Source organism: Dermacentor silvarum, chromosome 2, assembly GCF_013339745.2.
Source record: "Dermacentor silvarum isolate Dsil-2018 chromosome 2, BIME_Dsil_1.4, whole genome shotgun sequence".
NCBI classification, from domain to species: Eukaryota; Metazoa; Arthropoda; class Arachnida; order Ixodida; family Ixodidae; genus Dermacentor; species Dermacentor silvarum.
The window spans coordinates 172,658,877-172,730,965 of record NC_051155.1 but is presented as its reverse complement, the minus strand read 5'-3'; the positions used below and the strand labels follow the sequence as shown (position 1 = coordinate 172,730,965).

The following is a 72,089-nucleotide window of genomic DNA, read 5'->3' as shown; positions in this document are numbered from 1 at the left end:
AGTTTATTCTCTCTCTCTCCTTTAAAGCGATCATCATCATCATCATCATCATCATCATCATCATCATCATCATCATCACCATCATCACCATTAGCCTGTATTATGTCCACTGCAGGACGAAGGCCTCCTCCTGCGATCTCCAATTACCCCTGTCTTGCGCTAGCGTATTCCAACTTGCGCCTGCAAATTTCCTAATGTGAACCCGAGCGCTTTGCAGTGATCGCTTTGAAGGAGCAAGTACAGTATTTAGTATGCTCGCCTGCTTTAGTGGTTAATGGGAAAAGCCCATTCCACTGAATAATAACTAAAAAAGAAAAAAGAAAAACAAGTCCTTTTTGTAGGAATGTCCAGCTTACAGAGACCAAACTATGAGAATTCACGTGCAACACTGAAATTATAATATGGACGTAAACACAAACAAAACAAAAGTTGCTGGGTTCGTGGAGAGCGCGAGTACAACACCACTTTCGACACGACAGGCTTTCAGCGGACATGCGCGTATACCGAGGGCGGGCATAGCCGAACCGCTGCGGGCCATCCTCCGGCGGTAGCCGTTCGCTGACCCAGTTCTTCCGCATCGGATGGAAGGGGGGGGGGTCTCTTCTGTCCGTAGATACACACGCAGGCGGGCAGGTGAGGGTAGGCGGGGGGATCCGCCCGTATATAAGGACACGTCGGTGGCTCCTTGTCTTTGACACGAACCGTTCTCACCGCCAAAAGCCGCACGGAAGCAACCGCAGAGCGCCACGCCCACTCTGCTACGACGCACGAGGAAGGAGAGGACGCTAACGAAATTGCTTCCTCGGGATTGATTGCTCAAAAAGGAACGCGCCGAAACTATATACGGTCTTCTGAACTTCGCTCGGTGCTGGTGGTGGTGACCCATCCGCGGCTTGCTGTGATCCTGGACAGTCAGACGATCTGGACCGCCGACGTTCGTTGACGGCTCTGCGTGTACCGACGCCACTGCACTATAGTCGCCGGACTTTGCTGTTTACTGCTGCCAAAATAAGGAATTGAACTCCTGCGCGAACCTCTAGAGGAACCAAGATGAATAAGGTGAGGCGCAGCTTCAAATGATCGGCGTCGGTTGAATCAGCGTGCGTTGAATGCAGTGCTTGTGACGGTTTTTATTTTCTAAAATTTTTCGCATGCTGTGAACATAGCTCATGTCACGCTTTGCACGGCTTCTCGAATAGTGCATGGCCTGCTAAGACCCTGTAACGCCCTACGCGCCCACAGCAATATGTATGATTAAGTGGAGATGGAAGGGCATTCACAGAAAATTGGGTGCGCTGCTTGCAAGTCTAAATACCGGCATACTGCCGAACAGATGAGATCGTGTTAACTTTACATGTCTTTTTGAGGGGAATTCAGCGCACTTGAGTACGTGTTGAACGCATTTCTTTCCACGTATACTTTTTTACGGTCATTTTTTCAGTCTAATTGGTATTATTATTCAGCCAAGATGTTATCAACCTTTTCAGACCCGTGCCTGCTTCAATCGAAAAGTTGCATAAAGTTAGAAACTGACATAACTTTGCTTTTTACACATTGAGCACGTTGAGTCTTGGAAAGCAGCATTAACATAATGTAATATCAAATAGACCTGTATATATGGCACACCGCAACAAACTTTCGTAATCGAGGCATTTAACTATGTGAATATAACCTTACTTGGCTCATCAAAGTATAGTGCTCTCAGCGATCAGCTGGAAATGGACTCATGCTGCTCCCCCGTTGAACACCTCTAGCCATCATAAATCCACTTTTCAGCTATCATTTTCATTTTTCCTCATACAACTTCTAACATTTGAATTCGTTTGCACATATGCCCAGGCTAACTGCTTGAAATCTATACCACACATTGTCAACTATAACAGTGATAGCTTAAACATAATCAGTGGCCGCGACTACGTAATTTGTGCAAATTCTTGGCCGAAGCGGGTCGAGAGCAGTCGTCAATGATGCGTCAAAAAAATGTTTTTGAATGAGTCACTTTTGCGGAAATTCGCGTCGGGAAGGAAGTTTCTTTTATAGCTTCGTGCTCCTCTTTGGGCGGATGACAATCTTTCTCCTTCACAAACGTGTTTGTGAGAAAGCACTCAGCTCTTGTCTTAGTTCCGGTATTACTTTTTACGCGTGCATTTACACCTATGGCGAGCCTGAAAATAGTGTTATAGTTTCTTTTAAAGGAAAGAAACTGCATAAAGTCATTCAGGAATAAAAGGTTTGGCCATGTGAACAAAGCGTAGCACCTTGTTGATCTTTTTTCTCCCGCTGGAGAAGCTTTGCACAGCTCATGTCGCGCGTCTTTCAGCCAAAGCTCATTCTAAAATTTGTACCATTTATATTTCGTTACATTCGTTATGAAATACGCTTGTGACAGTTTCGATGAGCCTTTTGAAAATGTTTCTGCGAGGCAGAGCAGTGAGTATACGAGCGTAATACAGGCTGCCGCCATTTGAAGGTGTACCTTTAAATAGGGTCAAGACGGCATGGAGCCAGCGAATGGCGTTATTTGAAGGGGTTGCTGTAAACGAAGCTTTCCTCACTTGACTACTACTTTACCACCTTGAGAGAAAGATAAAGGGATCAAGAAAAGGCGCTGAGGTGAACGCCGATAGTTGTCTGGTTGGCTACCTTGCATGGGAAAAAGCGTATAAGGAATTGAAAAAACGAATGAGAAGGCAAAATGAAAGAGAGAGAGAGTTTGCAAGCGCTGTAGCAGGCACAGGGTATCTATAAACACCTTCTGAGACCCATTGATTTTAGGAAAGTCATTAGAGCACGTAGCTTTCTAGGTTAATGAGGGGTGAGGACACACACACCCAGTACCTTTGCCTCTGTAAGTGGCCGACCATCTAGTCGGCTGAGCGCTCTCCAACGAGACTGACGTCGAAGCGGGCGTAGTGGCACAGGAGGTGCGCGGCTTTGATAGCAAGGATGTTTTCTACTTCAAGAAACCTGCATGCCTCACTGCGGTCCTTGCGAAAGCAATGCGGACCGGAAATTTTGTGGTAAGGTATTCCTTCTTGGGGGGTATTTTGCGCGGTTGGGCAATTTGCTTTTCTAGCAATAAGCAACGAAAGAATGTTGTCAGTCAGCGCGACTGAGAAAATAAACAAGGGAAGTGTGGCACCTTCGGCGAAAGAATTTTGATTTCAGACTGCATTTCTGCGCTTGCACAATCGTATTTGCAACAATCTCGAGGATATCAACAAGGACGAATAAGCCAACGAATTTCGTTGCTGCATCTCAGCATGTCATTTTATGTATATGTTTGTGTGTTTTTTTTGTTGTTTATTACTACGACAGTATTGGAATTTGGCTACTGAAGATTGTGCTATGGCAAAATTGTAGATAAAAACAAGCAAGAAACAAGAAAATGTAGCACTAAACAGAAGAAAAATATAGATAGAGAAAAACTGTACAACTTAATCAGACCTTTCACACCAGAGTAAAAAAAAAATCTCACACTACATACAAAGAACTTGACAAAATTTCGGATATATACAAGTCACACATATTGCAGAGTCACGCCACGTCATGCGAGAAGCATGAGCAGTCTCCGCGCATGCTTAAGTAGCTCCGTTGGGCACCTAGAACCCGCCTAAGAAAAAGCACGAAAGATGCGCGCACGCCCATCCTGTTTCGGTTTCTGTGTGTACACGTCTTCTTCGCGCCTGTGCTTCTATAGCTGCATGCGTAGCACCCCTAATGTCAACATCCGGCAAAGTGCTCCGTATTCCTGGCGCCCGCTGAGTACGCATACAGTCGTCAAATGCGACCGCTTGCTTCGCGCAGCAAATGGGGCAATGTCGTTATAAGGTTGCGTGTCTGGTGCGTGTGGACGCAAGCGCAGGTTTGAGAGAATTTTAGCTTTACCGAAGGGGCGGAGACGTAAACGGGAGCGGCCTGCACGGTACAGCCGCCTGGTGGCGCAGAGCTCAACCAGACACCACAGCTAATATTGTACTATTAGCGAAGTGTAGGTTATTTTGCTGCGGGTGTAAACTTTCGGCAGCAACACGATTACGCCACCCGAATACCGGACACGCTAGGAATCTCTCTCGCAACCACGAACAACTAAAAAAAAATCACCGCATATCCACAAAGCGAATGATGATGAGTGGGCGAAGCACTGGGGGATCAATCGGGTAACCGTGAATCCCCCGTATATGTATGTATGTATGTATGTATGTATGTATGTATGTATGTATGTATGTATGTATGTATGTATGTATGTATGTATGTATGTATGTATGTATGTATGTATGTATGTATGTATGTATGTATGTATGTATGTATGTATGTATGTATGCATGTATGTAGCCCCTAGCGGACTCCATGCAAACCAAAGCTACGGACAACGGACGACAAGGGAGGGACAAGCTCGGCCCTAAGGTGCTTCGCCCCTAAAAAGTGCGGGGTAGGGGAGACCTTCGAACACGTACATTCGGGCGCAACGCATTTGTGGCAGCCCAGGGGAAACTCTCGGGCTGCTACCGCGCGCACGGGCTGCCGACCGACAGCGCCGAGGGGCTCTTATGGCCACGGGTGCCATTTCGCGCATGGGAGGCAGCTCACAAAACACTGTGTGATTTCCTCGAGCTGTCAAACCTTGCCACCTGGCTGCTGTATGTCAGCTAACAGTACCGATGTGCGATGCCAGGTGACAATCTCTCTTGAGGAATTCGCTCTAAAGACGTTTTCACGAGGGCGCTTCCAACGGTCTGGCGTGGAGAGTATGTGTCAGTGTTGCCTGTTCGGTCTGGACTGTGAGCTTGCCTTGCGCTTGCATTGCGGAGTGGTAGCTTTCCTTCGATGTTTCCGTTTATTTTTGTCACGAATGACTTACGCTCGAAAATAATGGCATATATACTCATCAAAAGGCTACACGCCAGCACTGTGCAGTTTATGGGTGCACAAACAACAAGCGGAAATTAACAATTTTGGGGAATAAGTGTGTCCACAACACAGCACTCCGCGAGACCACTGCCGCTATCTGGTATGTTCACGCTTCGCCGGTTTCCTGCATCACCTGAGGACTTGGCATTTCAGTCCAATGTGAACCGATGCACACATAAGTAAAATAACGCATATTGGTAAACTCTTTTCGGCACATTTCCCAATAGGTTGCGAGAATTGTCAGCTGTTCGATGCAATATTTTCTCGTATGAAGTGGCAGAGGCTACATTTGTTATTCTTTCAAACACGACTTCATACCAGTGCCTAATACGGGCACTCTTTTGGCACTCTTTTGATCGTGATCGAGCCCGATATGGGTCGAATTTCTTGGTCGCGATTGGCTTCTTTGGTCAATCTGCGGAATGGAAACAATCGCGGTCGAACATTCCGATCCAGATCGGTCTCGATCGCTATCAAAAGTGGCTGTGTGACACCGATATAAGACAAATTGGAGCACTCTGCGAGAGAACTAGTCGGTAAATACACTTCTCAACGATCTGGAAAAATCGTGTCCTATGGAAGATGTATGCAGACCCTGTGTCCACCAAAACATTGTCTCTGCGTCCACACGCACCCTGCGCGGCCCTGCCCATAAAGGTAATAATTTCAACAGTGTGATGCTGCATCGAGCTCACCATCTTTGAGCGTTGTCTATGTGCTTGGGCAGCAAGAGAATGCAAAAACGAACGTGTCAACCTCATCAGCGCGGCCTAGCGCCAGTGCTAGAGTTCGGGAACCGTAATGCGCTAACTGTGTGTGGCGTAGAAACGCGCTAAATGACCCCGCGCAAGTAAGAACGTAAAAAACGGTATTCACATGGGTACGCGGACAATAGCATCATGCTTGCAAGAATAACAGTAACGAAAAAAATAAATTATTCGCACAGTCGATCAAGTGAAATACTTACGTGCATGCAGTGACCGCTTCGCTGACCACTAAGCGCTTTTCACTCACGGTCAGTAGTGGTTTACAGTCATATGCACATGTATTTATTCGACAATTGTTAAGACTCGACATTAATTTATTATGAACAGCACAGTGAGACGGTGTAAGGGAAACAAGAGAAGGAGCAAAGATGACCCTAACGCTGCAACATATTATTGGCTTATTTCGCTTCAGAGATAGCGCGCACGATTAATTCTTGCCGTACGCGATATCTTCAATACAAACTTCGCGCACGATCTACGTGAAGGTTCACCGTGAGCGAAGCTTGTTCCAAATTCAGACATTCGAAAGAAAAGCCATTGAAGGTAAACAAACGTAAAAAAGGTGGTTGATCCCTCTTATATAGGAATCGGTATAGAACACGAAAGTGAAACGTGTCTTCACAGAAGTAGTGTAATGTTTATTGCACATTGATATATAATGTCTATTGGTGTTTTGTGGCTAAAGCGCCCTTAGGCGTTGATGCACCCACGCTGACGCCTGGTGGCACGTCTCCTCCATCACGACTACCAACGTCGATGACCATGAGCAACCGTCGTGCATATGGAAGCTGCACTACGCTGCACACGCTAGCACAACGCGAAAGACGAAGCACGTAACTGACACACTAATACAACGCGCAAGACAAAGCACGTAACTGAATCGTCACCGAGTCAAATCAGCGCGTACAGCGCGTCGTAATTGCAGCCTCCGCGATCAACTTCAGAAACATTTTCAGAGCTAATTGCGGAGGCCACGCTCCGCTGTGCTGAGTACGGTGAACGCCACCTAGGTGGCGTTGGTAGTGCTTCTTGATGCCAGCGTCCCTTCGAATGCTGGCATCGAGGCGTCGTAGTGCTGAGACCACCGAAGCGTTCACTGTCGGTGCGCGTTAGTGTCATAATGCAGTACTTCTCTTTTCTGCTCGTAGGCGGCGGCACCGCCCCGAGCAAGAGCGCGGGTACACGGAGGAGTGTTAAGCCCAGACTACACGTACGCTTGCGGACGCGCGTAAGCTCGCGTCTACGCGCCTTGCGGTTGCCGCGCCTAGCGTGGAATGGCGGTTTGCATCCACAAATACGCGCGACAGCGCGCGCTCACTGGCCTCACTTGTTTACACCTTGACAGACGCCACTTCGTATTTCGTTGTTGGCAGTGATTCAAAATGCTTCGATATCTATAAACGCAATTGTTATCTTTTTGGAGCTGTTAGATCAGCACAAAAAGTGAAGAAGAAGCACTTTCTTGCATGGTATAATTCTGCTTAACTGAGAGTTGAATCTACCGCGCCGTCGCTGCGTAGCCAGGCACGCCGACGCGAGGCAGCCCAGGCGCGCGATAACTGAGAGGAGCTGATCACCGAGATCGCGCCGCGTTTCGACGCGTACGAGCCGTGCCGCACCGTCTGCGCATGCGTGGGCGCGCGGACGCGAGCTTGCGCGCGTTTGCAAGCGTACGTGTGGTCTGGGCTTTAGATATATAAGGCGCGTCTGTGTAGCTCTCTGCAAATGCGTTTGTGGCGCAATGGGTTAAACGCTCGGCGATCTATCGTCGCGGACCGAGAGGTCGTGGGTTCGATTTCCAAATTTTGCATGGTTGTGGAACTTTTTCTTCTGGTTTCTTTCTTTGTATTATGTTCTATGACGTATTTCCGTGACGGAAATACGTCAGTGAAGTCTTGGTGGACCCTGGCATAAAACACTTTCGTGTTAAAATAGGTAAACAAATATATCTTTATAACAAGTCCTGTTATAATCCGTATTGGGATTGACAGGAAGTATCAATAAATAAATACTAAAAATAAAAATCTAGCATCTGGGCTGTATCAGTTGCGCTGGCATCTGTGATCACTGTCGCGCGTCGTTTCGCTGCAGGTACCACGCTGCTCGATCGCCACGCTTATACTTTGACATTTGGTTATAAGCACTCTGCACCGCACCAGATCCAATAAATTTTGCATGATTGAGCTGTTCAGTTGCGTCGCAAGCGTATGGAGTAACCACCACATATCTACCAACCACTGACACGCGTCGTCGGGCCGCCGGCGCCTGGTTCTAAGCATTGCCCGACAGCTACGTACGCGCCTGCTTTCGCTAAACGAGGCAAGCCTCAACCGCGAAACGTAATGGTGATCAGATTCAATCGACGATACGGTCACATGTGCCCAACAATAACAATGAAATATACCGCTGATTAGCACGCCAGGTCTCGACGAAGCAGACGCGGCTGCCGCCGCTACCGACGATGAAACCACATCCACTGGCTGGGCTTGCTGTTGCCATGGCACACTACGCTGAGCGATCACGCGAGCACGTGAAACATGTAACAAGTCAAGCGGCACAAGACAAGCGAAGCGGAAGAAAACAATCGAAATAATGCGCGGCGAAGATCACACAACCGAAGTGCGGCCGGTCTGTTCACATGGCCTGCTCTCGCAAGGCGCACAGTCCAAAATGGCGGCATTACCTGTTCTGACGCTAGACGTCGCCCGTGTCGGCAAATGGCGCTGCTCAAACGTCGGTTTGTGAAAAGGTCTATACAAGGGAACTACGGATACGGTGGCTAGATTGGTAGGTGTGCCGACTGGCGTAGTTCACTGCTTCTCCGCATCATGACAGCAGGAGTGGCGCTGCGGTCAGAGGTTTGCCGCGAAACGCGCGTCGTCTGCTACTGAGAGTGTTGTTATTGCGCGCCTGTTATATTTAAAATATTAGGTTTTCACAGTAAGACCTGAAAGAAAATGGTTAAATTATGTTGAGAGAGTGCTTATAGTGCGATGCTTCTTGTTGCAATTAGTAATATTTAAAAGCGGTCATTTATGTCGCCTGTTAACACGCTCACGGAACGGAGCGCTGCGCTCGCACTCACTAGAGTTCTCCGAGTTCTTGTAATTTCCTTAGACGTTTAAGGAGCGAAGTGGAAACTGTGGGTGATAATCATGAATACCAAGCTCGTGAGACTCCGGGACAGAGTGAAAGTGTTCCTGCACAGAAGAAAACAAGCCGGAAGGGCACCACTTGCTTTGCGCCGAAATGTTCGGCTACAAACATGCAAGCCATGCGCGAAAGAATCATTGGTTTAGATGCGCTAAAACCCAGAACTTTCCGAGAGACGTGAGCTTGCCCTTCGCCGTGCTGACAAAATGTTTCAACCGCATTAGTCATGTGCCAGCGCCACTTCAAGGAGCATGTTATCGAGCGTATGACCGGCAAGAAGATTGTGCAGATTCCGATGGTATATGTGCGGCTAATGAGTGACACTGTTCCTTTGGTGCTACCCGACGCTGCGCCTTGCATATTAAAGAAAATTCCTAGAAAAAGGTGGTTGATCCCTCTTATATAGGAATCGGTATAGAACACGAAAGTGAAACGTGTCTTCACAGAAGTAGTGTAATGTTTATTGCACATTGATATATAATGTCTATTGGTGTTTTGTGGCTAAAGCGCCCTTAGGCGTTGATGCACCCACGCTGACGCCTGATGGCACGTCTCCTCCATCACGACTACCAACGTCGATGACCATGAGCAACCGTCGTGCATATGGAAGCTGCACTACGCTGCACACGCTAGCACAACGCGAAAGACGAAGCACGTAACTGACACACTAATACAACGCGCAAGACAAAGCACGTAACTGAATCGTCACCGAGTCAAATCAGCGCGTACAGCGCGTCGTAATTGCAGCCTCCGCGATCAACTTCAGAAACATTTTCAGAGCTAATTGCGGAGGCCACGCTCCGCTGTGCTGAGTACGGTGAACGCCACCTAGGTGGCGTTGGTAGTGCTTCTTGATGCCAGCGTCCCTTCGAATGCTGGCATCGAGGCGTCGTAGTGCTGAGACCACCGAAGCGTTCACTGTCGGTGCGCGTTAGTGTCATAATGCAGTACTTCTCTTTTCTGCTCGTAGGCGGCGGCACCGCCCCGAGCAAGAGCGCGGGTACACGGAGGAGTGTTAAGCCCAGACTACACGTACGCTTGCGGACGCGCGTAAGCTCGCGTCTACGCGCCTTGCGGTTGCCGCGCCTAGCGTGGAATGGCGGTTTGCATCCACAAATACGCGCGACAGCGCGCGCTCACTGGCCTCACTTGTTTACACCTTGACAGACGCCACTTCGTATTTCGTTGTTGGCAGTGATTCAAAATGCTTCGATATCTATAAACGCAATTGTTATCTTTTTGGAGCTGTTAGATCAGCACAAAAAGTGAAGAAGAAGCACTTTCTTGCATGGTATAATTCTGCTTAACTGAGAGTTGAATCTACCGCGCCGTCGCTGCGTAGCCAGGCACGCCGACGCGAGGCAGCCCAGGCGCGCGATAACTGAGAGGAGCTGATCACCGAGATCGCGCCGCGTTTCGACGCGTACGAGCCGTGCCGCACCGTCTGCGCATGCGTGGGCGCGCGGACGCGAGCTTGCGCGCGTTTGCAAGCGTACGTGTGGTCTGGGCTTTAGATATATAAGGCGCGTCTGTGTAGCTCTCTGCAAATGCGTTTGTGGCGCAATGGGTTAAACGCTCGGCGATCTATCGTCGCGGACCGAGAGGTCGTGGGTTCAATTTCCAAATTTTGCATGGTTGTGGAACTTTTTCTTCTGGTTTCTTTCTTTGTATTATGTTCTATGACGTATTTCCGTGACGGAAATACGTCAGTGAAGTCTTGGTGGACCCTGGCATAAAACACTTTCGTGTTAAAAGAACAAGCAAGGCACCGACGGGATGTCGGCCATTGAAATAATCCTGGAGAGACAGCGAGCCAAACTTACACGTGCTTCAACGACAAGGGTGGGAATGAAAATGTCGCGTGCTCTACAGGTGAAGAATTAGTATTTGTGGACAGGTGAAGAAATGAACCTGCTCAAAGACGGCTGACGAAATGTTTGTGTGTGCAAAAAATTCAGCTTCAAGTGCAGCGGCCACGGTTTAAGAACGCAACGACTGGCAGATATGCCCTGCCGCTGGCATTCATTTTTCCCTTTCGCCAGCTGAAGCGTTCAGGAGTCATCGGTTGTGAGCAGCATAAAAGCAAAATTACGAACAGCATCATCAAGCTAATGCATCGATTGCTCGCCTGCACTTCCTTGTGACGACCAAAACTTGGCTCTTGAGAGTACTCCAGAAAAGAAAAAGCACCTTACGCTACACTACATGCATTTTGAGCGCTGGCTGTGATGCAGTGCAGTGTCGCATTTAAAGCTATAGTTGCAATAAAAGCTTGGTGTTGCTGCATGGTTTGCGTCTGTGACCGAAGAATTACCTAAATTATTATTGCATTGAAATATACATATATACGAAATTCACGAGTTCAAACTATGATTTTTCATGCTACAAGCTACTGGCTCTCATCATACATAATCGAGCAACGTAAGAACTCTTTTTTTCACCACGAACAAGTTTATAATATATTTTATAAATTTATAATAACCCCAATACAGTCAGGGAAATTGAACCAAAGGGTTTTAGTTGTACGGACATCAATATTTATGCCATTGTGTTTTACATCCCTTCAAGCCAAACCATTTCTCTTGCGCTCTGCACGTTCGCGTACAGCCCCTATATACTACTGGCACGGCCGCTGGATAAAAAAAAAAAAAAAAAGGTGCCCTTTTATTATTTTTTTAATCCAGCAGCCGTGCTACTGTATACATCTGTTCCGCAAAGCAAACTTCGTCTTTCTCGCTTTAGAAGAACTGATAAATGACTATTTAGTCCATGCAGAATTTGTACTTCTCCTCGTAGACTTAAGTTTAACGTGTTTACCGAACTAAACAGCGTTAAGAGTTGTTATATTCTTGGACCTCAAACGGGGAAACAAAGAGGTGACGGAAAAGGCAAGTACGTTACCTTCGCAAGTGACAGATCTCTGCTGCGTTCAGAAATTTGTAACTGTCTATGATGCCACTGTGAATGTGGTTTTATTGCGATAGCAATTATATGAACACTCAAAAGCAGATTTCTGCCGTCGGCGTCGCCGTCGCCGTGAGGTTCCGTATGACGTCATTTGGAGATGAAATCGTCGCCGCGCGCCGAACGCTGTATGTGCGAGTGAAAGGGCGCGAGGGGCGCGTCTTTCATGGGGAGTGAACGCACGGCGGAGAACAAACGCGCGTTCTGCGCCGTGCTCGCTTAAGGGCTGCAGAAGTAGGCGTCTCTTTTCTCCTTTACAATCACCATATATGTAGAGCAAACGCGCCTTCTTCCGACGCGCGAGAGGCCGTGGGGGAGGGGGAGGGAAGGGAGGCGACGTTTAGCTGCGGCACCAAGTGCCTATTTATATCAGAGGCTGCGGCAACAGTCACCAACGCCGCACGCATTTTGAGCGAACGCGGGCAAAACGCCGATGGCGTCGACAACAGTTCTGCGTGTTGCTGATGCTGCTGCCTGTCCAAGTTTATACAGCTGATAAAGCTAATATCATTACTCCGTATAGCTCTCCACAAGTTTGCTATCGCAATTGATGCTTCGCCTTTCAGGTGAAACTGCAACAACTTTTTTTCAGTTTAAATGTGATGGTAAATATGCCGCAGTTCCAATGTAATGTGGCCGCAGCAGCAGACGACGCGCGCCGCCTCCGACAAACCTCCGACCACAGCTCCAATTTTGTCGTCATGACGCGCAGAAGCGCTGAACTACTACTCTTCGTGCCCGGCGAACGGCACACCTACCCATCTAGCCACCGTACTATGTATAAACTTGTACCTTGTGGCTCCATTGTATACAGTCAAACGTCTTTATAACGAAGTGTTTGGGGCCTCCGAAATTATTCGTTATACATGTACTACTCGCAACAGAACCGGGACAGTCAAATGTCTTTATAACGATTTGTTTGGGGCCTCCGAAATTATTCGTTATACATGTCGCTTCACTCGCACAGCACCACTCGCAACAGAACCGGGACATAATTATTCCTTCGTTATACAGGTCATCTCGTTGTGGAGACGTTCATTGTAGAAGTGCTCGACTGTATCTGCCTATAGTTGCCTTATTTTGCTCAATCCTCTAGTGCTACCATCTCTTCTTGTCCTTATACTTTCCTGCATCCGTCCCCGCACTGCTGACTGCTTTTCAGGTAGTCGGCAGCTAAAGCTAGACACCTAAAATGCGTCAGCAGTACTTTTCATCCCTCCCTCCCTCCACCCTCCCCTCCTCTCCTTCATTCATTTATTTTATCTCTTTTAATAAACCACCAACGATAGAGCACGCGAGTGATGACTTTCTGTTTCCGCCTTTGTTTCGCAGCTCACAGCGTTGTTGGCGTCTTCCCTTTGCGTCGTCGCTGTCCAAGCGGGGCACCTCGGCCATGGCGTCGTTCCGGCCTATGTTGCGACACAGCAGCTTTACGTAAGCGAGACCGCGGCATCTCTTGTTACTCGCCTGTGCAGCACAAGCTGCGGGAGGGTTGCTGTCGGAACGCCAGAGGATGGGTTGCGACACGCAACATTTCTGTGAGCCTTCCGTATTGTGATAAGGAACGTGGTGCATGAAAGGGCATGTGGAATTGAACGCATAAGCTCAGGTTGTGTCCGAATGTACACTATAGCCGCTCACAAATGACTTTTTTTTTTGCATTGCATCAACCTTCGTAACCTTGAATACCATTGATGAATAATTCATTGAGAACAATGCGAAAATTTAATTTGTTGTTCAAGATCATTCCGCAGAATAGCGTTTTGTTTGTTGTTGCAGCTCCTTATTCTTTTTTCTTATGCAGAAAAATGGCAAGCTAACCCTCCTTAGGCCCGGCTATCCCGAAATTCCTAAATACACTACTTAGCAAGAATAATGAAGAAAAAAAGAAACAATGAAGAAAAACGTCCCAGTTTCGCCGGAAAGCCGAAGCATTGATTGCGATAGCAAATTATTAGACGGATATACAGCATACTAGTATCAGCTGCACGAACTAGCTGTTAACATTCGCTTAGCTAAATAAATTAACATGCACGTTTTTCACAAACACAGGCAAACACGAGCACATCTCACTCGATGACCATGGACACTCACGGTAAGAACACTGACGTGGTGAAGAGTGGTATCAGCGGGGAACGAATTCCCCTTCGTACTGCATTTCGTTTCAACCCGAAGTAGGCGCGCGAGAACACAGCGCAAACGAAGCCATCTCAGGTCCGCTAGCCTTCGAACCCATCCCAGGTTGCCGCCAAGATGCGCGCGGCCACGCTCAGCCGCCGCAGCTGGCGTTGAAGAGGTTATGCGCACTAACCTGCAAACTTCATATGCAATCTCAACATGAAGTAGATGCACGAATGCAATTCACAAGTGCATAAAAGTGTTATTACACGGGCATTAACAACCGTAGCATAGTCCATTGCGTGGAACCATCATCCATCACACAGGACGGTGCGAGTGCAGGAGTGCACACAAGTCCTTTCATGTATACTTATATACATATATGCAGCATTCATATTTACTGATGAACCCGACCGCGAAGGACAGCTTGGTTTGGTTTGGTGCCTATAGATATAGCACAGCCCACTACGGGGGATTGGCCATAAATGGGGCGGGGAGGCCGTGGGTAAAAAAAGGATGAATGCTTAAATAGGATTTTCTTACTTAAGAATGAGATATAAAGGTAATTCTAATCGTGACCATGATCTCAATGCGTTGAAAGAAAAAAAAAGATAACGTGACATCAATAGGTTGACAAATAAGACGTACAGTGCAGAGCAGACATGTATAGCCTACCTCTCTCTAGCAACATCTCTTTCTCTCTAGCCTACCTACCCATTTTTCTAAATCTAAAATAAAAATGAAAGAAATCACGTAATATCGTTCATAGGTAGTTTATGAAATTAGTGTCCACTAAAACATCGCAAATCCATGACCACGGTGTTTCAATGTTGTTTGCTGCAGCTATTGATTCAATGTTGTTTTTGCTGTTGTTGCTGTTGTTATTGTTGCTGTTGTAAGTTTATTCGGCCAGTCAGCCGTTCACACAAAATGGGGAGAAGAGCCAAAGATAGCTTCGCATTGAAAATGAAGTTGACATAAAGGGATTGAAGAACGGAAGTTGTTCCACTTCGTAAGCAAAAGGCAATTCAAGACTGCTCACGCCTCACTGCTGGAAAAGGATGCGTTTATAAAGCTCTCCTAACGGTTCCCCTTACGAACTACCTGAGTGCACATCTGCTGACTTAGATCATGTTGTACCATCTGTGGCTAGGTGTCGCATTTACAAACTCTCATGCCTTCCTTATTGGAATGACCAACAGCCACCCGTGCGACACGTAGCAGCTGTGATGAGACGATCGCACACATGATTTGCGTCTGCCCGCGCCATAATGCTGATAGGGAAGTGATGTGTAGAGTGCTAGACCAATTGGACAATCTTCCGCTATCAGAACTGAAATATCTAGGCCAGTGCTCACAAAGAACCTCCGCGCAGAAGGTTTTATTCGCGTTTCTAAGATTCCTGCGGTCTACGGGCCTTCACGATAGACTTTAGGAATGCCGACCCCCACCGCTCTATAGTGTACAAGGTTTTTTAGTGCTTGTCTCTATTTATCTCTCTCTCTCTCTCTCTCTCCCCTTCCGCTTTCTTTTATTTTTATCGCCATACACCTTCCCCTCGTGCAGGGTATCCAACTGGAATTACCTCTGGTTAACCTCCGTGTCTTTCTATGCATCATTTGTCTCTGTTCTCAAAAAATTCAGCAGCCCCTCCCTTGCTGCTGAGGAAATAGGGGTAAGCGAAGCTTGTGTGTTTCTTCGTGTTCCTTGGAACGAATTGCACTGAAGAGTACCACGTTGTGCTAGAACTACAACCGGTCCCACGCACTGCAGCTGGCTCCGAAGTTCCGGTTGAGAAACTCGCGTTGAAATCTGGCCGTCTCACCAAGGGAAGTTGGGGCTAGCGTTGCCGAGGCGTGCACCACCGTTGTCGTGTTCCTGGAGGGCAAGACGACGCTGACGATTGGCCTCAACATCGCTCTCCCGCAACTCGGGGTCCGCGGCTCTTCGCCGACGTTTCACCTGGGCTTCAGAAGTCCTCACGCGAGAGTCGGCCCATCGACAACGAGCCCTATCCCAAGCGAGTTCCAGGCGCCGTTGCTCAACCGCAGCCTGCTCCTCGGCGGAACGCACCACGCGCGGCTTTCCCATCCGGCCAACGAAACTGATCTGAAGCGAGGGAAGCCCGGCGAAGAGCGCGCCAACCACCTTTCCACCCCCTTTTCTCCCCGCGACACACCAAACGACCCTGATTGGTCACGCGCGTCACGTGATCCGGCGCCGGTGCAACTTTCCCTGCACCTGCTCTTTATTTCTTCTTCCTACTTTCTTTCTTGTCCCTGGATTATATCCGCATATCCCTGGCTCATACCCGCATATCCAAAGTGGGTATGCGCTACACGTGACTTTTTGCGGGACTACAATCCACCGAAACTTGTGAGCCAATACAAGCTTTGCTTGAAAATTACAAAATAAGAGGCCGAATTCACAAATCTCTTGGTTCGTAAGAGCGCTTTGACATTGGCCGGTCGCGTTCACTAATGCTATGTCCAATATCAGCATTGGCTGAAATTTTTTCTCAAGAACAATTCTAGCGTAGGAGCTTTTTGTGAATACGGGGCAAGATTCGTAAACCGGGCCCTGTGGTATAACTGCTGCAGTATACCTGGTGCTCCAAAGTTCGGTCGATTAAGGAAAGCTGTCCTCTGAATATTTGCCGTTTGTGTTGTGAAGGGTCTGCAGGGTCCTCAGGTAGCGGTCCGACGGCAGGTCTCGTGGTGGACACCATGACTTTAACACTTTTGAGTAAGGCGGTATACTTGCTCTTCAAGTTGGCTTTTGCTAGCCATACTTCCTCAGCGTTGCTTGGAACTGTTGAGGAAGACTATAAGGCGCAGAACTTCTTTTTAGTCGAGAATCTTTGACGGAAAGTCACTCGCTCCCTTCAGACCTTCTCGCTACCATGGCCATTTTGTGCAGCTCCGGTAGCGCATTGACTGGTCCCGAAGCCCTTGGCATATAAACTGGTTCCTGGGAGACTCGAATCTTTCGGGTGCCAGCGGGTAGTAGATCAACAAGTTGTTCCAATAAATGGGCATAGGTCTGTGCGCAATGATCTGCTGGTTGGCATGCGCAATGCCTTACTGTCTGACAGTGAATGCGAGGGCGATTTGTCAATAATGTTTTATACCTCCCACTGAGGCAGGATCTGTAGGGCAAATTGACACCGGCGATTGACAAAGGTTGCGCAACTGGCTACAATGACCGACGTTCACACCAGATAGCACGACATTGAAATGTCTCGTGACTGGTGGCGTTCACGTCGGCTCACGTTTTCTCGCAACGTCATCAGCACTGTAACATAAACGTGAGCATATACTGACCTTCTCTTCGTGCGCCGCTGATTGGTCCAGCAGCTTTGCGGCTCCATTCATGGAGCTGAAAAATCGGCCAATTTATGAGTTTACGAAAAGTTGATCACTTCTCGATCAAACTGATCATATGCGACCATCACTTTGCGACCAACAAGGTCGCGTAGCTATTGAGACTCGTCGGTGTGAACACCGCCTTAACGACTTTATATTACGAAAAGCAAAAAAAAAAATATGGGTATTAGGCGAGTAACCATATTAAAACAGCAGTAACAAAATCGATAATACAGCCCACCCTATAGCAGACAAGATGGAAAGGCGTGTTCGTTGGCCACGCGTGCAAGCCCTTGTAGCGCTTAGTTCAGCGGGTGCTTCGCAACGTACGATGCAACGCATGATTATATTAAGCCCGAGAGAAAATTCGCAGAATGGATTACTGCGCTATCTTTTGCCAGCAGATATGTTTGTTTTCGTTTGAATGCTTTGTTCATATGTCTTGCACGAGGACGAGCTGCGTGATCTTACAAACTTATGGATAACCTCATCTCCAACAAACACAGAGGCGTGCTCTTGAGATAAATCGCTTGTGTTTATAAAAATCGTGACATTTCCAGGAAGCCGCCAATTGCACAAAAAATTCATGGACTCGCCATTTTATCACGTGACAGAGGTGTAATGCGAGAGTGTTTGGGGGATTCTATTATTAGGCAATCTCCCACCGTATATTCGCATTGAATTAACCTTTTGTTGCTGCTCCGAGTTCTCGCGTTGACACTTCTCGCTGTAAGTCTCTGCATTAGCGCGAGTGTAGTGTTATTCTGCCGTCTCCTCACCCTTTGATCTGCTTTCTTCGTATTCGTGTGTATGGGCCTCCACTTCTGTCCTAGTCGGGGTTGGTTGTGCATCGTTTATAAGCAGTTCCAACTTGTTCGCGCCTGCGCAGTGGTGCCACCTCAGCTCCACACGTCGCAACCTGCATTGAACTTCGGACATCTATCTATCTATCTATCTATCTATCTATCTATCTATCTATCTATCTATCTATCTATCTATCTATCTATCTATCTATCTATCTATCTATCTATCTATCTATCTATCTATCTATCTATCTATCTATCTATCTATCTATCTATCTATCTATCTATCTATCTATCTATCTATCTATCTATCTATCTATCTATCTATCTATCTATCCATTCGCCATTCCGTCCGTCCGTCCGTCCGTCCATCCACCCCTTACGCTGCCGTAGTTGCTTCTTTAACTGGATAAAATTTAAACGGATTTAATCAAGAAATGCCTAACATGCATGCATGACATTCATGACATCAATGACATGAATGTCACAATCTAGTCTCTTACGTAACCATGATACTGTCTTGGTCATTTCTTTAACTGGATTATATAAGGATATGTATGGCAAGCAGGCATGACATATGACACGAAGGACATGGCATGTATTTATGTCAGGCATAATTGATATGACAGGTATGTCATAACATGGCATTAATGTCATCACATTCATGACATGAATGACCTGTCATGACTTGAACGACATGCATGCATATGACATGCCAATAATGACATGACACGATGTCGTCGTATTGCTTCTGTCGTCACGCGGACAGTCTCATAACACACAATTGCTTACTTTGCGCAAACACGTTCGCCAATCTGGTATATCTTTAAAGAGCACCGAACGATGCGGGATAACCAGCTGCCTATAAAATGTTTTACTTAACGTCGATTCCAGTGGACATTCATCTGCGACTAACTTTGTGAATGACTCTTTATTTTTCCTCTCGCTCCTTATCTATCCTTCCCGTTTGCCTCTGCCCAAGCGTAGGGTAGTCAACCGGGCACATCCTTGGTTAACCTCCCAACCTTTCCCTTATCGTTTCTCTCTCTCTCTCTCTCTCTCTCTCCAGCAACACCTGTGATCTGCTTAATATTTATTTTTTGTCCTTCAATGGCTAACCCCGGCCCCCCTAAGCTGTTCTATACTGTGGAATTTTTGTTTGCTCCACGCAGTACAAACCACAGCCGTACGTGTTCGGGTACGAGATCAAGGACGCCTGGGGCAATACACAGCACCGGCACGAGGTCGGCGACGAGTACAACACCAAGCGCGGCTCATACGGATTCACGGACGCGCACGGAATCTACCGGCGCGTCGAGTACGTGGCCGACGGTCACGGGTTCCGCGCCGTCATCAAGACCAATGAACCCGGCACCAAGTCGCACCACGCGGCGCATGCGCACTACCACTCGAACGCCCCTCAACACGTGGTTCACCACGGCCACCATCATAAGGAGCAGCTAGAGGTGCCCGTCTACGTCGACGCGGCGCCGCACCAAACCGTGATCGTCGCTTCTGCGGAACAAGGGCACCACGGGTACCACTAGAGTATTTTGGCGTAGCATTAGTGTAGAACCGTTAGCGTTACCTCTGCCGCATCCTCCATACTACACATGAACGGTAAGCCCCTCTCATTTGCAGTCGGTGGCACAGGCGGTATCGGCAACGGTAATGATAGAACGGTAACGCTATGCTGAAACCGAGCACGGACCGTGTAGTGATTTGAGAGTCCGGCTTCGCCTGCTGTCTCATGCTTCGCTTCAGCTCAATCCGCTACTGTTTACATGATCTCCGGCTGGCAAATTTCAGCTCGACTTCATCCCGCTATTGTCGCGAGTTCATGTAAAAGTACTATGTGCCACTCCGCGCATGGCGGTAAGTGCTGAGGGCCGCAAACAAGGTCTTCTGGATCGCTCGCGGTTCGAACAAGATGGCGAAAATAACTACCCTGTTCAAATCGCGAGCAGCTTAAGCGCCAGCAGTGCTAAACACTCATTATGTGCGCCGGCATCTGTTGCTGTTGTGCATGGTGTGACTTTAATGCCTTGTGGCGCTGACAGTACACATGCGTAATGACATACACTTTAATTTGACTCCGCGAGCGCTCAGGCGGTGCGACCTGACATGCAGTTCAGCGATGATCACTGGCACTATCAGGCACCTGAGCGGCGGCGCCAATATGCATGCAAGGCACACTAGCAAAACTCGATGCGCAACGCAGTGGGCTTCTCTTGATTTTAAAGGAAGCTTTACCTCGTGAGCTGCATTCTAAATGTATGGGAACGGAGAATTTGTTTTGTTTAGTGTCCGCCAAATGACTTTTCATGAGGTTTGTTGTTTTTAAATGCGAAGGATTAGATGTACCGACAGCTGGATCCATATTTTTGGTTTCGGTCATCACATGTTTGTAAATATTGCCAAAAATTGATAAATAAGTAAGGGTAGTAGAAGCATCAAGTTGATAACTCTGTAACTCGGCAGTACGAAAACAAAAACCCTATCACAATTCTGTAAAGTGCATCTATTGGGAAATTTAAAGCCGACACAGGTAATATATCATACAAATCTCTGACATATGTCACTATAATTTGGGAGAAGGAATTTTGCGCAAATCGCGCGAACATTATAATGATTCCTCACGAAAGTAGTAAAGTATATGCATCATATTTGACCACTTTAGACAATGTAATTGATACAGTTTAATGAAGCGTTATATATTCGTTTTAGGTAGAGAACTACGAATTTTTACACTCAGAGTTTGTATTTCTTAAAATTTATTATTCTCGAGCAATCTTAAGTATATGTAACCTAAGTCCCTAAATCAAAAATCTGCTTCGAAGAGCCGGCAGAATTAGATTTCTGTCTTAAATACACCAAAATTTATTAAAATCAGATCGGTTAAAAGGTTGTGTAAATGGGAAAATACTAAAAAAATTGTAAAGTTTGGCCTCGACATCAACCTTAATGTTAAGTTGATTTCTTCACATGGCATACGTTTGCCGAAACAACGGCAAGGTCAACATTCAAGGTACGACGTAGTGCCCATGGTGTATGCGATTAAGCATTTATTATTTGCAAATTATGGCATCACATGCTACTCGGTGAACGTATAATCTGAATTAGAAATTAGCTGTGTGGCTATTATGGCCACTGCAACTGGTTTAATAGTTTGGAAAACCGGTCTGTTGTCGCTGTCTTTTAAAGACGTCGTCATAGCTGGCTTCGTCGTGTGAGCAGGGACAACAACGTCAGTCGTAAAGAATCTGATAAGCACTGGAAAGAGCTCCATGTTCCTCTTAGTATGAGCATGAGCGTTCCCACAAAGGCTCGCAAGAACGCGTTGCCATCATGATGAAATGCACGTGAGCCTAAGCACAATGTTTACAGTGTTGATGATGTTGCCGTGTGAAAGCGCGCGTGACCAAAAACATGCCATAATTGCTATTGCAATGGGCGATTCTTATTTGCTGAGAGCAGACGTGATTGCTACAGCGCCTCTGCAAATTACAGGACACGGTTGATTGAAGAAAGCAGCTAAGTTGAATTTAGGTCAGCTGAAACGTAGCGCATTACTAAAATTGTTGCAGGATTCTTGTAACGTATTGTGGACCGCGGAAGGTACGATAAGCATTAATCTCCGAACAACCATTTAGGATGTCCATTCCTATACATCACCTATCTCTTGTTCAACGCTGTTCTCTATAGTACTGTTTAAATACTGACGTACTGTGATGTTCTTGCTGCCTCCCATGTCCTTTGTGTTTCCTGGAGCCATTTGCAAGCGCTGAATATAATTTTGTGACGCACAATACTTATACTCAAGCATGGTATTCGCCTATCTATATATAGTCCGAACCCCGTTACGCTGGAAAAAGCTTTTTGCAGAAAAGTGTTTTCCGGGGATAATCGGGTCCTCGACGCATATTGAGCCGATAAGAATCTTGCCTCAAAGTTTGCCCCCGTGCACAACTAAGGCCATTGCAAAATTCATTTTTTGTTTCTTTGTGAAATTTGCGCAAAATGTCGTAGGCAAATTCGTGTCTTGTTTCTTTTTTATGTGTGTGTGTGTTTCGTATGTTTCTTGTATCTTTAGTTTGTCCAGAAGAAGTTTGCTGCTGAATTGTTCCGCTAGACATGTTCGACTGTAAGAAGCAAGTTAGAAAAAAATTCCGCACCCTGTTTTGGAGCGTAAAACCCCAAATTTCAAAGTTTAAACACGTTAACTTGGTGGAACATAAACTCGAAAGTATGGTACTCGCGCAATTTACTGACGGAGACATCTACATGTTTAAATAACAGGCGTTGTGTTTTTTTCTGTACTTCTTTGCTGCGTTTTACGAAATAGATTCCCATTACGAAAATCAGTTACGTTTCGTAGATATACGAAACTTCATATCTACGAACCTTGTATATATAAGAAACTTCTTCAACATATAGAAACGAGAGTTTAGGTGTGCACCTGTTTAGGTTTAGCTAATTGTCTTGGGTTTATGCATTCGTTCTGCGTCGTGCGAAGCTCACAATGAGGTTGCTGTCATGAATCATTTTGTTTTTACTCTCTCGTACCCACAACAATATCTTTTTCACTTTACATTCGAAATAGCCGGCCACATGTTTCATATTCACCATAAAAACATGAACAAGCTCTCTCTTGATTGCGTCAGCTTCGAATAACTGAAGTTGGTAACGTTCATATGTTGTGCGAGAAAGTAAATAACCTTACTTTAACAATACGAGAATGTACATAGTGTTTCGTTGCGTGATTATAACGGTCGAGGTTTACGAGTTTCATATGCTGAACATTCATTATGATAGTGATGAAGTATGTCTATTTTATTCTGTAAGCCATCTTTCTCTCTTTCACTCTTTTGTTGAATAGCTTTTTCGTGCAAGCTGTAGCAGTCCTTTTTCTTTTTTCTTTGTGTGTGTATAGAACTTTGTCTTGTACTGCTTACACAATGCGCCGGTTAGCGCGGGATGTGTTACGATGTGGGTTTATGCTGTCGTTAGTACTCTACGAACCTTGAATAAATATTTGCCAGAAAAAGCATCGTTTCGTGCACTGGTGCCAGCGCAATCATTTTCCCCCAAAGCTATATATATATATATATATATATATATATATATATATATAGCTTATGCATTCGTTATGCCTCCCACATATATATATATATATATATATATATATATATATATATATTAGTTAACAACATCAACATAGAAAACATCCATACACAACACTGAAGTGAACGCTGAAAAGGTAAAGGCAATGGGCTTCGCATGAAGGTTAGATACGCAATTTCATATGACAACTGCCTCCGAAACCAAGCCAAACTCGTGAATCATTCCACAAAGCTCCGCATTCTGTATCTTCATTAGGAATTGTTGTTGGCAAGAATTTCAGTGCCCTTTGACGGATTTGACAGTGCAGAACTCGAAGAACACGAACTGGGTTTAGGCTTGTTGAACAATTTCCGGAATGGCGTCAGGTAAGTACAGTATAAACTTCTTGCACTGAACACAGTGGAGGAACATCTGGCTGACATCGGGCTCAGATGCTTACGTGGAAGCTATACACAAGTGGTGCAGATGCGAGAGGAATAAGATCAGTATAAGCATCCGTATAAGCTCCCAAGAAACAAAGGACCTAATAAAGAAACGACAGAAGATGAAAATATCCAACTCAAGAGATCAGATAGAATTCGCTGAAGTGTCAAAACTAATCAACAAGAAGAAAGTAAGGGATATTCGAAATTATAACGTGGGAAAGATTGAGGAAGCCGTAAAATATGGACGCAGCATTAAATCAGTAAGAAGAAAGCTTGGCATAGGACAAGGCAAGATGTATGCACTGAAAGATAAGCATGGTAATATCATCAGCAATTTCGATGACATAGTAAAAGCAGCGGAAGAATTCTATACTGACCTGTACACTGCCCAAAACAGCCAAGCTACTTTCATTCAAAATAGTGATGAACCGGATACAGAGGCTCCTTCTATAACTAGCGCTGAAGTTAGAAGGGCCTTGAAAGACATGACCAGGGGAAAAGCTGCGGGAGAAGATGGAATAACAGTAGATTTAATCAAAGATGGAGGAGATATCATGCTTGAAAAGCTTGCGGCCCTTTATGCGCAATGCCTCACAACTTCATGTGTACCAGAGAGCTGGAAGAACGCCAACATTATACTAATCCATAAGAAGGGAGACGTTAAAGAACTGAAGAATTATAGACCCATTAGCTTGCTTTCAGTATTGTATAAAATATTCACCAAGATAATTTCCAATAGAATCAGGGCAACACTTGACTTCAGCCAACCAAGAGAACAGGCTGGCTTTAGGAAGGGATATTCTACGATGGATCATATCCATGTCATAAATCAGGTAATCGAGAAATCTGCGGAGTACAATCAACCTCTCTACATGGCTTTCATAGATTATGAAAAGGCATTTGATTCAGTAGAGATACCAGCAGTCATAGAGGCATTGCGTAATCAAGGAGTACAGGAGGCATACGTGAATATCTTAGCAAACATCTACAAGGATTCCACAGCTACCTTGGTTCTCCACAAGAAAAGTAGAAAGATACCTATCAAGAAAGGGGTCAGGCAAGGAGACACAATATCTCCAATGCTATTCACTGCATGCTTAGAAGTATTCAAGCTGTTAGACTGGGAAGGCTTAGGAGTGAGGATCAACGGCAAATATCTCAGCAACCTTCGGTTTGCAGATGACATTGTCCTATTCAGCAACAATGGAGACGAATTACAACAAATGATTGAGGACCTCAATCGAGAAAGTGTAAGAATTGGGTTGAAGATGAATATGCAGAAGACAAAGATAATGTTCAATAGCCTGGCAAGGGAACAAGAATTCAGGATCGCCAGTCAGCCTCTAGAGTCTGTAAAGGAGTACGTTTATCTAGGTCAATTACTCACAGGGGACCCTGATCACGAGAACGAAATTTACAGAAGAATAAAATTGGGTTGGAGTGCATACGGCAGGCATTACCAAATCCTGACCGGGAGCTTACCACTGTCGTTGAAAAGAAAAGTGTACAATCATTGCATTCTACCGGTGCTAACATATGGGGCAGAAACTTGGAGGTTAACAAAGAAGCTCGAGCACAAGTTAAGGACCGCACAAAGAGCGATGAAACGAAAAATCTTAGGACTAACGTTAAGAGACAGGAAGAGAGCGGTGTGGATCGGAGAACAAACGGGGATAGCCGATATTCTAGTTGACATTAAGCGGAAGAAATGGAGCTGGGCAGGCCATGTAATGCGTAGGATGGATAACCGGTGGACCATTAGGGTTACAGAATGGATACCAAGAGAAGGGAAGCGCAGTCGAGGTCGGCAGAAAACCAGATGGGATGATGAAGTTAGGAAATCTGCAGGCGCAAGTTGGAATACGCTAGCGCAAGACAGGGGTAACTGGAGATCGCAGGGAGAGGCCTTCGTCCTGCAGTGGACATAAAATATAGGCTGATGATGATGATGAAGCATCCGTAGGGTATACAAGATTGCACTCGGACTGCCCGAAGCCAGGAGCACCGAGAAACTACCATCTTAGGCTACATAATACCCTAGATGAGGTGGCAGAAGCACAGAGGATCTCACACATCGAAAGACTCACCACCACTAGCCCAGGAAGACACATTTTGCAAACGCTAAACATCACGTACCACCGTCAACACGGCGACAAAGTTGATATGCCAAGAGAGATACGAGACAAGATCCAAGTAGCCTCGATACCAAGGAACTTACATCCATCTTACAACCAGGGACGCATAAAGGCCAGGGCTGTAACACTGCTACGTAAATATCACAACGACAAAGAGGCATGATTCACAGGCGCAGCTGGCAACCAGGATGGCCGATGATTCGCAGCGGCAGTCGTCAACACCGATGGCAAAGCTACGCACACAGCCAGTATCAAGACCAGACAACCCGAAATGGCTGAGGAAGGAGCCATTGCCCTTGCTATGGCTGACACATAAACTCAAGTTATCCTGATGCTCTTGGAATGTGAGTCAAAGACTAAAGGCATTAATCCAGATATTCTCTCTGCGAGGTGGGCCGATTCCCTGCACAGGTCCAAGCTCGGAGACCAAATCTGAGCCTTCCAGCAGGCCCGCGAAGAGGTGACTGGGCAAGGCCCGGACGTCCCTACGTGGGAGACCTGAGCCCGGGTCATCAACCTGCAGGACACTCAATAAAAGTTTTTACCAAACAACGAACTGGTATACTTCACTTTTTTAGACTGAACATTCTATGCTTGTCAAAATAGGAAAACAAGAAGAGAGTTATGAAGTCGCGTATATATTTCTTGCTTGCTATATGATATTTCGCATTGCGCTTAATTTGTGAACCCACGTTACTGTAAAAAATATGCAGATTCAAAGCGCATGTTGGGATCTACGTGAAGCGATTAAATAAATGCAATGCAACTAATGATGATGCGTACAATTGCGTTTACTTTCATCTTATGCAACGTGTAAAATCTTATCCAATTGTTATGTTTATGCACTGCAAAGGTCACACCCTCTATATCCCTTGTGTCACCATTAGCACATGCATGTAAATACACTTAACCTCCTGAGTCCCGAGAGAAACCCTGCGTTAGTAATAATCATTTAAAGCTCTTAAATTCATTGAAGGGAGTTAACGAGACAACTTATGAAGCAATATTTTTTATTCCTTGTGCAGGGGCCATGCTAACCTTCTCTGTATCGTTCCAATTTTAGTATATGTAATTTGGAAGTACCCAACACAACTATCCAACTAAATAAAGGTTTCTTCTCTCTCTTGCTTGTGGTTCAAACAAAAATGAATAGTCCACCCATGTGGGCACTGGGACCCTACAATAGTGGCGAGAAAAAAAGGTATTTTTACTGCACACACTTTGCGTCCCTCACCGAAGTTTTATGCAATATGTTTAGTCTGTTGTTACTTTAGATAAAATAAATTCCAAGCTGAAACATGACCGGGCTTGATTAGAGTCGAATCGCAGGGAACAACTGTGATCAACCTCAATACAGAACATCGCAGAAGCGTTATTTAAAGCAGTTTTCGCTTGAGCGTCTGCCTCTTCATTCCCTATCACGCCACAGTGTGAAAGTATCCACTGAATGGTGATATTATGGCCATTTCTATTTGCATGGTCCAGATGCTCTGTAATTTCTATAGCCATTGAATAATACGGGCCCCGTCTGAGGACACAGACAATGGTTTGAAGAGCTGGCTTGGAATCGCAGAATATCGTCCATGCGTGAGGAGGCTCCTCGGAGAGAAATCGCAGTGCCTCCCAGAGAGCAACAAGTTCTGCGGCAGTTAATGTTGTCCTATGGTCTTGTTTAAACCGTCGTGCGACGATTATATGTGGGATGACGAGGGCTGCAGTGGAGGCATATAGTGTGACAGAGCCATCGGTATATACACGTGCACAGTATCACCGAATTCTGCATCGCGGGGCTGCTGGACAGCCCAGAGTTGGTCAGCCAGAAACGGGCTGCGGAGGGTCGCATCCCATCTGGCTTCGTCGTTCCTGTTGATAGAGCATGATCGGGCACATTGCCAGAGCATGTGTTCTAACGTGGCTACTATCGCGCCACACTCGCGGCAAGAAGCATCAGTATAAGTATCGGGGTAGATCTTATGTAAAAGGACGGGATCAGGATAAGTGCACGTCTGCACGAGGAGTAGTGTTAAAGCTTGTGCCCTGTTAAGTTTCGGGTGTGGGGTGGCATAAGTCCTACGTCCAAGGTGAAAGGGCTTAGTAAGCTCGTTGTAGGTGGAGGGGGTGTCCTTATTTTCAACGGAGTCGTTTATGGAGCGTGTCGGAGCCGCGCGTTAGGCAGGTTCTCGCGCAGCCCCGTGAGCCAACTCGTTGAGATTGGGGGGAGCAGCCTCAATCTGACCCAAATGTGCAGGAAATCAGTAGATAAAGTGATGCGTAATTGTTTTGCCCTCAAGCAGTTTGAGTACCTGCTTAGAGATGGCGCCCTTTTCAAATGCCCTGACCACAAAACGGGAGTCGCTATAAATAGCGTCCCTCGAGTCATCTAATAAAGCTAAGGCAATTGCCATTTGCTCAGCCAGTCCAGAATTTTTCGCCCGAACCGAGGCAGCATTACAAAAAAGTCATGCAACGGATGACTTTTTGGTAATTCCAGGGATCTGCAGAGCGACACCGAGGCAGCATTACAAAAAAGGCATGCAACGAATGACTTTTTTTGTAATTCCAGGGATCTGCAGAGCGACGAAAGGTTTAGGCAGTATCACGGAGGTATTCTCGGAGTACAGGCGGGAGAAAATCTTGCAGGTAGATTATTCTGATAACGCGATAGAGTCCTCGAAAAGCTGCAATCTTGATTGGTGGCCGGATCGATGACAAAGGATGGTATGTGTTGGTATGTGTGTCGGGTGAACACGCGGAGGTACAGTCGAAGAGGCTCGCAGAGCAAGTATACAGCAATAGTAGAAGCACGAACTTCCGCTATTGTTCCATTGGTTGACGTGCACCCTGGGAGGCCCAAATATGTGCGCAATGCTCGAGCTTGAATGCTCTCCAGTGGGCGCACATGGGTAAGTCCCATGCTGGAGAGCGCCGGCATGCTATGTATGTATGCAACCGTTTTCCCCGCCAACCTGGGTCACTGTGGCCTCCATGGTTGAACCGTTCGAAACCAACCGTCGGACCAACTTGGCTCACTGAGCAGCGCTCTCTTCAACGAACCTTTTTCCCGCCGACATGGGGCGCTCTACTGAGATGCGGGACTGGGCATGTGCTGCTCTTGAGTGAAACTCTCTGACGCCGACTTGAAGTACTGGATTTGTGCCAATGCCGGTCTTCAATGAACCTCTGATGCCAACTTCGGCTACTGGTTATACTAGTTATGTGCCAGTATAGGTGTGTCCCGCTCTTCAAAGAACGTCTTTCACGCCAACTTGGCGGGGAATGTGCCGCTGCACAATGACCAAAAATATCCCTTAAATTTACCCGATGCTGAGTGAAAACAAACCCACGTCGCAAGGGTTCCTCAAGTACAGCATCCCGACGCTTTAGCCGGCTGCGCGACAAATGCAATGGATATGTGCCGCTTTTCAATCGACGTATTTCACGCCAACGCTTTAGCGCGCTGCGCCATGAATGCACTGGGTATGTGCCTCTCTTCAATGAACATCTCGCCAACTTGGGTCACTTAGCATGTTCCACTGGGTGTGCGGCAAGTGAGGGAACAATCATCAGCGTTCGCAGGCACCGGTGCGCCATGCTTCTCGTCAAGGATGTCACTCACGGACTTCTCGGCAGGGCCACTAGATCTCGCAGCGTCCCTAGAAAGAAGCGCGAGAGAGAAGCCCCGTTGCCGCATGACGCACTTAGCGTTCGCACGCACTGGCGCGCTATGCATTTCGGATGCTTTGCGCTGACTTTGCAGCGGCACCGCTAGATGTCGCCGAGTGTTCTGAGCGAAGTGCGAAAGTGCAGTCCCGCTGCATAATCCTTTTCGATGGTGACAATACGTTATGTCGCTATACTAATTCAACGCTGAACACATTGCCCTCCACAGTCATCGTGTCATGGGTTCTGCCGATTCTTCTCTTGTTCTTCTTGCTTTATTTGTTTTGAACGAGAGAAAATAAGAAACTCAACTCGCATTGGCAGTGTTTGCATGTTGTTGCCGAGCAGGATAATGCTTACTTTTATCAATGCGTGCGTCAGAAATGTAATCGTAGGTTGCCGAATGTAAGGTAAAAATGACTCAAGCGAACAAATCGCGTGACTTTGACTGCGTAATGGCTATCTCGCGTGTTCGAAGTGCCGTTTCTGGCGTGAATGAAGCGTTTAGCTGAGTGAAGGTGATAGGAAAACTCAAAAAAAAGGCAAAAAAAAATCGCATTTCTGTCGTTTGAAAACAAATGCAGCTCTTGGGGTCTGATGCATTTATGTTGCCCCCCCCCCCAAAAAAAAAAATAATTTTAATGGGATATCGACGATCCTAGAAAAGGTGGTCCGAATATATAATGCAGTGTTATTCTTGGATTACAACGCGTGTCAACTACCGCTGTGCTGGCTTTTCACAAAGTTAGCCAAGATTTTAAATTTGCTCGTGAGTACATTCGACTGGAAGGAGGAGGAGAGAAAAATGCAAATTCAGGAAAGTCAACTTGCAGAATTGTTTCTAATGTGGTCATAACTTATTACTGCGGCACACTGTGGTGCATGTAAACTGTACCAGTATATAGGCTTAACATTGGTAACTCCTGCTCTAAATCCCCAAGTACGCCGTAGAGGCCACGAGGATGTTTCAATTTCGAGAACAAAAAAGAAAAGAAGAAACGTTCACGTGGTGAAATTGGACAAGTTAAAATGCGTTTGTGAATCATACAGAATGGGCATTCCTTTTGAATTTGTAAGTATGTCGACGGCACCAGCCGTCGCAGATTAGGACGATGAAGAAAGGTACAATTCCTAAGAGCAACAGACTCGCACTAACAGCTGCAGGATTATCCAGTAGAACCAATGCACGTGCTTCAAGCGCATCCAATTCATAGCTACTGTAGTGACCGGCACGTTACGTAGATGGCGCTAGCGCTGAGGGGCTGGATCCGTTACAGGCATATATAGGTAGCGGCACAAGGTAGATAGAGAAGCTTTGAGGAAGAGAAAAAAGATTAAGATGTATACAAAACTGCTAGAATGAAAAGCTTGTATAGAATACCTGATTACCTCAAGCAGGCTAGGTGACTATTTGTCCCCGCCCCGTTTCAAAGGGGATGCCCATAAGCCATCACCCTCATAATCATGGTTAAAGAAATGGGGTTCTCCCTCTTTTAGAGGAATGAGTCATAACACGAAAGTGAAACGTGTATTCTAAGAAGCAGAGACTGCTTCGTTGCACATTCACAAATACAATGGCTCAAATGTGCACAGTAGTTTATGAATTACACTTTCGCTCGAACTACGAGACAACGACTGCGATAGCAAGCACGCGAGGTGAGTGCTGCTGCGTGCTTAAACAGCACTACGGAGGCTACCAGCTGTCATAGGTATATCAGACGCGACGGTGAATCCCTATGTGGTGAAACTGCGTCACTACCGCATGGCGCGTTTTTAGCGAGCGAAAAATGCGATGCGCGCCAATTTCCCGCGCAGCCGCGGACGACGCGAGAGCAGCCGCACGAAGGAAATGAAAACGGGGCGCGCACTTGCCGCGCATCTTCACGCCTGATCGCGCTTCGTATTGTTTTTATGGTCGCGCCAGGAAGCGCACACCGGCCGCCGTTTCGACCGCCCGCCGAGGTGATGCGTAAAGCCCCTCTATTAATGATGCGCGGTCGGCAACACCATCTGGTGAGTTTCTCCCGAAGGTTCCACTTTCAGCTCACAAGTTATACTCTACAGACGATTTTATATTCGATGCAAGGACTCCGCCATCTTGAGCTGTTACAAAAAGAATTTCCGAGTTTTAAGATACGTGAAGCCACGTATCATGGTCATGAGACGCTGAACGCATTTATACAACTATTATCATGCTTGCGAATTGACTGTAGTAACGTACACTTCGTTGGTAAAGGCACAAAACAGCAGCGCTAACAGCCCGAAATGGTGGCACCTAAACGCTTCCCTAAAATAGTCCCCTTTCTAAACAGCGTGTGCAATGCCGAGGATGGATGGATTGCTTCAACCGACAGATCGACTACGTCTGCGAAATACATTTCGAGCACCGAGTCGTGTGCAATCAATGGACAGAGCAGCACAATCTCGTACACTGTTGCAATACGTAAAATTATTTTTCCTGTGTTTTACCGCACCAATAAAATGTTCTTCTTGTACATGTTCTGCAGCGCTGTCTGTGGTGTCCGCACGAGTCGTGCATCTGCAAACACTCATGTTATATCTGTTCAGTAAACGCCTGTACTCTCGCAGGTGCCCCCGAAACAATCAACCGATATTGCGGATTTAGTTCGTCGCGTTGAATCACATAGGTTTGATTCTAACACTACTGATGCTACTTCGTCATCGTGAATACACTCGTTGGCATGGATAAGGAAAATGCCTAAACGGGCTAATTTCATTGCTACGTGCGCACAACTTCGTAATGACAGGCCCACCCTCCTAGAAACTGCGTGGTAACCATGCATGCTTAAAAAAAGGTGGACGTGAAGGTGGCTAGCGAAAATGAAAATTCACAACTTGGTTGATGACGGGCGCTTAATGTATAACTAAAGAAGACATTTGAGCCAATGCCTCGTACAACAGCGAAGTGTTCAAATTTACCGAACAATACGAGGTAGATTTGCGGGTATAATACTGAAAATCAATAAATGCCGACCAGGCCCCTTCGAGGTAGTTAAGCCGTGGTAGCCGCTGTTTAATGTAAAAAGTGAAAGTGCCATTTATGTCACGGTGACAATTCCTAAACAAAGAAAAAAAATGAAAAAAAAAAACCCTCTCCATGCATATACGGCTGCACGAAGCACCCTTTGCTTCGTCTTGTAGAAGCACAAGGTCACACCAGAGACGGTGTACGTATGGCGTCTGCAGTTACACTAGCGTGTGTGAGAAACTAAGAATGTGATTTTTTTGCAATTCCACAGCACTGTCACGAGACTACGGGTTCAGCATAGGCGATGGCTGCTTCGAATTTGTGTTTCTAGCTTCATGTCGTGGTCGGTGTTATTACATAAGGGGGTTATTTAAGGTCCGTGTATTGCAAACTGGGGAGCTACCTGAATACCTGTGTGTTTTTGTTGTTTTGTTATTTCTTTTTTTTAATTTTTTTATGCCCTTTATACGCGCGCGTCTACGTTCTCTTCAACGTTTTTTCACGGCTTGAACAGTTCATAAACGGCACTCGAGAAGAAAGAAAATGCACGAAAATAAGCTTCGGAATGCGTTTTCTTATTATACTTCGGCGTTCTTTCCTAATGCACATACACTAAGCCGGCGGGACCCCGACGGATAGTCCCCGCTCTCCCGCGCCATATGTGTTCCAGAAAGCACCTAACCCTAGCGAGTCTTCTCTCTCCCTTAGAGGCTAGTTGATGCACCTCTCATATTCTTCCACCGAGATTAAAGAGGAAGCTACGCAGCAACAACTACACAGCTGAAGTTTGCCGAAGATAATTGCCAAAATGGGTCATTTTCATATCTCATATAAATTCTAATTGATAATAAACTACGGTTCTTCAAGGGATCTGATTTTTTTGAACTCCAATGACCATTCAGTTACGCAGCGCGGAGAATACGACCACCGAGAGAGGGCGCCAGGCGTCTCGCGTGCCATAAAAACGGATATCTTGCCAGGGTTGGAAGTTAACCAAACATCGGTAGGCCGGTTGGCTTTTGGAGCCCACGGTAAAACCACAAATGAGGCAGTGCAGGGTGACATGGGTTGGGCACCTTTTGAAGTCAGAGAAGCGCAGAGCAAAATTAGTTTTGAAGAAAAACTCAAGAGCATGGAAGAAAATAAATGGGCGGCTAAAGTGCACAAGTATATGTACCTGAAAAGCGTGGACGCAGAATGGAGGAAGAGGTCAAGAAAGTTGGCAACCAAGTACAGAGTAATTGAAAGTGTTAATAGACAACCAGGAGTCATCAGAAAGAAACTGAGAGAAACAGAGACAGTGAAATGGATGCAAGTAATGGAAACAAAAAGGACCATGAAGATTTACAAGAATGAGAAGAAAGAAATTAGAAGGGAGAATCTGTACGATAACACAAAGATCAGTGCCTTGCTATTTGAGGCTCGAGTCGTTTGCTTAAGGACAAAGACATACCGGAGGAAATATTCGTAAATAGATGAGTCATGTGTATGCTGCAGCAAAAATCCGGAGACCACTCAGCACATCCTAATGGAATGCGAAGCGATTCACCCAGTGAGAACCGTGGGTAACCTACACCTCCCAGAAGCGCTTGGATTTAAAGTGGACGGAAGCATCAATCGGCCAGAAATCGAGATAAGCAAGAGACGATTAGAGTATTGATGGAAACAGGGACGAGATTGATATCACCGGATCTGTTACAGTCATAGCTAGCAGTACAAGGTAGATTTTGAGGAGAAAATGATTAAGAAGATGTATACAAAAATTCTAGATAAAAATATCTGTAGCATACCTGGTAAATCAAGCCGGCTAGCTGACTATTTGTCACCGCCCCGTTTCTAAGGGAATGGAATTGAATCATCATCATCGTCACCATATAAAGGAACACCACGCGCACCTCATGCCCCACATTTCTGGGGATGCGCTATAGTAATGCGTGTGACCTACTGCGGTTACGACCGGACGTAATCAATGCGTTTGAAACAGAAATAAACATTTTAGTCCCGCTTCAGCCACTACATGCATTCGCAAATAGCGCGAAGAAAGGAGCTTCACTTTCTCTCTCTCTCTCTCTCTCTCTCTCTCTCTATATATATATATATATATATATATATATATATATATATATATATATATATATAGCAGGTTGCCTGAAACTTCTCGTCCATTGTGTGTCGTTCCCTACCTGCTGCACCTTGTTCCCGTAATACTTTGCTTGTATGTGTCTTCTTTTTAGCGCTCACTCGCTTACCAATGTTTAGCCGACGAATATACCCTATCGTTCCTTTTTCACTGGTTGCTAAACAAGCCAAACTTGCACCATCAAGTCAGCCCTCCTTCGCCACAGCGGTGACCAATCACATGCGCCTTTTCAGGCAGGCCACCACCGACTGCTGCCGAGAGTCGTGCGGTCTTTTCAGGTCTCAAAAGTCTTCCGTTCACTGGCGATTTGGAATACACTTAAACCTTAAGCTCTCTGCAGTCGCTTACAGCAGTTCCTTTGTGCCGGTTAGGTAAGTAATTGGGTTTTATTGGCGCAGCAGCCGGTGGCAGCTATAATGCCCCAAGGACAGGGTTAGCCTGTTCCCGGTTACTCAAACAAAAGATGACGCTCGTCCTTCGAAACGCTTGCAAGAAAAGTGCGAAGGTAAAACTTTCTTTGCTCTTCGCGTAAAAGTGATCACCGTTCGATTTTCAAAGTAGACATAACGAGTTGCCCTGTGTTTATATAGTGTAGTTGCAGATAGGTACACAAGAAATTAGCCCATCAATTTTAAATTTTATTGTCCTAACCCCACTGTTTATATCCTTCTTTCGAATGCACAATCCTGTCCGTTAAGATGCTCACACCGTTTTGTAAGTTTGCTAGAAGCAGGTTCAGTTTGAAGTGAGACAATTGCACACCTTGGGTTGAGTAAGCGACGGATGACTACAAGCCATTTTCACTGAATCGTCGGTGATCGCTAAACTTTGTATATACATACCTATATGCGTGTACAAAAAACTTGGGCAGCCAATTGACATTTTATGCGTAAGTGTCAAATGACCCATTGAGCGAAATGCAGCTCTACTATCGTGAAACCTGGGGAGGTGCGAAGCATGCAGTGATGCACCGATAATGGGGCATAGTGCCTTAAGCAATTGCTCATAGCCTCGTAAATGCGGCCTCCCCATTACGACGATAGAAGAGAAGTGAAAATCTACGCTGTAATGATGAGCGGCAACGCAGCCAGCTGTGCAAGACGACGACGACGAACGCGGGAGCAGTGGCACGAGCGCGTGCCGAGTGCTTGGCTAGCAACGCCCAGATCCCCAGAGAAATAGGGGAGAAGCTCGTCGTCGCCCCGTTGCCCCGCAACGTTCATCCCGCGCACAACGCATGTCGTCGCAAGGCAAGAGCGTCCACGATATTAAAACAAATATACAAGGACACGATTGAAGCAATCTTCGTCGATGCCGCCGCGTACCGAGACGGCAAGGCTTATGCGGTTTCCGTCGTGGACACGTTGGGCAAATTCATCAACAGTGCCTCGGTTCGGACGACGGACCCCCAGGTGGCCGAGCAGGTGGCCATTACACTCGCCATGCAAGACGGTCGGAGAGACAGGGTCTATAGCGATTCAAAAGTGGCCGTCAGGGCATTCCAGAAAGGCCGGGTATCCCGGCAGGTAGTTCAAATTCTGAAATGTGCCAAACAAGGTGACAGCTCCACACACTCCATCTTTTGGTTTCCTGCCCACGTCGGAGCGGTCGAGGGGGTTCCTCTGAACCTCAACGAGTCTGCCCACGAGGCTGCGCGTGGCTTTACCGACCGCGCTGCCCTCGGATCGGACGACTCTCCCCCCGACCACAGGGACTCGCCTATCACGCACAATGAAGTCACTAAATTCTTTTACTTAGCGAGAAGGGTCTTCCCTTTGCCTCATTCTAAGCTAAGCAGGCCGCAGGCGGTCACGCTCAGACTCCTGCAAACTAACTCCTACCCCAATCCGGTGTCCCTTAACAGCATATATCCTGATGTTTATCCGAATTGTTCTTGCGCGGCCTGTGGTGAGGATGCTACTTTTGCTCACATGCTCAGGGAGTGCGGGTCGTTGGGCCCGAAGTTCAACTCCTGCGAAGTCCCCTCTTTGAAGACCAAATCCTAGCCGTCCAGCGCGCCCGTGATCGGGCCGGCAGGCTAGACCTGTCGGTCCCGTCGTGGGATTAGCCGGGTGCGCTTTTTATCGCGTTTTTCTGGACCCAATAAAAGTTTATTCACTCACTCACTCACAAGCCGCTTGCTTACCGTGACTATACGACAGGAGACGCCGACAGCCCGAGCGCATAAGGTGCTTCGCACCTAAAACTCACGTGTGGCGCATATCCGTATTGGATATGCGGGTATGAGCCAGGGACAAGAAAGAAAGAAAGAAAGAGCACGTGAGGAGAAAGCTGCACCGGCACCGGATCACTTGACGCGTGCGACCAATCAGGGTCGTTTGGTATTTCACGGGGAGGGAAATGGAAGGAAAGGTGGTTGGCGCGCGCTCCATCGGGCTTTCCTCGCCTCAGATCGGTTTCGGCGTGCCTGTTGCGTTCCGCCGAGGAGCAGGCTGCGTTTGAGCAACGGGCCGATTCTAGCGTGATGGCTTCCGATGCTCAGGAGAAACGTCAGCGTCGTCTCGCCTTCCAGGAAACCGATAACGGTGGTGCACGCCTCGGCAATGCTAGCGCCAGCTTCTCCAGTGCGATGGCCAGGTTTCAACGCGAGTTTCTCTACCGAAACTTCGGAGCCAGCTGCAGGGCGTGTGACCGGTTGTGATTCGAGCACAACGTGTTACTCGTCAGTGTAATTTGTTCTTTATTGAAATCGGTTGCAGATAGTCGGGATCTCGCAGCCTTTGTCGATGCAGCCCAGTACGGGCGTTCCGATTGCTTCGCAGTGGTTTCGGTCGACCATACTGGCAAACTCCTATGTTCTGCCTCGGTTAGAAATGTTTCGGCAACGGTGGCTGAGCAAATGGCCATCGCTATAGCAATGAAGGACCCATCGCATCCAAATATATTCACAGACTCGCGGTCCACAGCTAGGGCTTTCACCTCGGGCTCGATCTCGCGGGAGGCAGTGACCATCCTCGGCAGCGAGGGGGCTGCCGGGTTTCACACCATAAAATGGTTCCCGGCCCACATGGGGGCCAATGTACATCCCGATGTTCCCAACGCCAATGAATTTGCCCATGACCGTGCGCGAGGTTTAGCTCACCGCGGCGGTCCCGGTGGATTCTAAGGCGGGGACGCCGGGAGTAACAGGGACTCGCTCCTCACTTTCCACGAAATCTTGACTCATTATCATCTCTCTCGGAGGGCTTTCCCACTTCCTCACCCTAAACTCACTCGACCGCTATCGTCGGCCTTTAGGGGTCTTTCCCTTCGAGGGGCAGGTTTAGTCACTTCTCGTCCAACATCGAACCGCAATGTCCGGACGGCGGAGAGGCGTATTGCTCATTAGTTCATATGCTCTGGCAATGTCCTGCGTTACTCGACACAGAGTTCAACAACGAAGAGGACTGGGAGGAAGCCCTTAAAAGCTGCGCCATCTCGGTTCAACTTCGGGCAGTCCAGAGGGCCTGCGAGGGGGCGGAGGGCCACGGTCTTCCGGTCCCTGCATGGAAGCGGCCCACGACTGCTACCGACTCCCCGTGAAAGGGGGCGTCCCAACGCAGTTCCTCAGGACCCGAATAAAAGTTCTTTTTTTTTTTGTCTGTTCCGAGGAACACCGAAGAAACACACAAGCTTCGCTTAACGCCATTTCCTCGACAGGGGAGGGGCTGAAGATTTTTTTTCTCTTTGGAGATACAGGCGTATATCCTAATTAACCTAGGATTATTTTTGTATTTATTATTATATTAGTAACTTTTTTGTTTTTCTTCGGATAGGAAGAAATAACATTTTGTTAAGTTAAGTAGCTATGGGGTCTGGCAGCGGTAATTTGTAAGGAGAGTAGAATGCGCAATCCCGTAAAAGTGACGTGGTTCCCAGCTGGACGAGTATAATATTATTCTTCGCACTCGTCCAGCTGTAGTTGTGTGAATAATATTATACTCGGCGATCCTTGTGGTCACGTTCGCTCAGTTTGTGCAGAGGTTAGCTAAACGTAGAAGTTCGCTAGGATGGAATGTGAGGTTAATGATATGGGAAACAGCTTTCACGTGATTACCTCTCTTCTCAGTATCTCAAAAAGTGAAAAGAAAAATACTAAGTCAACATTAGGGGGTCAGACGACCCATCCGGCCTTTAAAGTTTACTCTTTTCATCCCGCAGGACTTCTGTCGGGCCGAAACTAAGAAATGTCATGTGGTCGTAAGAGCATGGCGTTTTCTCAGCGAAGAAACCCAAATGATGCACGATCACTACATACCACAACATTCACCAAAATGAAGAGAGAATAAAACTGGGATTTTATATCAGAAAATTCACTAGCGGATACGCGAACAATATCAAGAAATCGGAACAAAATGACAGAACACAGCAAAATGCTCAGTAGAAAAAGGATGCCTTCCAAGCCGGGCTCACACTTCACACTTTTTGAAGATTCTCGAGACACAAACATTTCCGACACACAGTAAGTATCCCATCTGCTTTTCGTTGTCAACTCTGTGGCGTAACAAAAAAAGAGAAAGAAACACAGCTATCGTGTTTTTTTAGTGCGATTTCTAAGTAACACCACCAAAGATAGCTTGCATGTTAGGTACGTTGGCGTGCCCACAGCGATTTCGTTTTCTTTCTCAGTCCACCAATGACCAAGAAGAAAGGAGGCCATCGTTTCAAACGTACGCGTTTGCTTCCAGTCACAGAACATTTGGCACAACGGTTTTTTTTTTCTTTTTTTTTTCGGCCGCGACTGCCACTTGTAGGCTTTTAGAACACAGACTGAGAGCAGTACGGCAGTTCAGCACGACACCGAAGCCATGCACGTCACAGCATCTTCTTGACGTTGCCACTGAGCCACAGGAAATCACGATGCGCGTCGTCAGATGCTGCCAGCCGGCTATCAACCGAACAGCGATGAGGAAGAAAGACTAAGGAACGTGTGGCCTTGTCAAGGTGTGTTCGTTCGCAGGCTGATGAGTACCTGATGTGACGTGCTGCTCGCAGCGTGCCTGATCCCCTTATATTTCACACGCGTGCGCGGTCTTTCCGTCGTAAGCAATGGTTCCTTGAGAAAGGCTCCCGTTGTTCCACGTGCGAGCAGATTTGTGTTTGGCAGAAATGAAATAGTTCTGAAGCCCCTAGCAGCGAAGTATAGCCGTTTCTTGGTTTCGGCGGCTTTGCGTCTTCTATTTTCACAGCGACCTTTATGATTCAAGCTAGGTCAAGCCCGTGGGCAGCATTCGCAATAACAGCTATGCTCGGTCAGACATATGTGTGGCAACATGCGGAGCTCTCTTGTCATTTCTGTTTTTTTTTTTTTTTTTTTGTCGATTGTACACACTTGCCAGTGGAATGTGTTCCGCTTTTGCACACGCCGTGGTTTTGCCGCACAAGCAGCACCGCCGAGGTCAGTGATGGCTTACGATTTCCGCCAATCAAAGCAAAAAAAAAAAAAAAAAAACGAGAATATTACCTGAAGGTGAAATACCCGGAAAGAGGAAAAACCTAATTCCAGGATCCCTTCAAAAATGTTTAGCGGTCATCTATGGTCAGTAGGCAGTTGTAGTCCTATACTAAAGCGCACACTGACGTCGTCGAACGGTGAAGACTCGGAACTCAGGCACGTGCTCTCGGTAATGTTCGGCGCCTGTTTCATCCCTGCTGGGTCCCGATGGCTTCGTTGCTTAGAGAACTTCACAAGCGCGCTTGCAAAACGCTGTTGCTGGGTGAGGATTTCGCCTCCTGGAGGAAGAGCGAGAGAAAAAAAAAAGAAGCAATGTGAGGCAACGCGTATGATTAAATGATCGTTACCACAAAGGTCATTAGAATACATCACATTGCATTTTTACGATGTAGCGAATACCATTGCTAAATCAGGCATCGTTAACTTCCTACAGACCACTGGAACTGCACCATCAACAGCACTATGCGTACGTGTGACGGACGTGTTTTCACAGAAAAATCGATGAAACTCGTGACCCTCGTGACGATATCGGGAGCAGAACTCGTTTGCTGACGTGAATCGTCCTGCAGGTTCTGACGCAAAAGAAAACTCAGTTTATCTGAGCCGCTATCAAGGGCACATACATGGTGTGTTTCTTTCTCTGTATTTTTTCTTTCATTCTTTCTTTGTGATAAAAATGGCCTGTACGTGCTTTCGGGCAACCGGAGCTCGTTATGTACGACTTTGCTGTTCATCAGGTGCTACTTGTGTGTGTGTTTTTTTTTTTCCCCGCGAATAGCGGGCGCACCATCCCACACCTTAAGAACAAGCACCGGTGTCATTAAGACGGCGCTTCAGGATCGCCAACAGTCATATTCTCAGCGTAATGGCCACATTAAAGAGCGCAAAGCGGCTCATTGTGCATAGAGGTATCTGTTCTTTACTTATAACATTAGGGCTTGGTCGTTGCGAATCACAAGCTGACGTTCGGTGTCATTAATGCCCTGCTCAAATGTCGTCGCAAGACTCCGATCTGCTTGGCCTCGGCATCAGCTGATTCAGTCGTTTTAAAGCTACGTGCGCCATCTGTCCTTATTCGTGCGAAGTATACGAACAAGAATCCTGAGGGCGGGATAATACAAGCATGATCAGCGGCCGTGATATAAGTTCGTTGTTGTTCTTCTTCTCTATGAGGTTTTACGTTCCAAAACCAGTTCTGATTATGAGGCACGCTGTAGTGGAGGGCTCCGCAATAATTTTGACCACCTGAGGACAAGTTCATTGTAAGTTACTGCACAAATTGTAATCAACATATCCTTTTTTATTCTTCTCCCTTTCTTTTTTTTGTGTGCCTCACGTTGTCAATAACGGGACGAAGTCCTCTGACATGTTGCAGAGGTAAGCTCGAACCTTGTGAGAAGTAGGCGTTAATCGTACGCAGCCAACGTTTACCCACTGCTGTGTAAAAAAAAAATATAATAATTCCGGGGTTTTACTTGCCACAATCGTGATTTGAGTATGAGGGACGCCGTAGTTGGGGACTCCGGGTTAATCTCGACGACCTGGGGTTCTTTAACGTGAACGCAGTGCACGGTACACGGGCGTTTCTGCATTTCACCCCCACCGAATGCGGCCGCCGGGGCCGGGATTCAATCCCGCGCCCCCGACCTTAGTGGCGCAACGCCATAGCCACTACGCCATCACGTATAAAATAAGAGTATAGCTATAAGCGACTATTAAGCAGGAAGAAAGTAAGACTGCTGCCCTGCAGTGTGGTCTGACTAGATAGGCATCCCCTTTAAGATGGCCTGGTGTCTGGTGCAATCAAGCTCGTTCCGTCTGTGTTCCCCCCCCCCCCCCTTTTTTTTTTTCTGAGTCTACTATTGACCTCTGCAAACAGTGCTTCGTCTTAAACCACCAAATCGTAAAAATATATCATTAACTAAAACGTATTCTTCCTTTCCCACTGTGTGTCTCCTACATTCATAGAAACAATCCGTCAGCCGTGTTTTATTATTCTCTAATGCAGAATCGTTTGCCTTTCCCTTATTATTTTTATGTACCAAGGCCGCGTACAGGGTAACAATGTCGCCTTCGATGAATACCTTCCGAATGAAATGTGAAGGCAAAAAAGTAACAGCAGGCTAAAGGTGTAAAAGATCATAGCGATGTTTGTTTAGTCCGTTTGTTAACTTGTTTTCTTGTTTGCTTGTTTGTTTGCTTGTTTGTCTGTTTATTTGTTCTAGAAGGAAGCGAAGTATCGTATCGTACCATTCCGTTTGCTTCTGTCTGGCGTGCCTTGCGGCGATTCCTTCGCGCGGACACGAGCGGACAGAAGCAGAACGACTGTCCCAGGGCGAAGTTCTCGCTGTCTTCAATGCTCTGAGGCAGCGCCTGGTTGAGAGTCTCGGGTAGGCAGAAGAGCAGCACGCCGGCGATCAGGCTCAACACACCCATCACCATCATGGGCAGGTACTTGTCGTACTCGGTCTGCAGTTGACACGGGAGTGACGCAATTTGAGTTATTTTGCTAATCGGAAGTGTACACACGGTATGTACATTGCCCTAAGTTGTGGTAAATTCGGGACTGTGACGCTGTACATCTGACTGTCTCTATATTTGACGTTACGCTTACAACCGGCCCACGTATTATAAGACTGAGATAATATTATCTGACAGTTTCCTGATTTTGTTTGAAAGAATATAATGACTATATTGAGCCATAATTCTGGACTTCACCTTGTCGGGACAATCATTCGTGCTGCAAAAGGACGATTAGCCGATTATTCTGTCACGGTGATCCTTCATTCAGCAACAATGGGAAATAATTACAACAAATGATTGAGGGCCTTAATCGAGAAAGTGTAAGAGTGTGGTTGAAGATTAATATGCAGAAGATAAAGTTATTTTCAATAGCATGGCAAGGGAACAAGAATTCAGGATCGCCAGTCAACCTCTAGAGTCTGTAAAGGAGTACGTTTATCTAGGTCAATTTCTGACAGCGGACCCTGATCATGAGAAGGAAATTTACAAAAGAATAAAATTGGGCTGGAGTGCATACGGCAGGCATCACCGAAATCCTGACTGGGAGCTTACCGCTGTCGTTGAAAAGAGAAGTGTACGATCATTGCATTCTACCGGTGCTATCATAGCGGGCAGAAACTTGCAGGTTAACAAAGAAGCTCGAGAACAAGTTAAGGAAAGTGCGATGGAACGAAGCATGTTAGGCCTAACGTTAAGAGACATAAGTTAGTGTGGGCATAAAAAAAAGAAATAAAGATAATATTGTCCAGCCTGCAACGTTAAGAGACAGGAAGAGAGCGGTATGGATGAGAGAGCAAACGGGGATAGCCGATATTCTAATTGACATTAGGAGAAAAAAAATGGAGCTGGGCATGCCACGCAATGTGTAGGATGGATAACCGGTGGACCATTAGAATTGCAGAATGGATACCAAGAGAAGGGAAGCGCAATCGAGGACGACAAAAAGCTATATAGGTGGGGTGATGAAGTTAGAAAATTTGAAGGTGCAAGTGGGAATCAGCTAGCGCAATACAGAGGTAATTGGAGATCGCAGGGAGAGGCGCCTTCGTCCTGCAGTGGACATAATATAGGCTGATGATGACGATGATGATACCTTCATTGAATACAATGCGCCAACTGCAATTGCCAAAATATGCTGAAGATTATTTAATTTAGATTTCACTGTCCATATTCTGCTATGCCCGAGTCGGTGTAATATTTATAATGAAGGGCTGGTTGGGACACGCCCGAAGTGAATGTCAACTTAATTGCAACAGGGCTAGAAATTTCAAGGTAAAATTTTGTTTAAAACGTGATAACGTGCTGTTTAATGCAGGCAGGCGTATGTCCGTATGCCAGAAAGGGAAGCACAGAGCGCTTACCAAGGACGCGACTTGTGCCCCAAGGAGGCTGCCGATGTCGCCCACGAGGCGCTGAAGGAAGAGAATGCGGCCGCGGATCACGGTGGGATACAGCTCCGACGATGTTTGGAACGTGATGTTGTAGCCTCCAGCGAAGGACATCATCGAGATGACGCCCATCACCAACGTCCACGTCTGGTTCTCTGTCAATATAGAGAGGATCGAGGAGGGTAATGTTAGGACCTTCGTGCGCTTGAAATGTGCGCCCCACAATTCAAGAGTCCAAGCCAAGAAACGTTAGGGTTGCCTCAATTACACGTTGTGTTTCTTTTGAGGAGCGCAGTCCACAGTCAGAACAAGGGCGAATACTCGGGGGTGCAGACGTCAACCTAATCACGCACAGGCGTGATTCATCTGTTCATGTGTGACTATGTAAAACGAAATCTTTACACAGTACATCAAATATATCTGCTGCTAGAACAAGCTTCGTACCAATAGGCGTAGCCTTATTTGCTAACATTGCTAGGCAACCTTGACTAGTCAGTTAGACAGCTGTATGAAGTGATGTCCCGATTGTTGGGAAATTCGACTTGCTTTTAAAGCCACCCGCTGCCCAGTGGCGCTAATAGTTCTGATTAGACTTCAGGTTGGCATCAGCTTTCATGTGATTTGTCGCACAAGACTAGAGCTAAGCTTCAGCGTCCCGGGAGGCTGGCGTAGACACCGAATGTGACAAAGAATTAAGCAGCTGACAATGTCTTGTTAAATCACCAACGAGCTAGGAACGCAAGGATGTCGCTGGGCGAATCGAAGACGTAGGTAAAGCACAACTCCTAGTTTTTCTCCAACCTGAGAATAGCATACACCCACCAAAGCTTGCAAACCGCAGGTCACTCAGTCAGAGACCGACCGAAGAGGAGAGGCACAATATCGTCGCGTCACGTCAGAAATAAAACTAACGATCCAAGGTGCTTGTACAAACACAAATAGCCTGCTTGACTACATTGAAGGACGTTGCTGTCCCTAGCAGCAAAGTTAACTCTACAAAGGTTGAGGAGTGCACCTTCAGCTTTCTGTATTTGAAGAGAAATTATATTTAAATTGGAACGATTGTCAATCACTGCAATAACCAGTAGAAACTGGAAAGCATGCGGGAAAGGACGGACAATGGCTGCAGCATGACATATTGTCGCAATCTACATAGTATACATCAATCTTCGATGGCACGAAAGCCCTGTAGTGTAATACTCGCATCTTACGTTCATACTCCACCTGTATGAAGTAAGCTTGTCTATAGGGTGTTTTTTATCTGCACCATTTTTTAATTGCATCTGGCAGATAGCAAAATTTTAACCATTGAGCTAAATTACTCGATGAAAGGCTATTACTTAGACGGTAAATCAGAATGCCTCATTCAATAACTAGCATAATTGCACGAATTGACTTTTTAATAAATTTACGGCAGATATTTCAATCTACGAACTGTAGCTAGCGAGTTTGCAAGGTATATCGACTTCGAACTAATTCTGAGGATGGCACCAGTTTCGAGATATGCGCCGTCACACTTACGATAAAAATGCGCTGCTGTTCCACTTAGTTTTTAATGAAAATGCTACTTTATGCATTTAAGCACGAAAGTAACTGGAACGCCAATGCACTTCGTCAGACACATTGAAAATTAATATCTCAAAACTCGTGTAGTCCTGAGAATTCTTTTCACGTGGATACGCCTAGCGAACTTACCGGCTATAATTAGAAGATTGAAATATGTGCCTTAAAGTAACTAATTTATAAAATTAAATTATCTTAAATTAATTAATTAAAGTACCAGTTCGCACGATGGCCATGAGCAGGCACACGGCTCCCCCGAGCAGCATGAACCCAGCGTTGGGCCAACGTCGGCCCAGGATATCCAGCGCCGTGATGCACAGGATGTTGACGGGCATCTCGAAGGCGATGGCGATCGAGTAGATGGCGTACAGGTTCAGCCCCAGTCGGCCCAGGCCAAGTGCATTCGAGTTGTAGCACAGGCACACGATAAAGCTGCGCGAACGAGATCACAGAATATATTGCGCGAAATGAGACTTACCTCAAACCTGGGATTCAGAGACGTCAGACAGCGTAGTACGACAGATACAGAAAAGAGGTCGCTATGGCAGATAGGTAAAACCGAAAAAAGAAGCATCCGATTTACAACGCTACGCTGGGGGGAGACAGAGTGATGGGAGACGTAGTACCATAGTGCATTACACAAATTCCGCTGCCTGCATTTTTAAGATAGTGCAGTTATGCCTACAAATGCATGGAACTTTAAGCAAAAGAGAATGGTTGTTTGGGTGCGTCTAGAAAAATGTCCATGCGTAATAGCGCCTCTTTCTCCTCACAACCACAATCTCTCTCTCTGCCAAAGCTTAGTTTGTAGAGGATCAAATACGTGCCTTAGTGCACCTCCAACTAGTCAAATCAACAAAAATTGGGCTTTCTTATATGCAACATTTATCATCTGAGCCTTTAGTCCTTCCAGTCTATAATTATGAAAGCATTACCAGAAAAAAAAATCACCGCCCAAGCGCTTCGTACAGATGGTTAACCAGCGAAGCTGAAACGTGCGGCCCCAGAAGAAGTAGTTTATTGATTTGAAAATGTAGAGAGGCCGGCCGGAATATGGAGCCTCTGGCCTGCTACTCTACGTAAGGGAAGGGGAAGAGGGGAAGAAAGAGGGTCACAATGGGGGATGATAATGGGAGGAACTAGGTGAAAGGACACATTGCACAAATGTTATTACAAGCGTGAGTCCAGGCCCGTGTCGCCTAAGAAACGTGAAAAAGCACGCATTGCCTCTATTGTCTGCCAACTATGTGGCCCTGCGCCTAGCAAGAGGTCCTCTGACGGTGGTCTACTATATAAATGCCTCACGGTGGCTGCCAGTGTGAGTCTTTCGCGCGCATACTCAGGGCCCACCACGAGCACATGGTCTATATAGTCTCTATAACACCACACACTGAACATTCCGGGGAGTCTGTCCGTCCAATGATGTGCAAATATTTGCGCGTGAAAGCGACGCCTAATCGCAGTCTGTGTATCAGGCATGTATGAGGGCGTGGAATTCCACGCAGAACAGGAAATTGCATATCGGGATCCAGCCTTTTAAGGCGAACGTGACGAGCGTCTGGCTGGGCTCAGTATGATTTCGTCGCACTCCTCATTAATTTCGACACGAGGCATGTGATTTCCGGTCTAGAGAGCGGCACTACAGTTCGCAGGCCATTGCTGAGGGCGCGCTTTACTTCAGCATCGGCCGTCTCATTACCATTGAACCCACAGTGTCCCGGGATCCATTGGAACACTATGCAGTGGTGTTATTCTTGAGCACATGAAAGTAGCTCGGTGATCTGCAGTGCCAGAACCTGATTCGCCACATCTGCGGGGAAAGATCCTCAAGAGTGGTGCATATTCACGGACTTCAAAACCCGCGCTGCGAATTTTTAGATGCTTCGTGCGGCCCCAGTGTGGATCACTGGGTTATTCCAGACGGTTCATTAAAGTATTTCTCAATAATGAGGTTACACACATGTTCGGCTGCGACGGACGTCACTGATGGTATTCCCGCAGGCCGCCGTTGTCGCTTGCGATTGTTCGAAATTAAATTGCTTCAAAATTCAATCTGTCCATCACATAGGACAATGAATGGCTCATATCCCCTTAAGCATTGGCTCATACCCCCGTAAACGTGGCCCTACCCATTACGATGACAGAAGAGAAGTGAAATTCTACGCTGGAGTGATGAGTCACGACGGAACCAGCTGCGGAAGAAGACAACAACGACGAACACGGGAGCTGTGGCACGAGCGCGTGCCAAGCACGAGCACGAGCGCAACTCGAGGGGTGCCAGCGAGCCAGCTGCGGAAGTAGACGACGACGCTCAAGCCAATGCTGATGATGAGAGTTTTCTGTGGACAGGTGATACGCTTGTTCCTTTCGCCTAGCCATATTAAGCTTAGCTTTAAAAGAATAACAGGACACCTAAGCATTTCTTATCACTTATGAATGCTAAAGCATTTAATGTCCGATTGAACGCCGCTGACTGGTCCTTCTAGTTTAGCGCGGCGAGTAATGTAACATAGCGCTACGTTCTGTCCGAGTCAGCAAGCAGCAGCAGCAGCAGCCTGCGGTGCCAACGCCGCATGCCACCGACGTCCTGCGCTACGAGAGATTTAGGAAGCAGTAGCGCCGGCAGGCGATAGCGGCACGTCCTTTACCGAGCCAGCAAGCAGCAGCAGCCTGCGGTGCTGGCTCGGGCACCGCGCGCCGGCTTCCGAGAGCGAGAGCGAGGGTGACGTGGCGTCGCGGCAATGCCCTCTCCCCTCACTTAGCATCTGGCACGCTATCTCGGCAGCGGATGTTCCCTTTCGTCCGGTCTGCTCCGTCGAGGCGCACTCGCTACGTGGCGTCGCAGCCAATGGGACTTTAGGTGCCATTTAGCTGCTACTGACTACAGACGCCGGTGTTTTCGCTCAATGGACCATTTACGCTTTCGCATCAATATAATTGCTCTAGCATGAAGTCATCTTACGTGAAATAGGTGAAAATGTCGAACGGACACTGCACAATTTTAATGGTTTAGTTTCACAACGTGATTCCACTTGGAATCACTAAGCACCTAAATGGCTGCGAGGAAATGGTCGGACCTTTAAAGTCGTATCAGGGACCTGTAGCTGGCTTTGTGTTACTATTCCCGTTTGCATGAAACGGTTTACGATCTGTATTGGAACTTCCTCTGCTATCGTCATGTCAGAAACAGTGCGGAAGTCTGTCAAAAGACTCCCGTGCAATTGGTATATATGACGAAAATTTCAAACCACCCGATAACAATAAAATTCCGAAAATTTGCTCTTTCTTCTTTTCAGTCGTCTTCACATAAGTGCTGGTTGTCTGCACACAGCAGAAGAAAGATTTATCTTGAAACAACGTTATAAAACACCATATCCTCACAAAGCGGCATTCGGGCGACACAACTTCGCATGGCTGTGTGGCCTAGTTTACTTGTATGAAATCTAGATTAACGTGGCTTCTCTCACCAAATGTGCGCGGTGCTTTCCGTTTTTCACGTTTTTCTCCTTATAGATGGCAGCAGTGTAACTGCTTGTGATTTTGGGATGTTTTTAGTGCGGCGCTGACCTTTTTTTGACCTTGACATTTTTTTCTGTTTTTAATTTCCTTCTAGTCATGTGATCATTCTACGTGCTTGTCTGACATGTTGTGTCGCGACAAAAACAAAGCTTTTCTCCTCAATTTCTAAATTTAAACCAGTTTTATTGTGTAGAATATATTCGGTCTATTTGTAAATGCAGTTACGACAAGCAAGTGATTCGAAGTGGAGTCACAGGGACTGAAAGGGTTAGAGTTGCGAACCGTCCCGACTTTAGCGAGACCATACTGAATTTTGAGAAAAAGTCCCGAGTTGACCAACTGAATTTTTAGAAAACGTCCCGAGTTGACCCAATCGTGGGGGGAAGGGGGGGGGGGGGGCGGCCGAATGTCCTGACTGTTTTTTTTTCTCGACTCAATAGCAATCAATAAGCCAGATTTTCCTTTCTATAATGAGTGACAACTTGGTTGCGTGTTATCTTTTGTCTTAGGTTGCGTAAAAGCAGTTTTGTTTTTGCCGTGGTTATATAGTTCTGTTGTAGGCCCTGAACATTCGCAGTACCTCCATCTGTAATGGTAGCCGTGTTAGCCTGGCGACTGCTGCAGCTTTCTAGACGTAAGTCGCGGCATGGTAGGACTAAAAAGAAGTGTGTGCAACTTTGTTGCGCGTACCGACAGGTGGCTCCTGGCACTGATATGTTTCGCTGAGAAATAACCTTTAATGGCAATGGTAAACCTTAAATCTGTGTTCATATCTATAAATAAGTTGCTCTGTATTTTAGTTTCTGAATACTTCTTCCAAATATATTATTGTGAATTCCCAGAAATATAAAACGCAGGTTATACTAACGCCGATTCTCTCGAGTTGGCCGAATAAGGTGGGATGAAGTGAAGGTAAAGTTCCTTTAAAGTGTTTGTTCACTGTGCAGAAAACTAGCGCGCATCCAAAAAAAAAAAAAAATGGCGTGATGTTTAACATTCATAAAGGGGCATCCGATCGTTCTTGTGGTTTAGAGTGTGTAATGATGCGCTGGGCTCTTTTCCGCGAACTGAAGGAAGGAAGCGCTTTGTGCTACGACATAGTCCTGAACAATTTACGCCCGACAACCCGAATTGAATGGATCCTTCCTACCGGGTGCCGCAGAAACTCGCCCATAAAGATAAGGTGCACATAAAAAGTACAGTAACGCACTTACCAACCAAGATACGATAGAATGACTATCTTGCGTAGCCTGGGATACTTGACCACGGCGACTGTTGTCTTCCAGAATCCGGTCTTCTGTTTCTGGTCGTTGCCCTGGGGATCTTTGGATGCTGGGTCCTGAGGGGGTAAATATGCCAGCAACGTCGTAACTCCTCTGCATCTTAGCAGTCACCATAAAACTGCCTTCAGTGTGCACCGCGATATAGCCTGCCTGACCTCAGTGAGGAAGGCTCTCTTTAGTTGAGCCAGCATGCGTTTATGGTCATGTATCATATAGGCAAACAGAAATGCCTTTAATTATCTATCCAGTAAGAGGCCGTGAACCTCTCTATGTTCTTCTCTCCGATAGTTTCTTCCAGCTACGTACAGCTGCCATTGGGTCAAAAGACACAAGGAGGGGTAAGAAATACTAGGAACTTGCGTTTACATTATATTAAAAAAATGGGAGGACGCTTAAGCTTCGCCTTTAAGAGTAGAACGCGATAGCGTTATCGGGACCCGTTTGCATCGCAACGCGCGGCTGTAGGTCAAGTAGAAATGCTGGAAAAGGGGTTTGTGTTTGAGTTTCGTCGTAGCAGAATTAGGTTTTCTCGTACATTCAAATTACAATCCGACGCTGATTGGTAAACAATCTGACGGCGAATCCGACGCTGAATGGTAAAGTCGTACTTTACCATTTTCCTGACGGATTTCACCGTGAGAAATTCAATTTTTATTCACCAGAACCTTGAACCACATGGAGGGCCTGCACGGTTGCGGTGGTTGGGGGTGATTTTCTCCGCCACTCGCATCGCATGCCCACGCCGCTTGCCGACGCCGGATTTTCTGCGACACGGGGCCCTTAACGCTGTCGTGTTAAAAGCCGCCAGATCCCACGCCCTGTGGGGAACGTTGTTATGCGAAGCAGAGTGCGGGGAGCCGATCAACTTAACGGAACGACCATGAGAGAACCAAGACGTAGGCGGCTGTTTCGTGGCTTACATGACACGCATGTCATGACATTAATTTCATGACCTCTCATTTATGTCCGAACCCATTTCAGTGGCTCTTAGGGGCGAAGCACTTTAGGGCCGAGCCTTGTCCCTCATCGTCCGTTGTCCGTCCGTAGCTCTGGTTTGTATGGAGACCACTAGGGCCTAGGGCTATATAAGCGCTGTATATACTGTACACATGTACAGTATATATATGTATATTTATATGTATATTTATATGTATATGTATAGTATATGTACGCGAAGTTCCGGCTTCCCGCTTCGCCGGAGAATGCTTCCGGCGTTCTGCCACTGCTTCACGCGCTCTCGCCGCCTCTGGGTCCGCTTGGCGGCGTCGCCATGCTGCTGCGCTGATCACAAGGTAGTCTTAATGAAGGGAAAACGAAGTCCACACCTCAATACCATATACGACCAATTAAACAACATTCTATATACTGTACACATCTGTTGTAACTCATTTGCATGTTAGAGTGGGCAATCTACGGGGGATTCATGGTTACCCGAATGATCCCATTTTTGCTGAGTCATGCTCATGACTATGACTTCTACTATCATCCTCTAGTGTTTCCTTCACTTAGTACCCATGGCAGAACTCATTTCAGTGGTCTTTGAGTGTTAATCACTTCGCTGAGTCATTGTCATTTTCGCTGAGTAATGCTCATGACTATGACATCTACCATCATCGTTTAGTGTTCCCTTCACTTAGTACCCATGTCCGAACCCATTCCACTTACATACCAAGTTAACGAAACGACCATGAGAGCACAAGGACGAAGGCGGCTGTTTCATGACCTGCATGACACACGTCTTTATATTCATGTCATGACCTATCATTAATTTTTTTCATACACTCTTGTCATACTATGACAATTTTGGTACTTACATACCAAGTTAACGAAACAACCATGAGAGCACCAAGACGTAGGCGGCTAGCTAGCTAGATAGATAGATAGATAGATAGATAGATAGATAGATAGATAGATAGATAGATAGATAGATAGATAGATAGATAGATAGATAGATAGATAGATAGATAGATAGATACTGCCAAAGTGGCAAATGTTCGCCAAGAAATGCTTGGCATTTAAAAATTAGTGCACCATTTGTTTATGAAACAGAAAAAAAACGTTTGAAATTGTAGTTGCTAGAAAAAAGATGGTGCAGGCGAATACGCAAAAAAAAAAACTTAAAAAATGTACACTATAAGAATGTTATGAAGCCCAGGTCAGACGGCGGCAACTATTTTTAGATATAGGCCACCTCTTTATCCGGTATAATAGCATTAGATGCACTCACACATTTGGAACTTCAGTTGTGAACTAAATTCACGCATACCCGCGCGTGCAGGGAGTTTTTTATCGTTCAACACGGTTGCTGCAAGTCTGCGGCGCACTGCAGAGGCGAGCCCATGCAACAAAAGCACGTAGCTGTCTTGTTTTGACTGCCAAGAAATGTAAGCCGCGCTGTCATATCTGTGCGGCAGTTTTTACCCCCTATTACATATACTGTGAGACGTCGGCCGATGCGATGCCTTTATTTCCGAGCAGCCGCCCGAGTCAGAGACGAAGCACCGCACGAGACAAAAGATGATGATGAGTCGTATGTACAAATGACGACGACGATATGCACGAAATGCGCTCACACTAACTCCCCCCCTTCAGGAAAGCGGTCAGCAAGACCGCAAGCTAGAAAGGGTAGGTACGGCGAATGTAGGGTTTCAGGCGAGAGACGTGAACGATTTCCGTAGTGCGGCGGCGGCGGTCAGTAGCTGAGCTGACAGGAGTGACGTGGTAGTTAACGGCCGAAGTTCTTTGCAAAACGGTGTAGGGGCTGAGATATCTGTGGAGAAACTTTTCACAGAGGCCCGGTGCGCGAACAGGTGTCCACAAAAGAACTTCGTCGCCTGGGCGGAACGAAGCAACGCGACGCGTCGCATCATAGCGAATTTTCCTTTTGTCCTGAATTCGTAGCGGTGTTGGCGCGGGCAATTTCACGGCAGCGGGCGATGCGAGCAGCAAATTCTTCAGGAAGAGACGCGGATGGAGCAGCAGGTGCTGAAAGGAGTGTAGTGTCCAAGACTAAAGACGGCGCACGACCGTACACAAGGAAGCAGGGACTGTAATTGGTTGTACGTTGGACGGCAGTATTGTACGCAAACGTCACGAAAGGTAGGATGGTGTCCCAGTTGGTGTGATCGGGTCGAACATACATTAACATCATGTCGGACAAAGTTCGATGAAAACGCTCGGTAAGGCCATTTGTTTGCGGATGGTACGCTGATGTGGTCTTATGGGTGGTGTCAGAGGCCTGGAGGATTTCACGAAGGACATGCGAAAGAAACGTCTTGCCACGGTCACTCAGGAGCACACGAGGTGCGCCGTGGCGCAAAACGATACCATGCACGAAAAACTCGGCGACTTCTGAGGCAGTACCAGAGCGAAGAGCAGCTGTCTCAGCGTACCGCGTTAGATGATCCACTGCGGTAACGATCCAGCGGTGACCAGCGGGCGTGAGTGGGAGGGGTCCGTACAAGTCTATGCCCACAATTTCGAAGGGGGTGGACGGGCATGGTAGAGGCTGCAGAGGACCGGCTGGAAGGGATGTCGAGCGTTTTCTGTGTTGGCATGGCGCGCAGGAGCTAACGTATTTGGCGACAGAGATGGAAAGGCCCGGCCAGAAACAACGCGTTTTGATGCGGTCGTAGGTCTTAAGAAAGCCGAAGTGGCCAGCCGTCGCGTCGTCGTGAAATGCTTGTAATACTTGGAGTCGAAGTGAGCGAGGTATGACTGGTACCCACCGGTTACCGGAAGGATGGTAGATTAATCGAAATAACGCTCCACCCTCAAGCTTAAAACGTGAAAGTTGTCGTCTTAAGCGACTGTTGGGGGGTCGTGCCAAGCCAGTAAGTCGGTCGATCAGCGTTCGGCAGTATGGGTCAGTACGCTGGAGACTGGAGTGAGACGAGGTCAGTGGACGGAAGAAAGTCAACTGAGGCAACCGCCTGTCCCGAGCTAGATGGCTAGATACGACCGAGCTGAGTTTGACACATATTTTCGAGCGAGGGCTGTAGTGTTGGCCTTTATTAGTCAGGGAAATACTGGTTGTGTTTCAAATGACAGTTTGCGACTTTTTAAAGGAGCATTGAGCGCAGCGCAACAGCGCTCGGATAGCTAGGCCATATACCACTCGTTATGAAGTAATGCAATGACTGGTCAGAATTAGCTATTCTAATATTATTTATTTGTGGCATTGAGATAACTTTATTGCTATAGCAATTGTATGGACACTCCAAGCGGATTTCTGCCATCGCCGTCGTCGTCGCCATCGCAGTGAGGTTCCGTATGGAGTCCAACGGCGACGAAATCGTCGCCGCGCGTCGTATGCTGTATGTGCGAGTGAAAGCGTGGGGGGGGGGGGGGGGGGGGACGCGCGCTTTCACGGGGATCGAACGCACGGCGGAGAGCAAACGCGACTTCTTCCGTCGTGCGAAAGGCCGTGGAGGGACGGGAGGGAGTGAGGGGAGGCGACGTTTAGCTGCGGCACCAAATGCGTATTTATATAAAAACGTTTCGAGGCGAGAAAGTGGTAAAGACTTCCGACGCTGCTCGACGAGTGTCGTGTTCTGATCTCGTCGAAAACCTCCGAGCCACCCCCAGAGGCACCGGCAACAGTCACCAACGCCGCGCGCGTTCGGTGCGAACACGGGCAAAACGCCGACGGCGTTTACAACAGTTCTGCGCGTTGCTGGTGCTGCTGCATGTCCAAGTTTACACAGCTGATAAAACTACTATCCTTACTCCGTATAGCTCTCTACTAATTTGCTATCGCAATTGATGCTTCGCCTTGCGGGTGAAACTGCGATATTTTTCTTTTAATTCAGATATTCATGGGCGCACGTCTGCTCATCAAAGAAATTAAGTCGAGAAACAAATATTTTGTCTCATTACCCCTTCAGCAAAAGAAGACAGAAATTCGGCGATTCCGCTAACAGTAGATCTCGTGAGCGTACCACTTAACTAGGAAAGGGGTTGAAGATTGGTTGGAGCTGGCACTTTCGAACAGCGTCGCCACGATCAAGGACAACACATACACTGCATGTCTCACTTTGAAAGGCCTTTTAATAGCTGGTGACACGGCATGTCGTATCGCCGAAATTAAAACTAGAACACTTCGCTACACAGCAACCTCCGAAATCTGAAGTACATTTTACTGCGACAGCAGCTATAAATTCGAAACACTGTTCGCTGTGTGCTTCCGTTCATTCTTTACGTTACGCTGTCGTCCTCAAGCAGTCTTCGTCAAGTTATTCCCCGTAGTTCTCAACTTAACCGTCACCATATGGCAACCGCCGAAGTATACCACAGTGGCTACTGCATTGCGCTGCAGAGCTCGAGGTCGTGGGTTGGACCGCAGGCATTTCGATGAGGTCAAAATGCAAAAAAAAATTTAAATACGCTCACGCATTTAGATTTAGGTGAACGTTAAAGAACCGCAGGTGAACGCTACAGAACTTAGCTCTAGTGAGAATGAGTGCAGAAAACCGGACAAAGAAGAAAAAGTAGGAGACCAAGAGGCGATACCCTGTTTCCTGTTTCTTCTTCTTGCCTTCACTCATTCTTAGGTGCGTTAATTCACGAAAACTTTAGGGAATACCGACACGCCCAAACCGCCACCCCTGTGATCCATTCAGACACTGAGGACTAGGCATCTGTGCATGTTTTTGGAGTCCACCGCCGGCAATACCGTATCGGACGAAGACCATCAGATGTGTGCATCGCTAAGGAGAAGTGGTTGACAAGGTCGTGGCGTCCGTGGCAAGAGCATATATTGCTGCTATATTGCAGTAGATGAGTTGAAAGCCGGAAAATCACTCATGTCGGCTGATAAAAAAATCGAATATTTAGTAAATTAAACGTGTGTAGAACGTTCCGTTACTCTGCCGAGGGGGGGGGGGGGGGGTGGGGGGGGGGGGATTCGCTGTTGCCATAGGAGCAGCAAATTTCTTTCGGATCGAGTGTGGCCTTTAATCACTGGTGTACATATAACACAAAATACTTTGCAAAGCAGCTTACCTGCAATAGTTCGTTGAGGCGCTCTTCGCTGACATCCTTCCCGTTGAAGCGGGCAATTTTCTGGAAGGTCTGGAGGGCCTTCTTTTTCTTGCCAACGGAGAGCAGCCATCCAGAAGACTCTGGAAGCCACCTGTTTTGTTAGTGCAAGGAGAAAGGTAGGGGAGTGTGTAAGCGAGTGAAGCACGTGCAAGACGACGAAATAATTTTAAAGAGCATTCGTGCTTACTGTCATGCAAATGCTGTTGGTAAAGAACAAAGCCAACAAGTCAAAGTAAGGGGATTTGGTTTTGCTCTTGTGCCAGCGTCTGCAATATTAGTGTGGTTCTGGCTAGGACTGTTGTGTTTTAAAGGCTACAGCCATGCCATAGGAATCCTTGAAGATACAATAAAGAAAAAAAAAACACTAAACAAGTTGAAGAGGAAGCTTTAGAGGCAAAGAGGAACCTTTAGCGCTACGCGACGGCTCCGATTCTAAATACATGGGAACGGAGAAATCGTATTTCTCGGCAACCACTGCATTGAATTTTATGACGTTTGTGACATTAAAAAGAGAAGTTAAAATGTAGGGAATGTAGGCAGTGGATTTAGTATTGAGGCTGTCACTGTTTTTATAATGTTGCTAAAAATTGCAATGTCGAAAAAGAAAACAAAAATTTAAAGTATCAAGTTGACAACTCCGCAACTCAGCAGTAAAAAAGGATATCACAACTCCGTACACGCACCTAATGACAAGTCTAAAGCTGTCTAAATTGGTGTATTTCTTACACCGCTCTGAAATTTAGCGCTAATTTGAGAGTACGAGTTCTGCGGAACCCTCGCAATTATCGTAGCGATTTCGTGTAGGCGCTATAATAATATATCAAGTTTATCCGCTTCAGACACTCTAAAAGATGGTGTTCACAAAACTTCGATGTCTGTTTTGGTACAGAGTTACAGATTTGCAAAATCTCGTGCTTCAATTTTCTTGAAACTTGCCACTATTGGAAAATGTTTTGTAAAAAATTCCGGTTCTTAAATTAAAATTCTGCTTCCTGCAAGAAGTTTATTTCAAATTGGTCCAGTGATATTTTTCGTATAAGCGCATTCCTGTGCTTTGCATGTATTTAAACAGGGAAATCGAAGTTGGCCCCAAGCTAAAGCTTTTTATTGAGGAAACTCTAGTCCCTTCGAGGGTAACAATTAGCCGCTCTTCTTGGGCGATCCAACTATAGAGAGCTAAGGTTGGATCCAAGTATAAATTGCTACACTATGCACCACTCGTGAGGGAAAGGATGGAAACGCAGAATCGTCGTGTCCCGCCCCACGTTATTACCCTATGCGTTGGGCGAAGAACGGGGAGCACGAATGACGGAGACAAAACAAACTTGCTGCCACATTACGAGCACTAGAAAAGCGGAGAAGGACCGAATCCACGAAAACACGCGATTGCAATCTGCGTTGGTCCGGATATGTTTCGGTCGGCACTGAGCTGTCCTTCGCCCAAAAGGCTCGATCACTACCAAAATCATGACTTATATGGATCCGGGGCCGAATTCAGAAAGCTTTCCGTTAGTAAGTGTTTTTGTCATCGTCTGTAGGCGTTTCCGCTAATATGTCTGCGTCACTCGACTTTTTTTCTTACGAACAATTTTAACATAACAGCTTTATGTGAATACGGGTCACGAACTGTTAGGTCGCCGCGACGCTGAACAGTCTGTCGGCTCACAGCCGCCTTGTAGATGTGTGGTGGTGGTGGGGGTGAAACTTTATTTCCGAAAAGGTCCTGAAGGACACCCGACTGTTCGTCAAGGTGTAGAGGGCTCCTCCCACGTCGGGACGGGTAGCCCTAGGCTCTCCGCCGCTTCGCGGACCTTCTGGACAGCCCAGAGTTGGTCTTGGAGCTGTATACTGTCCAAATTTAGTCAGACTTACAAAAACGGCAAATTTACCCGGCGGGGACAAGGAGACCTAGACGGTGCCTTTGCATTTTCAGCGGCGGGCGCGAATAACATGTTTACGCAACGGCGTGCCGTGCGGTGTATCCGTGAGCTGTACACTCGATCAGACAAAGTGTAACGGCCTTTTTACGGTCAATAAAAGCCGTCCGAATGGCACCCACCAGAGGGAGAGAAGCAGGACAGCGTCCACAGCGGTGTTGGTGATAAGGAGGCCCCTCCAGCTTTGAATGAGATAAGTGTACCAAGGCAGCGCAGTGGCCAGCACGGACCAGTTGATAGCCCACAGGAAGGCGACGAGCGTCCGCCGCTCCTTCACCGTGTACTCTAGGGCTTCAGCGGTGCAGAGCATGGTGGGAAGGAAGAAAAAAAAATTAAAGTCAGCAAGTTTCCCGAACCGATAAGCAATGTAGACGGCTTTGTGATCATTTTCGTACATGCACTTTCTCGTATCCCAAGTGTTACTCACCCAAGATAAAGAACGAAAATAAGGGCACACACCCGAATGGTAGGTGAAGGAGTGTTGTAGGCACCCGGTAACTGCAGTGCTCAACGAATTGAAACACGTACAAATCGGAAACTACCCTAGTATGTTGTTTCGTTTCCAGGTTCACCTGCATTTGTAACAGTGGCCTAAATACTCCTAAACGTAGGCTCGGGTCTATTACAGTTACGCGTAAGAGGCGTTCGTTGCTGTTCACGTTTCAATCTTTGAGCACGTACATTACACCTTTCAAATTATTGTCTTGCCTGTATAGTTGTGTCGTAGCATTTGTTGAATGTGAGAGTTGCAGGCACCGGGACATGCAAGTCATTCCTTAAATCAGTGGAACGTATAAGTTTGCCCACCGCGGTTCATACTCCTCGGCACACTTATCTAGGCCAGTTTGTGCTGTAATAAATTGATATTCGGACACAGCCCTATACATTGTTCGTGGATTCAGCAACAACGCCAAAGAGATAAAACTGTCATAGAGGTGACAAAACAGAAAAACGAAAGTTGCAATGCTAATGAAAACCACGGGAAGACACTATCACTCTGCCCCTGTTCTTACTCTGCCTCAATTTCTCACTGCAATCCAACCGACACTTTATAGAACTGTAGCCATGCTGGTAAAGCTGCTGGACGCTCAGCGCAAAGCACCACGTCTTTTTCTTGCTTATTCATTCTTCTTTGTAAAGATGTCTCAGTAACATATTTTGCGGTCATGGCTGCTTCATTACCTCCTTAAAAATTAGTACCCTCCGCCGCTTCTTCAAAGAACCAATTGATTGTCTTACCGATGACGTAAATGGTCGTGCATACAGTGTCGGATCCCATAGACGTCAGAAACCTCCAAATCGGGAATGTCGTGAAAGTGGGAAAGAATGTCCCGAGCAAGTTTCCGGTGGCTCCGATGAGCATGACTAGGATTACTGTCTTCTTCCTGCCTATTCTGGAATCAGTAAAATATAAAAAGAAGAAGAAAACATCGCGTAGTCGTAAAATTGCTGTATTCGAAAAGTTCCGAAGTAACGAAAGTTTTGTACCCATTGGATATCAGCAAAACGTTAAGCAAGCCGGGGAACCTGTTTGGGAGCGAAGATTTCTCACCTGTCGGCAAGGAATCCAGAAAGCAAATAGGAGACTATGGACCCGGTGAAGTAGGCTGTGTGGACTGCGTACATCTTCCAGCTGTCTCCGCACACCCATTGGTTCTGCACATGTTCAACGTTGTGGCGAAAAAAAAGGAAATCATGCTAAATGAGACGCTCAGTACGCAAGCGCTTACTTAGTTTTGCTGATAATTAAAGGTACAGCATCGTGTAAAAAAAGTAAAGGCAAGCCGGCCGTCGCTAGCTAACAGCTGGCTGGTCATAATATTTTTGCGATAGGCTGCCCAGGCCGAGTGCCTGAGCTGCACACACTTTTCAAAATACGTGACAGTTTAAAAAAATTAAAAGAATCAGTCAGCGGAGAATGAACATGAAGAAAAAGCTTTTTTTATTATTTTATTTATTCATTACCTGCATCGCCAATAAGGGATTACACCAGGGGGGATTTCATTCGAAATACAAAAATTTATAGAAGGTTATTTGCACACCCGTTTTGCTGACAGTGTATGCTGCATCGAGACAACTTATGCTGCGGACGAGCGCAGTCAGTTTGTTTTAAATGATAAGTTGCGTTTTATTGCAGTAATATTTAAATTGTCTGGGCACAATTTTTTACTGCAATTAAATTTCGTCAGACGCAAGTTATTTCATTACGACTAGATTTCATTGCGTCCAGAAAGTGTAGAAAGTAATGACGTATTCTACGAACGTATAGTCGCTTCTGAATGCCTTGACAGCGCTAAAAAAATGTGTAGGACAGCTATTAAGCTCCGATGCACAAACAGGATGCAATCCTGACGATTAAGCCAGATTATTGCTGCTACACCCACTTATTATCGTAAAACAGTTTTAAAGCTGTTCTTCGTGACTAGTGTAGCACGGCCAAACACTTTGAAACGACCAGGCCCAATATGCCAAAACTTTTTACAGGTAACTCGGTTACCGCTGGAAAAATCTACTTAGTGAGGCATGTGGTGCTTTGGTCCAAGATATAGGAAACGTGGGCCATCGAAAAAAAAAACTAATCGACTTCGGTACTCTGTATTTGAGAAAAATGCTTCAGAGCCACGGCGGAGTCCAGGTTACTCATGTGCACAATGCCCGACAATTAACATAGTTTACCATATAAGCGTCAGCTCAACTCTTAATATGACCAAGTTCAATATTCCAAAAGCAGTGCGTCATGAAAGTTGCATAATGTTTCGCAAAACTTCAATAGTGGCTGATGAGAAGGAAACACTAACGATGTGTTGTGCTGCTATACTGGCTGCACTCTGCTTAGAAAGGCAGCATTAAGATAGCCTACATATATAAACAGATTATTCTAAATTTATTAATGCAAAGTAAATAATTTTTGTCTTCAAACAGCATCTTTCTTCTTTTTTTGAAACTCGCCTTGCTTCTGAACACTACACTCTACGGACACTGCTAATATGTTGGCTCGCAATCCGGCGGTGACGACTACAATAGTGTTTAAGCACCAAAGGTCACCGTGCACCCAGGAGAAGGGTAACACATACAGTGTACTTTATCATTGGACTATATCGTGCGCTTCCCAGTATAACTTTGAGACAACAGTCGTAATTATAGGCACCTTGATGCAATCATTATTGTGGCAATAAAAAAAACGCTAAATCAGTTTAGACCGATAAAGTTTACTCTCAGAACTCTATTTCGTTTATTTTGAGACAGCAGGTTGATTATTAGCAGAGAAATGACGAACATCAATGTGTCATTTTATTTTTAATTTTTGCGCTATAACTCTGGTGCCGCAACGTCAGTGTGACGTCATGAATTTGATAGTAAAATGACACATTTGTGCCGTTGTGGTCAGTACAAGTTATTGAAGCTTGCTAAGTTCAGTCTTCGGCTAGTTTAGTACAGAGTCTAGTCTATCTTTACGGATAAAGAATTAACTATACCGGAAGAAACATCGTCAAAATCTATGACGCCACGGCGAGATGTCGCGGCAACTTTGTTTGGGAGCGCTTTTTTTTTTTCATGGCCTATCAAGCGTCATCTCACTGCAACTGTTGCTTTCTTGGTATTTTAGAAAGGTAATTTAATAATATAGCTAAAATAATTTATGTTTAGTGTCGCTTTAGGCAAAAAGAACCCTTTTATAACGCTTAATTTACAATACATAAGAATTTGTAGTCTCCCGTTCATTGACTGTAATTCTCGAGCGTGCAATCGAGCCAACTTCCCATTTATTTAGGGGGCTAAACCGAGAGAGAGAGAGAGAAATACGTTTATTCAGTCATAAAAAAATAGAAAATTGTACTTGTATGAAAAGGCAACCCCAGTGGTTTTTCCGGTGAGGTGCCTAGATTAAGTTAATGGTTTCGCTTCTTATAAGGTAGGTGAGCAAGCTGTCATATATAGCTTTGCGGTGTTGAGGGGTCCCTCTAGGAAGGATCCAGTCATTGAGAGTGGCGACTGAGCTCTGCAGCCCAGCAAGGCAGATTCTTCGCAGTGATGACAGGCCAGGACATGTCCATAGCAAGTGGTGGGCTGTGGCTGGCGCACCCGTGGTGCAAGTTCCGCAGGTGGGGTCAAGCGACTTGTCGATGTATTGGGCTTTGAACGCAGGCGTGACTGCCGTGCCGGTGCGTAGACGGCGGAGTGCCACGCGTTCCCGGCGTGGAAGCCCAGGAGGGAGGGGGTCATGGCCTTCGGGCAGAAGCGCTTGTAGAGCAAGCTTTCTATGCTGTCGGAGCTGCAGGTGAGCATCGACAGCGTCGACATCTTCTGCCGATCGAGCTGTGACGGAAACGGGGCAAGGAGAATAGGGGGTGGGTAAATATGCTCCCCGCGCGAGCGCGTCCGCTCGCTCATTCCCTCCTGCGCCCATATGACTCGGTGTCCAATAAATGTGCAGCTCAGTTCCCTTGTGCCGCAGAAGTGTTGCTTCTTCGTGGATGGCGGTTGCCAGTGGGTGTGCGTCAATCTTGTTAAGTTCACGTATGGCGTCTTGCGAATCCGTGTAAATGTGTAGAGGGCGGTGATGCTTGAGGCGGCCATATCTGGCTGCCTGAAACCGAGAAATAGATCAAAGGCTCGTCCGGGCCAGCCGGCTGACAGGACGGCTTCATCAACCGAATATGTGAGTGGGCACTGGCCACTGCCTCGGTTGCCCTTCGTGACGGATGGTAGTACACGGTAGACGCGCACGCAGGTAACCAGGATGGTTTGCGAGCTCAAGCAAACCACATACGGAAAACGCCCGGGAACGTGAACCCACCTCCATGGTGACGGTGGTGTATATCTCGTTGTTGTCGTAGTACCATCTCGTGGGGCAGGTGATCCACTCGCTGCCACTGTCAGTGACCGCCGTATCATTGCTGCTGTATTGGCCATCTGGCTGTTGCCGGAGTATCTGTAAACGTTGAAAGCGAATTGTGAGGATTTGTTTTACAGCACTGGTGATCAAAGAAGGACTCCTGACATATAGCGAGAGCTCCGCCTGCTTCATTAGCTTTATCTTTTCTTTTGTATTTTCTCAAATATCTCGAGCACGCAAGAGGATGCTTAAGGTACTTCGTATATTTGCTTTAAATGTTCCTAATTAAGCAGTCAGACATCCTAAATATTGCTGACTGAATAGCGATAAGGCCGCCGTTCCTCCAGATCCTGCTCTCTAAGTAATTTATGATACCTTGGTTAGCTGCGGGACCTAGTATAGAGAGGCTGGAAGTGTTTGCATCTTGAGACTTGGACGTCGCTTTCTCAATGGACTCGACAATACAGCAGTTAACAGGATGCAAGAAATACCCGATGTCGGGAACGAGAACACTATGGCACTATGAATGGTTAAAATGACATATTACCCTACTCTCTTTTAAGGTGATACGTTCTCAAGCGTGCTTGAGCGTGTACGCACCTGGCAGCGGCCTCGGGGTAGCTGATCTATGTCCACGGGTGGTGTCGAGCCATCGCCGGTGTAATTGAGGAAGCACCACTGGCTGGCTGGTGTGATGTGGATGAACACTTGACCGAAGTAGCAGAGTGTCGCGTGCCATGCGGATAGCATCAGCGCAGCGGTGACGATGGTCTTGTTAAAGAGACCGTAGCCTCCAATCTCGCGCAGCACCTTCTCGAACTCCATGGCCACCCTTCACTGTCACCTGAGGGATCCACTTCGTGCTTTGGTGCTAGGCTGCATGGGTCAGACAGAGAAGGACGCCACTTGATGAATTTGGGCAAATAGTAACGTTTTCGCGATAATGTGCTCATTCTTACGTCTCACTCATTTTGACGACACACCAAAACGTAAACCCGATAGGTCAGTTTCAAGGGAACATTATTCGGCATGATTGTATTTATCTAAAAGAACGATAAGCGCTCCGATTGGTTTGCGCGTTCATCGATCGTTTCTAGGGTGATGCACGGGATACCGTATTTATACCACACGAAGATCGAGGAACAGAAGATCTAGACCCTGATTAGAAAAGCGTATAAGACGGCCCTGGGACCACACTCACAGACGTGAACGCCAAAATTACTGACACTGGGCGTGCACAATAAACTGGCCGAAATGTCCTACACCCAGACACAAGCTCAAATTCGCCGCCTCTCTCGAAACACTGCGGGGCGCCACCTGCTGGATGTCCTCCGGCTATGGAAAAGAGAGCACCGTGAACCTACCACGTGAGCTCCGCGAAAAGATCAGGGTCTACCCCATCCCCAAACACATGCACCTAATACATAACACCGAACAACTGCAAGTCTGGGCAGAAGCCCTTAGTATGGCGTGGGACACCCCAGGAGACACATTATACGTGCATGCCGCATGGCGCCATCATGGGGATCATGACGTCGGCAGTCGTCGACTCTCAACGCAATCTCCGCAACTGCGCCTCCATCAGAACTACCAACCCCACGCAGGTAGAAGAACTGGCGATTGCGCTAGCCGCAGCGACAATCTCCGAAGCAAAGATTTTCACGGACTAGCAGCAGGCCTACCGGAATTTAATCGATGGCCGCTGCTCCAGCATGTGCCTGGAAGGTCTGCAGAAACACTCAATAAGATCAATCTCGGTAATCGGCTTCCCCGGCCACATGGACATTCCAGGAGGAAACGAAGCCACCAACAGGCTCGGTCGCGATATTCTCCACCGAGCTATCCCCGACGCAGGCCGTAGCGACCCAGGAAGCAGACACGAACCCACAACGCAATCGTAGAATACGTTCAGATCGAAAAATATTCTCTCCATCACGCACGAATCTTAGCAAACTAGAGGAGGACATTCTCCAAAAGCTATAAAGAAGCACATTCCCATCCCTCGAAAAGCTACACCTATGTTACCCCTCGAATTTCAGACCGCAATGTCCTCACAGCGGAGTGCTCGTGGGCCGGGAACACGCGCTTCCCAGTTTAACCCCCGTGGTAGACCCCATCGCCAAACCCACTTTCGAGCAATAGGAGCCATTCATCGTAGCGTTGACCCTGACCGGTTGCAATTGCTCGTCGGTTGGGCCCTGGCAGAGGAGAAAACCACAGGGCGACCGGACCAGGCTTCCCTCCCATTTAGTTCGTAGAATTTTCATGTCGAATAAAAATGGCTTGAACCAATAAACAACTAAAGAGAAGATCACCTGACAGCATATGAACTATAACGCACGCCAAGAACCTCACGTTACCACTTTTCATGGCGGTTAACTGTTTGCTGTTCAATGCTTCACTGATTTCCCTGTCAAGAGGGGGAATTTTACTCGCCTTCTTTGAAGTACACATTTAATAACGAGGGAAGGGGGGGGGGGGGGGACGAAGTAGTCACGTAATCTGGCGAGTTTCTTCCGCCAAGGAGATTGCAGACAGCTTGGCTATGGTGCGAAAGTACAGGAACAACGCAAATATGGCGGAACACAAGACGACGAAAGGACGTCAGTTGTGTTCCGTCAATTTGGCACTGTTCCCCTGCTTTCGTACAATGAACCAACTAGCCCAAGCCACAACCCTAGCAAGCTATGGTGCGAAGTGTGTGTTATCTAAAGCGGGCGGAATAGATTGCACACTACCCTCGTGAAAGTATATTCAAAAACCCATTCCTTTACGGGTTATTCATCGGATCTTATATGCGGAAATGTTGTATGGCCCTTCTATTCTTTTCGTAACACGCCACAACCTCTGTTATCAGTTCAAAAGGCATTTTCAACTGATAACGGCGGTTGTGGCATGTTACGAATAGAAAAGCCCAGCGAAGCACTTTTGTAACTTACTTAAGGTTGCCATATAAAACCGAACGACCAAGTAACGTCGATATTTTCAAATACATTATCTAGAAAAAATTGAGAGCAATCTTGTTGAATCATTCCAGAGCTGTGATAGCCTATAAGTAGAGTACGGCCAATTTAGCTCGCGCGTGTACATATGCCAGTATTTAGCCCCATGCGAGATTATTGATGCGGCCGACCTGGATGTCTTATGACAAGCGCGTCAATTATTCGAGAGTGTCTGGGCTATTCGTGACCCATTTGGACGCTACGATTTCATATCGGACAGAATACACAGCGCTGACACCGGTCGAGCGATTCGCTAAATGCGTTGGCCGGCAATCCTTGAAAAATGGTGTGTCTTGTTGCACCCAGTGCGGAAACGTACGCAGCAAAGTTTAACTGACCTATTTTCCTCCATGATAAGCAATAGCTTAGGAGCAATAACACAGGCTCAGTTGTAATTAATAACACGCCACTGACTGCACTTCACGTTTAGACGGTGTAACAGGATATACAAGCGTGTCAGAGGTGCTTTGATGGCAGATAGGGAGACGAGGTCTGGTCTGAAGGTCCGCATTGCGAAATTGGTGAGCGAGTAGGCTTGGGAGCGAGATAGCAAGATAATACAAGGGTACTATCAGAGCTCGCAGATAGCTAAATAGCTTGAAGAGCGCTATAGCAGTTGATACGGTCATTGTAGGCGATTGTTTGGTGAAATTTCACTCGTCTTTTTTACGACCTTGAAAGCAAGTGTTTATAATCGGAAAGTCCTGCTATTATCGCTCACAATACATGCGATGCGTGAAGTAACACGCAGCCAAGTTATGAGCAGTCGGGAAAAAATTAAGCGCGATCCTTGAGGGAATATACCATGACTCGTACAAAACTGTCATTTTGAGACAGATCATCGACGCTTATGCTGTCAGGGTTATCATCATCATCATCAGCAGCAGCAGCAGCAGCAGCAGCAGCAGCAGCAGCAGCAGCAGCAGCAGCAGCAGCAGCAGCAGCAGCAGCAGCAGCAGCAGCAGCAGCAGCCTATATTTTATGTCCACTGCAGGACGAAGGCCACCCCCTGCGATCTCCAATTACCCCTGTCTTGCGCTAGCGTATTCCAACTAGCGCCTGCAAATTTCCTAACTTCATCATCCCATCTGGTTTTCTGCCGACCTCGACTGTGCTTCCCTTCTCTTGGTATCCATTCTATAACCCTAATGGCCCACCGGTTATCAATCCTACGCATTACATGGCCTGCCCAGCTCCATTTCTTCCGCTTAATTTCAACTAGAATATCGGCTATCCCCGTTTGTTCTCTGATCCACACCGCTCTCTTCCTGTCTCTTAGCGTTAGTCCTAAGATGGAACGAAAAATCTTAAGACTAACGTTAAGTTGGGTTATATGCTGTTACAATTACAACATGGCTCGTGATGTTGCCATCGTAATCGAGCAACATCAATGATCGAGACATCGCGAGCAGAGCATGGCTCGTTGTCTGCATGCAGCTTTGACTGCTTTTGGTTTTTGGCCTGCTGGTCATATAAAGCTGTGCAGAGGCGGTGATCGTAAGTACGTAATTAAGGCGGCTTTGTAGAATAAAACAGGCATTGTTTAATATCAAAGATTATTTTTTTTAGAAAGTTCTCAAAGGTGCTTTGGTCGGGCTCTGTATTCATCAATGTGCAGAAGTTCATCGTTTCTTTTTTTTTTTTTAAGGCTTAAATAGCCCTTTTTTCCTCTTTTTCCTCGGCGCTATCTCTTTGCCGATTAATTACGTGATCAGGAGGTGTGAGTATTATTATGCCCTAAAAATTATGGCAGGTTGTTGTCAGAGGCAGGCCCGCCTCGGCCGCATAGAGGAGGTGACGGGCGACAAGGTGTTGAACCCACTTCATTTTTCCTTGGAGCGTCAAGGTTAGGCGCCTTATCTGAGGAATGCGACCTCATGTCTGGAAGAAGAGGCGGGGACTGAGGAATTTACAGGCCTTGCTAGTGGCAAAATAGATAACAAATATTAGTACTTTGGGGTTATAATTATATCACTTGTACTTCTGCAGTATTAGCAGTGATAGTGCATGTTGCTAATGGACCTTGACGTTCGACTGTATAGATGTCTATAAGGAACTGATTTATAACCGATGCTTCATTGAAGACAATGTTATTCTTAACAATGCTGCAGGGGCAAATAGGTCGGTTTTTTTTTTTTTTTTTTTTTTTTTTGCAACACAATCATATATGCTGGCGGATGTCGAACGCTGCCATGATCAAGGATCCAATGGTTAAGTGGCGACAAGTCCTTGTTTACACTTATAATTAGCTACGTTGGAGCGTAATTTACAATTGCGGAATTGAAAGCGCTCTATACCCAACAGGGATACGGAGGCTACCAGCTGCTCCGAGAATATCGATCCCTCAAAGTTACCATTGGGGTTCCACATAGCTGCGGCCCGCACTGAATAAGGATAGCTTTCTGGGAACCTAGTACACATAACGACAATGCATTTCACTGTAGGTTTGTGCACACTTGCCTTAAGATGTAAATAGGCAAATTTTAATCAGTTGCATAATACATTCCGTTGTTATCGAATATTGTCTCATGTTCACAGGCGCTTATTATGGGCCACGTAAAAAGTAGCCACTTTCCCCTGTGCTGTGTTTTTAAGAACTACTTGAAGTGTTCGCCGAAGCATCTTGCACATGGGGTACATAAGAATGTAGCAAATGTAAACGCGTGCTCTTATGTTATTATTTGACCGCCACCATGACCATGACCGCCACCGGGACCACCACATGACCGCCACCGTGTGCCTTGGAAAACTGCATGCAAACTACCAGCGCATATATTAGACTCAATGACAAAACGTACTGGCAAGCTTGGCTGAGGAAATGAATCTGTATGTGGCTAAGGCTTTATATTACGGGAATCGTATCGATCACACGCAGAGTTTGTACTGCCGTCAATACATGCTGCCCCACACTGGAACACTGGCACTTGCCTCACGTACGCAAACCAACAAGCTAGAAATAGCATTGGATAGCTTGAATTACCGACATTCATCCCAGTAAATTATATTCTTAACCTGACTAGACTACCGAAGTTGTCTAAGGTCCAGGCTTTTTTAAACAACAGTGCAGAAAAACAAGACAAATACGAAGAAGGCCAAGAGACACAAAGGCAATATATTCGCGTTTTCTCTTTTTGCGCCCTTGAAAATGCAGTCATACGAAATGGTCCAACTTCACATCCTGTTGAGGTCTAGGTATGTTTGTGAATAAATTTCATAAATGCAGAAAGGGTTCGAAATGGAAAGAGAAACGTTGCTTCATTCAAATAGGCGCTATTATTTTAATCTCTATTGAAATCGCTACGCTTCGCTGGTTTTATTCATTCATTCATTCATTCATTCATTCATTCATTCATTCATTCATTCATTCATTCATTCATTCATTCATAATACCTAAATGGTCCCAAGAATTGGGACATTACATGACGGGTGGGCACAAAGAAAAATTGCGGGTTCAGTTAGGTGGCGTGACTAGACAGATGCTGTTTTTGAATGGCAGTTTTTATACAAGAAATGTCGCTGATGAGGGTGACGTTAGAAGGAAGGTTATTGCATTCTCGGGTTGTGTGCACACAAAAAGAAAAGAAGGTTTATTCGTAGGGGAATGTACATGTGGCGGCTACAGAGAATTAAGATGGCCCGATAAACGATGTGCTGAAATAATAATTTGGTTATCTGAGGGCAGGGAATGAAAGAGCCTGAAAACTAAAAAAGATGGGCAGGGGGGGGGGGGGGGGGGGGCTGCGGTGGAAGGTGAGCAACGGAAGACACAACTGAGATATTAAAACTTGTATATATATATATATATATATATATATATATATATATATATAAAGAGAAGTTCCTGTATCCCTTGAAAAAGGTCGGTCCACCGACCGACACTGTTGGGTAAATAAACCTCAGATAACCACCTAGTTGTGTTTCTCATCGCTAAAAATATGCTTGGCCGATTCAAGATCTCGTTACTACTATATATATATATATATATATATATATATATATATATATATATATATTAGTAGTGAGAAAACCTGGCAGCTCGGTTCTGAACCGACTCTGTCGCATTTCTCTTTTCTCCAATGCTGAGTCTGAGATTCAAAAATCCACAAGCGTTCTGCCTTGGTTTCTGAAGCCATCGACACTGAGTAACTGTCCGCGACACTGCGAAACAGCAGTTCACTTTCAAATGAACCATCAAAGATCGATGCCCGTGGGCACTAGCTGCACACTATAAAGGCACTTGAGTGTTGACGCTCACTTCTGACACTCGTTTGTACAACATTTGGGAACACGCTTCAAAAGCAACCCAGCCTAAACTGTTCCAATCATCGTATTCAGAGCCGGTGTTGCAGAAAACTTCGTTTCGTGGCTAAAGCTATGACACAAATTTTGGTCTTCTCCTAAACTCCCTAAATGTAATCTACATACATTTGATCCATCCCTATAGCTACAAGTGCCGTCAAAAGTTTGCCGCTCTAAGGCGAAATTATTATGCCGCCACCGGCTCGGGACGGTAGTCACAAAGGCTTACTCGTTTCGCATCGGAATGGGTGATGCGCTCATGTGTGACTCGTGTGGAACAATAGGAACTATTGAACACATTTTGTGCCTCTGTCCCCGGTACGACGTCGAACGTGAACCTCCCCGGACAGCCTTAAAACGGCGTGACTGTAAATAATTTTAGAAAATGAAGGTCCTTGGACCATGGCCGTGCGTGCCGATGGCGCAGAAAGTAGCGAAAGCGCTATTGCAGTACCTCAAGTCCACAGGTCTCTGCAACCGTTTATAGGCTTCGTGCGCACCTTCAAATCTGGGCGAATAATTGCTTTCTCTCCCTCCCTCTCTCTTTCTTTACGTCCAAATATTCCCTTCCCCCAGTGCAGAGTAGCAAACCGGAGTGTCTGTGGTTAACTTTCCTGCTTTTCCTCTCTCATGTATCTCTCTCTCTGGTCGTCCGATGTTTACCACCGTTTCTCGGGAGTTCTCGTATTTCCTGATGAATTACATTTTTTCTGACTAAACTCGGAACGAAATCAAATCCTTTAATGGAGTACTAGAACATTCTAGAAAATTGTCTTAAATATTAAAGGAGTTCTTGTACTTTCCTTGTTATTAGAATATATTCCCCGCCTACTTCTCTCCCGCCATCTATTCACCCGCCATTGCCGCTGGCAATCCTTCGAAATTAAATTGCTTCAAACCTAAATCTGTCCGTCACGTAAGACAATGGCTGGCTCATACCCTCTTAAGCAACGGCTCATCGCCCCGTAAACGCGGCCTCCCCATTACGACGACAGAAGAGAAGTGAAATTCTACGCTACAGCGAGGAGCGGCAACGCAGTCAGCTGTGCAAGACGTTGACGACTAATGCAGGAGCAGTGGCACGAGCGCGTGCCGACCACGAACATGAGCGCAACCCGAGGGGCGCCAACGAGCCAGCTGCGGAAGAAGACGACGACGCTCGAGCCAATGCTGATGATGACAGTTTTCTGTACGCAGGCGATTTCGCCTTGCCATACACGATTTCGCCTAGGCATATAAAGCTTCGCTTTAAAAACGTATTGACAGAAACTCACCACTCGTGGGAGTGAACGTTTCCAAGGGCTTGACAGCGGCGACGGCGGCAGCCCACATCCCCTAAAACGAGACTGCAGGCGGTGAAACCACACACGCCTTGCACCGCTGTTCGCGGCGAGTCCTATTCAGTTTCTCAGCACCAAGTCACCAAGTCATGCGCGAACTGCTCGGCGCTGGCGTGCATGCACACACGCACACGCACGCACGTACGTACGCACGCACGCACGCCACAGACACATACATACCTTGTTACTTCTGGCCGTTCTTCGCCGTGCGAGTCGCTGGAGCGTGGTCCGACCGCCTCCACTTTATTACCGTCGTTTCTCGAGTGGTGGCCGCTGTAAAGATAATGTTTACCGCAATTCCGCGGTCATTGCAGACGATGAGAGCTCTTTGTCTCGAGTTTCACCAG

The 72,089-nt window shown here is 46.6% G+C and overlaps 2 protein-coding genes and 1 non-coding gene across 3 annotated transcripts; 1 reads left to right on the top strand and 2 right to left on the bottom strand.

Annotated features, from left to right (window-relative positions):
* Positions 1–1,050: 1,050 nt before the first annotated feature.
* On the top strand, positions 1,051–19,884 carry LOC119440556 (cuticle protein 14-like). Its single transcript, XM_037705455.2, has 3 exons — positions 1,051–1,059; positions 13,128–13,229; positions 19,254–19,884. Exons 1-3 carry the CDS (start codon positions 1,051–1,053, stop codon positions 19,626–19,628), a joined length of 486 nt encoding a protein of 161 aa, XP_037561383.2. The 3' UTR covers positions 19,629–19,884.
* Positions 19,885–26,745: 6,861 nt separating this feature from the next.
* LOC119443254 (U6 spliceosomal RNA) lies at positions 26,746–26,848 on the bottom strand. Its single transcript, XR_005190217.1, has one exon. It is a non-coding gene; the product is annotated as a U6 spliceosomal RNA (small nuclear RNA).
* Positions 26,849–38,829: 11,981 nt separating this feature from the next.
* On the bottom strand, positions 38,830–71,884 carry LOC119442129 (solute carrier family 22 member 8). Its single transcript, XM_037706882.2, has 12 exons — positions 71,677–71,884; positions 63,702–63,977; positions 63,063–63,197; positions 59,817–59,920; positions 59,504–59,658; positions 58,387–58,555; positions 56,289–56,418; positions 50,217–50,341; positions 45,701–45,915; positions 43,894–44,075; positions 42,260–42,478; positions 38,830–40,287 (listed from the first exon to the last, which is right to left on the bottom strand). Exons 2-12 carry the CDS (start codon positions 63,924–63,926, stop codon positions 40,240–40,242), a joined length of 1,707 nt encoding a protein of 568 aa, XP_037562810.1. The 5' UTR covers positions 63,927–63,977; positions 71,677–71,884; the 3' UTR covers positions 38,830–40,239.
* Positions 71,885–72,089: the final 205 nt, after the last annotated feature.

Bases quoted from the DNA above. Each gene is read 5' to 3' on its own strand.
- LOC119440556 (XM_037705455.2), top strand. The intron at 13,230-19,253 runs GTAAGCGAGACC...TGCTCCACGCAG, and splicing joins TTGCGACACAGCAGCTTTAC to TACAAACCACAGCCGTACGT.
- LOC119442129 (XM_037706882.2), bottom strand. From the start codon at position 63,926: ATGGAGTTCGAGAAGGTGCTGCGCGAGATTGGAGGCTACGGTCTCTTT. The intron at 59,659-59,816 runs GTGAGAAATCTT...TACTGATTCCAG, and splicing joins TCTGGATTCCTTGCCGACAG to AATAGGCAGGAAGAAGACAG. The intron at 58,556-59,503 runs GTAAGACAATCA...GCACCGCTGAAG, and splicing joins CACGACCATTTACGTCATCG to CCCTAGAGTACACGGTGAAG.